Source organism: Oncorhynchus tshawytscha, linkage group LG29, assembly GCF_018296145.1.
Source record: "Oncorhynchus tshawytscha isolate Ot180627B linkage group LG29, Otsh_v2.0, whole genome shotgun sequence".
Lineage (NCBI taxonomy): Eukaryota > Metazoa > Chordata > Actinopteri > Salmoniformes > Salmonidae > Oncorhynchus > Oncorhynchus tshawytscha.
This window is the reverse complement of record NC_056457.1, coordinates 6,975,499-7,033,143: the sequence shown is the minus strand read 5'-3', so window position 1 is coordinate 7,033,143 and position 57,645 is coordinate 6,975,499. Positions and strand designations below refer to the sequence as shown.

Sequence of the window (57,645 nt, the reverse complement as noted above, 5' to 3'; positions counted from 1 at the left end):
TGGATGTACCTTACAGGGTGTGACAAGAAACCCATCACACAAAGGAAGTACATGTTGCACATGTGAAGCGTTTCAGGAAACTAGGTGTATGTCACAAGTCACAACTCTGGAACTTTCATGTGCCTTAATAACAAACTTGGATGCCATCTGTAAATACGAATAAATGGTTAAATTACGAGCCTTGTTGGTTAAGCCACAGAAAAAGGTAGCTACCATCCCACTAGCCATGATTGGCTGAGATAATGAGTGGGCTGGACATGTCGAGAGAGGAGTTCGGATTGGTCTGCCAAATAGGTGGTCAGTCTGCATTGGTAATCCTGTCAAACACAGCTTATTTTGATGTATCGTGTAGTGAAGCTGCATAAGTGTTGCTCTCCACTTTCTGGAGAATCAAATTGAGACGGAGGAAGAAAAAATAAAATGGTTACCCGGACTATTTGCATTGTGTGCCACCCCCCCACCTCAATAAGACTGACTAACAGGTGTGTCTGTATATAGCCTTGCTATTATTTTTTTCAAATGTCTTTTTACGGTTTTATTTCTTTACTTACCTACACACACACACACACACACACACACACACACACACACACACACTTTTCCCCCCCCCGCACCATTGGTTTGAGCCTGTAAGTAAGCATTTCACTCACCTGTTGTATTCGGCGCACGTGACAAACTGATTTGAAAACACCCGTCTATGGATTACATCTTCAAACTAAGGGCATCTGTGACAGGGAAACGCGTCCATCATGCATGATGTTGTATAATACACATTCTAATTGACAGAAAGTGGTTTCATTTCAAGCTAAAGTGTACTGTTAGCTAACATCACGTGTATGACATTATTCTTATCCCAGAGCCATTTGCTTTGCTAGTTAGAGCCTAGCAAGCTAACATTGAACCTGGTTGGTATGCTCCCAGCAGATTCATGCAGGGTAGTAGTGCCAAATCAGGTCATTATGTTCATTGTTGTTTAACTATCTAACTTTAGCTGGCCAGCTCGTTAGCTAACATTACGTGTGTGATCTTACACATTGTTTACCTTGCTAGCTACTGGTCTTAAGCTAAAGCGTACAACACCCATTGAATATGGCCTGTGTTAGTAAACGTCAACAAAAAAACCATAATGAAATTGCCAGCAGAGCTGGTAGGCTGTTTGTTATCCAGAGTTAAACAAATCGCGCCAAGTGTGCGCTCTAAACGTGCAGAGAGTGAAATGAGATGGTGGGGCTAAAGCTTAAGAGGGTGTGAACAATGCCATAATGGGTGTAGACAGAGCTCTTCTCTAGATACCAAAAGATTCAAAAGGCCATTTTCTCAATGAGTTTACAGGTTTATCAACTTTCAAAGCAGAGTTACATTCCCCACTGTTCCTCAAATGCAGTGAATGATATACATTCTTATAGCGCTGAATAAACTTTTATCTAAATGTTATATAAAACAAAACCACATTTTCAAATTTTGCAACATACTGTAACACGAAATCCAGGTGGGGAGTCACACCAGACTGAAAACAGGGGGACTAGATGGGTTGTATTCATAGGACTCAACAAGCTAGTCTTGGACAGGTATTTGTAGTCTGTCCATGTTATGCCATTTGGTACGGTGTCCCCTTATGAACACAACCCAGAACGTAGCCTACTACCCTTAATTCCCCTGACTGCTGACCATGAAATCGATGACATTACAGCAAGTGTCAAGACTAAAAGGATCAAATTACCCAATTGACGATATCAGAAGTGTGGCTTTCACACTGCTAACTTTGGACTGCCCATTTAGGAACTAAGGCCCTTGGTTCAGGAGGGTGCAACAATATTCAGATAGAATAGTACCATGTAGAACAAACATGATTGATCAGTCATGTATTGGGAAGTGTCCATGAGTAGTCTGAAAGATTCTAAATGCCTGTTCACAGAAATGTGTCTATTGCTCTGGTGAAGGATATGTAAAAGTCACTGTGGTTACCCAGCAGAATTAGTGATAATGTACTGTGCCATTTCTGACCACCCATCACTGGCACACAGCTCAAATGGATTTAAATAGCTTATGGCCGACAAAGGAAATCATGGCAGTCTGCAAAATGACTGCAGCTAGGCTCTGACTGAAGCGTAGGGGCCCCAATGTCCATGTATTTGACATCACCCACAGAAAATAAACAATCATTGACAAACTAATAGCTTGCATCAAGTCAGATGAGACTGTTTACAAAAACCTTTATTTATAGATTTGACAGACAGGGCAAATATTCAGTGAGATTTTAGTTTGAGTGCTTCCAAATTGAATGTTTTTGTACTTAGACAATGCACAGTCCCAGACCGTTGGGCTTTCAATTGGTCCTGGAGTAAACCCCATTTTAGTCATTTAGCAGATGCGCTTATCCAGAGTGACTTACAGGGCCTTGCTCAAGGGCACAATAACAGATTTTTCAGAGTCAGCTATTCGAACCTAGGCTACCTAGCGTTGGGCCAGAAAGTCTTTGCCTGATTCCTCACAACTTCAAAACTCATTGGAGGACAAGATCTGAGGTGATCTCCTCCAATGCAATTTGAGAAGATGCATGGAGAGGAAATACTTGAGATTCACGCTAGTAGATTGCTATTCTGATGGGGAATGGAATCACTCAAAACAGTCACCACGTCAATTCAAGCGACTTTTCAGGCATGCATTTCCTCTTTAAAAACATACGACACAAATGGGGCCATCCAGATTAAGGGATAGTTTAAGAACATTGATATTTTGCTACAGTGGCCAACCAGATTGTTTTTTTTAATGACTTTAAAAAACAACAAAATCACATCATCCCAACTAGAGATGCATGCAAGTCGGTATGTGTTGCCCATAGTAAAAATGTGCATATTGTATTTATGTCCTCCTCCAGCAGGGCAGTGCTTTTATTTGATGTGCATCAACATTGTTTTACATACATTTGCAATGGCTCAACGAAACCAGCCGGTAACAAGGCCTACACGCATCTCACGAAGGAATTTTCCCAGTTACTTAGTGAGACAAATGGCATTCAGGAGGCCCTGGACACGTTTCACCTGGTTCACTTTAAAGAGCTCAAACGGGGCTTTGGAACTTTGGTCACATCCTAGTAGTCATCGTCCCCAATGTACTGCAGTATGTACGAGGAACCACACAGAAGCAGCTGCCCCACCACTCTCGCCACAGACGTCAGACAACGCAGAAGAGCTCTAAAGAGAATGCGAAAAGGCAGAGCTGAAAACTTCCTACAAACAGCCAAAGCACATATTCTGTTGTCTCAGAACTTGTAAGCCCCAACTTGTTCAGATTAAAAAAACTGGAATCTTCAGATATCCTTGCAGCCAACCCACTGGACACAAACTGGTAGAATAAACATTGTTTCCATGTCATTTAAACACAATTGTCCCATCTGATGATGTTGAATCAACATGGAAAACTGGAAAAGGAATTTAAATATGTTTAACTTTAGTCCAATGACATGGATCAATTTCTTGTTGGTTTCACTTTGAATTCACATTAGTTGCCAACGCCATTAAATGTAAATCAGAACTAGATGTTTAACTGACGTCTGTGCCCAGTGGGAAGGAATGAACAAAAACAATGACCTGCCGACTGAATATTTCTCTGCCAAAATATTTTACATTTTGACTAGTGCCTATAAAAATGTATAGTACCAGTCAAAAGATTTGAAACCTCATTCAATGTTTTTATTTTTGCCATTTTCTACATTGTAGAACAATAGTGATGACATCAAAACTATGAAACACATATGGAATCATGTAGTAACTAAGTGTTAAATCAAAACAATTTTATATTTCAGATTCTTCAAAGTAGCCATTCTTTGCCTTGACAGCTTTGCACTGACATTTTCTCAACCAGCTTCATGTAGTCACCTGGAATGCATTTCAATAAACAGGTGTGCGTGTTAATTCCAGAAAGTTAATTTGTTTAATTTCTTTCCTTCTTAATGCATTTGATTCAATCAGTTGTGTTGTGACAAGGTAGGGGTGGTGTACAGAATATAGTCCTATTTGGTAAAAGACCAAGTCCATATTATGGCAAAAACAGCTCAAATAAGCAGAGAAATGACAGATGATCTGGCCTCCGCAATCACCCGACCTCAACCCAATTGAGATGGTTTGGACCGCAGAGTGAAGGAAAAGGAGCTAACAATTGCTCAGCATGTGGGATCTCCTTCAAGACTGTTGGAAAAGCATTCCAGGTGCAGCTGGTTGAGTGCCATTTGTTTAACACTTTTGGCAACTACATGATTCCATATGTGGTATTTCATCTTTTTTTTTTTAAGGAAAAAAAATCCTTGAATGAGTAGATGTCCAAACTTTTGACAGGTACTGTAAATCAGTCTACTTCACCTGACATTTTAACCCCCCCCCCAGCCCCCAATAATGTCCCCTTGAGAGATGGTGTGGTGGTAGTGTACTCACTTCAAGATACCCTTGGCCCTGGTGCATTGAACGTCGTACGACAGTGTGTAGATTTCATAAAGAGTCGCTTTGATGGTTAGACACCCGATGAAGTCCTTGGGGTTCAACTTGTACAGGTCAAAACTCAATTTACCGATTCCATTTCTATTGGGCTGGCTGGAACTTGGGAGGACCTGTACAAGAATGGACAAAGGTCAGTCTAAGACAGGACTATTAAAATCTGGCAAGCTAGCTGAGTTACACTTCTGGTTCATTCTTCCCTCTAATCAAGGCATGATTTAGACCGTGAATTCAGAAAGTATTCACACCGACTTTCCAAAATTGGTTATTTTACAAAGTGGGATTAAGAAGGTGTAATTGTGTCAATCACACAAAATACACTGAAAGATCCAAAAATAAAAATTAGATAAATTACTCAACCCCCAGAGTTAAGAGATCACTTTAGCCAGAGATTACAGCTGTGAGTCTTTCTGGGTAAGTCTCAGAGCTTTGCACACCTGGATTGTACAATATTTGCCAATTATTCTTTTAGAAATTCATCAAGCTCGGTCAAGTTGGTTGTTGATCATTTCTAGACAGCCATTTTCAATTATTGCCATAGATTTAAGTCAAAACTGTAACTCCGCCCATACCATAACCCCACCATGGGTTACAACGTGTTCACAACATTATCAGCAAACCACCCGTCCACACATGTTCTGCGGTTGCGAGGCTGGTTGAAGATACTGAAGTTCTAAAACATTGGAGTTAGCTTAGGGTAGAGAATTTTACATTTCCAGAATATTTTTTTTTCAGCTCATGAAACTTGTGACCAACACTTCACATGTTGCGTATATATTTTTTGTTCAGTGTATATTTAGCCTTGCGTTTTAGGTAATTGTCTTGCTGAGCGGTGAATTTGTCTCCCAGTGTCTGTTGGAAAGCAGACTGAACCAAGTTTCTCTAGGATTTTGACTGTACTTAGCTCTATTTCGGACCTAGTCTTGTCAATGACAAGCATACCCATAACATGATGCAGCCACCACCATGCTAGAAAAAAAAATGGAGTGGAACTCGGTGATTGTATTTGCCCCAAACAAAACACCTTTGTATTCAGGACAAAAAGTTAGTGTTTGCAGTATTATTTTAGTGCCTTTTTGCAAACAGCATGCATGTTTTGGAATATTTTATTCTGTACAGGCTTCCTTTTCACTCTCAATTAGGTTAGTATTGTGGATTAACTACGATGTTGATCCATCCTCAGTTTTCTCCTATTACAGCCATTAAACTTTGTAACTGTTTTAAAAAGTCACCATTGGCCTCATGGTGAAATCCAGCAACTGCATTTGGAAGAACGCCTGTATCTTTGTAGTGACGGTGTATTGAGGCACCATCCAAAGTGTAATTAACAACTGCACCATGCGCAAACGGATATTCAATGTCTCATTTTTTAAATTATTTCCACCCTCTCTTCATCTACCAATAGCTGCACTTTTGTGAACCATTGGAAAACCTTCCTGGTCTTTGTGGTTGCATCTGTGCTTGAGATTGACTGCTCAACTGAGGGACCTTACAGATAATTATGTGTGGAGTACATGTTAAACACCATTATTGCACACTGAGTCCATGCAACTTATTAAGCACATTCATTCACTCCTGAACTTATTTAGGCTTGCCATAACAAAAGGGTTGAATACTTATTAAATCAAGACATTTCAGCTTTTCATTTCTAAAAACAAGAGGGCCACACTTTCACATCAAACCAGGGAACTCTGGTTCCAGACAGCTACTTTGAGATCCCTGGTTTGATGTGAAAGTGTGGCCCTCTTGTGGTGTGTGATAATACAGCAAGTTTCCACAATTGGGAAATGTGACATCCAAAAATTGTTAAAGTCAGTCCAACAGAAGGACGATACGGCCAGCCCTCATGTGATATGAACTTGCAGCAGATAGTGATCTTCAAAAGCTTTCCCAAGGCAACAGTATGCCTAGCACAAAAGTTGACTTCTGTGTGCATGTACAGTCAGGTCGATAAATATTTGGACATTGTTATTTTAGCAGTCTACAACAGCATATTGTAGTTGACATGAAATAATGAACATGACTCAGGTTTAATTTGAGGGTATTTACATCCAGATCAGGTGAACAGTGTAGGAATTATTGCCTTTAACGGACCAAAATTAATTGGACAATTGGCTGCTCCGCTGTTCCATGGCCAGGTGTGTTATTCCCTCATTAGTTAATTTACAAATGAGCAGATAAAAGGTCAAGAGTTGATTTCAAGTGTGGCATTTGGAATCTGTTGCTGTCAACCCTCAATATGAAGTCCAAAGAACGGTCACTGTCAGTGAAGCAAGCCATCATTAGGCAAAAAAATAAATTAAAACAAACCAATCAGAAATAGCAAAAACATTAGGTGTGGCCAAATCAACTATTTGGTACATTCTTAAAAAGAAAGACCACACTGGTGAGCTCAGGAAAACCAAACGGCTCAGAAGACCACGGAAAACTGTGGTGGATGGTGAAGAAAAACCCCGTCACAACAAGTTGGCCAGATCGAGAACACCCTCAAGGACCTAGGTGTATCTGTGTCAAAGTCAACAACCAGAGAAGAATTCACCAGAATAAATACAGGGAGTTTACCACAAGATGTAAACCATTGGTTATCCTCAAAAAACAGGATGGCCAGATTAGAGATTAAGATGCTTTTTTTTGGCAAAGCCTGTACAGTTCTGGAAAATCCTATGGACAGATGAGACAAAGATAAATGAATGGAAGAGCAGGGTAGGAACTGCTCATGATCTGAAGCTTACCACCTTATCTGTGAAGCATAGTGGAGGCAGTGTTATGGCGTGGGCATGTATGGCTGCCAATGGTGCTGGGTCCCTGTATTTATTGATGTGACTGTTGACAAAAGCAGCAGGGTGAATTCTGAAGTGTTCATGGCTATATCTGCTCAGATTCAGTGAATGCTTCACCACTCATTGGACGGCTCGTCACAGTGCAGCTGGACAATGACCCGAAGCATACTGCGAAAGCAACCCAAAACTTTAAGGCAAAGAAGTGCAATGTTCTGCAATGGCCTAGTCAATTACCTGACGTGAATCCAATTGAGCATGAATTTCACTTGCTGAAGGCAAATCGCCCCAAGAACAAACAGGAACTGAAGACCGCTGCAATAAAGGCCTGGCATAGCATCACCGGGGAAGAAACCCAGCATCTGGTGATGTCTATGGGTTCCAGAGTTCAGGTAGTCATTGACGTCAAAGGATTTTGAACCAAGTATTAAAACTCAATTTAAATGTATGATTGTTAGTTTGTCCAATTAAATTGAGCCCCTAAATTTCAGGGGCTATGTATAAAAGTGGTTGTAATTCCTACATGGTTAATAGACTCATTTAGAAACCCCTTAAACTAAAGATGAGTCACTTAAAGCACATCTTGATTGTTTCTTTTCAAATCCATTGCTCTGGCGTATAGAGACAAAATTATGCAAATTGTGTCACTGTCCAAATACTTATGGACCTGACTGTATGCATGTACAGTTGAAGTCGGAAGTTTACATCCACTTAGGTTGGAGTCATTAAAACTAGTTTAACCACTCCGCACACTTCTTGTTAACAAACTATAGTTTTGGCAAATCTACTTTGTGCATAACAAGTAATTTTTCCAACAATTGTTTAGACATTAATTCAATTATAATTCACTGTATCACAATGCCAGTGGGTCAGAAGTTAACATGTACCAAATTGACTGTGCCTTTAAATAGCTTAAATTCCAGAAAATGTCATGCTTTAGAAGCTTCTGATAGGCTAATTGAAATCATGAGGTGTACCTGTGGATGTACACAGGTACAAACTCAGTGCCTCTTTGCTTGACATCATGGGAAAATCAAAAGAAATCAGCCAAGACCTAAAAAAAAAAGTTGTAGACCTCCACAAGTCTGGTTCACCTTTAGGAGCAATTTCCAAACGCCTGACGGTACCACATTCATCTGTACAAACAATAGTATGCAAGTATAAACACAATGGGACCACACAGCCGTCACACCGCTCAGGAAGGAGACGCGTTCTGTCTCCTAGAGATGAATGTACTTTGATGAGAAAAGTGCGGATCAATCCCAGAACAGCAAAGGACCTTATGAAGATTCTGGAGGAAACAGGTACAAAAGTATCTATATCCACAGTAAAACGAGTCCTATATCGACATAAGCTGCTCAGCAAGGAAGAAGCCTCTGCTCCAAAACCGACATACAAAAGTCAGACCATCATTTGCAACTGCACATGGGGATAAATATTGTACTTTTGGATAAATGTTCTCCAGTCTGATGAAACAAAAATAGAACAGTTTGGCCACAACGATCATTGTTATGTTTGGAGGAAAAAGGGAGGCTTGCAAGCCAAAGAACACCATCCCAAATGTGAAGCACAGGGATGACAGCAACATTAACTCAAAAAAGTTCTGGGACACTGTAAAGTCCATGGAGAATAAGAACACCTCCTCCCAGCTGCCCACTGCACTGAAGATAGGAAACACTGTCACCACTGATAAATCCACCATAATTGAGAATTTCAATAAGCATTTTTCTATGGCTGGCCATGCTTTCCACCTGGCTACTCCTACCCCGGTCAACAGCACTGCACCCCCAACAGCAACAGCCTTCACCATTTCTCCTTCTCCCAAATCCATTCAGCTGATGTTCTGAAAGAGCTGCAAAATCTGGACCCCTACAAATCAGCCAGGCAAAACAATCTGGACCCTTTCTTTCTAAAATTATCTGCCGAAATTGTTGCCACCCCTATTACTAGCCTGTTCAACCTCTCTTTCGTGTCGTCTGAGATTCCCAAAGACTGGAAAGCAGCTGCGGTCATCCCCTCTTCAAAGGGGGTGACTCTTGACCCAAACTGCTACAGACCTATATCTATCCTACCGTGCCTTTCTAAGGCCTTCGAAAGCCAAGTCAACAAACAGATTGCCGACCATTTCGAATCTCACCATACCTTCTCTGCTATGCAATCTGGTTTCAGAGCTGGTCATGGGTGCACCTCAGCCACGCTCAAGGTCCTAAACGATATCTTAACCGCCATCGATAAGAAACATTACTGTGCAGCCGTATTCATTGATCTGGCCAAGGCTTTCGACTCTGTCAATCACCACATCCTCATCGGCAGTCTCGACAGCCTTGGTTTCTCAAATGATTGCCTCGCCTGGTTCACCAACTACTTCTCTGATAAAGTTCAGTGTGTCAAATCGGAGGGTCTGCTGTCCGGATCTCTGGCAGTCTCTATGGGGGTGCCACAGGGTTCAATTCTTGGACCGACTCTCTTCTCTGTATACATCAATGAGTTCGCTCTTGCTGCTGGTGAGTCTCTGATCCACCTCTACGCAGACGACACCATTCTGTATACTTCCGGCCCTTCTTTGGACACTGTGTTAAGAACCCTCCAGGCAAGCTTCAATGCCATACAACTCTCCTTCCGTGGCCTCCAATTGCTCTTAAATACAAGTAAAACTAAATGCATGCTCTTCAACCGATCGCTACCTGCACCTACCCGCCTGTCCAACATCAGTACTCTGGACGGCTCTGACTTAGAATACATGGACAACTACAAATACTTAGGTGTCTGGTTAGACTGTAAACTCTCCTTCCAGACCCATATCAAACATCTCCAATCCAAAGTTAAATCTAGAATTGGCTTCCTATTTCACAACAAAGCATCCTCCACTCATGCTGCCAAACATACCCTTGTAAAACTGACCATCCTACCAATCTGACTTTGGCGATGTCATTTACAAAATAGCCTCCAATACCCTACTCAACAAATTGGATGCAGTCCATAACAGTGCAATCAGTTTTGTCACCAAAGCCCCATATACTACCCACCATTGCGACCTGTACGCGCTCGTTGGCTGGCCCTCCCTTCATACTCGTCGCCAAACCCACTGGCTCCATGTCATCTACAACACCCTGCTAGGTAAAGTCCCCCCTTATCTCAGCTCACTGGTCACCATAGCATCTCCCACCTGTAGCACACGCTCCAGCAGGTATATCTCTAGTCACCCCCAAAACCAATTCTTTCTTTGGCCGCCTCTCCTTCCAGTTCTCTGCTGCCAATGACTGGAACGAACTACAAAAATCTCTGAAACTGGAAACACTCATCTCCCTCACTAGCTTTAAGCACCAACTGTCAGAGCAGCTCACAGATTACTGCACATAGCCCACCTATAAATTTAGCCCAAACAACTACATCTTTCCCAACTGTATTTAATTTTAATTAAATTTATTTTGCTCCTTTGCACCCCATTATTTTTATTTCTACTTTGCACATTCTTCCATTGCAAAACTACCATTCCAGTGTTTTACTTGCTATATTGTATTTACTTTGCCACCATGGCCTTTACCTCCCTTCTCACCTCATTTGCTCACATTGTATATAGACTTGTTTATACTGTATTATTGACTGTATGCTTGTTTTACTCCATGTGTAACTCTGTCGTTGTATCTGTCGAACTGCTTTGCTTTATCTTGGCCAGGTCGCAATTGTAAATGAGAACTTGTTCTCAACTTGCCTACCTGGTTAAATAAAGGTAAAATAAATAAATACATAAAAATGTTGTGGGGGTGCGTTGCTGCAGGAGGGACTGGTGCACTTCAAAATAGATGGCTTCATAAGGAAGGAAAATGTGGATATATTGAAGCAACATCTCAAGACATCAGTCAGGAAGTTAAAGCTTGGTCGCAAATGAGTCTTCCAAATGGACAATGACCCCAAGCATACTTCCAAAGTTGTGGCAAAATGGCTTAAGGACAACAAAGCCCTGACCTCAATCCCATAGAAAACTTGTGGGCAGAACTGGAAAAGCCTGTGCAAGCAAGGAGGCCTACAAACCTGACTCAGTTGCAAAATCTCTGTCAGGAGGAATGGGCCAAAATTTACCCAATTTATTGTGGGAAGCTTTTAGAAAGCTACCTGAAACATTTGACCCAAGTTAAACAATTTAAAAGCAATGCTACCAAATACTAATTGAGTATATGTAAACTTCTGACCCAGTGGGAATGTGATGAAAGAAAAGCCTAAATAAATCACTATACTATACTATTATTCTGGCATTTCACATTCGTAAAATAAAGTGGAGATCCTAACTGACCTAAGACAGGGAATTTTTACTTGGATTTAAAAAAAAACTCAGTTAATGCATTTGGCTAAGGTGTATGTAAACTTCAACTGTATGTATGTATGTATACGTACCCGAGTCCACATCTCTCCCTTCTGCAGGACCATGACTGGAGTATTGGCTGGCAGTGACTGGAAGAAGGCCTCAGAGTCCACCACTGTCCCATCTTCCTCTAGCACCAGGATGAGGAACTGGCATGTCAACAGGAAGGCACTTGCTGTCTGGGTAGGACCGGTGTCATAGCACACACTGAGATTTTCAAATGGTTTTATTTTTCATTTCCCCCAAAAATATGCTAAAAGTAGGTAACAACGATTTTGTTCAATCAACAATTTTAACATTGTGTTTGTGGAGAACTTCACTCTTACAGATGACATGCCAGGTGACCATCCTTGGAAGATCAACCATACTAAAAAAAAGTAATGTCCCTTTTTCAGCACCCAGTCTTTCAAAAGGGAATGCATTAAAAAAAAATCTAAATAACCTCACAGATCTTCATTGTAAAGGGTTTAGACCCTGAACAAGCGTGGGAAACAATAAACCATAAACAATTAATGAACATGCACCTGTGGAAGTTATTAAAACACTAACAGCTTACAGACTGTAGGCAATTAAGGTCACAGTTATGAAAACTTACGACACTAAAAAAAAATCTTCCTACTGACACTGAAAAACACAACAGAAGGATGACCAAGGTCCCTGCTCATCTGCGTGAACGTGCCTTAGGCAAGGAGAAATGAGGACCGCAGATGTGGCCAGGGCATTAAATTGCAATATCCGTACTGTGAGACGCTTTATAGCGCTACAGGGATACAGAACAGAAAGCTGATCTTCCTTGCTGTGGCAGACCACGTGTAACACCACATGCACAGGATCGGTACATCCGAACATCACATCTGCGGGACAGGTACAGGATGGCAACAACAGCTGCCCGAGGTACACCAGGAACGCACAATCCCTCCATCAGTGGTCAGACTGTCCGCAATAGGCTAAGAGGGCTTGTAGGCCTGTTGTAAGGCATGTCCTGACCAGACATCACCGGCAACAACGTCGCCCATGGGCACAAACCCACCGTCGCTGGACCAGACAGGATTGGCAAAAAGTGCTCTTCACTGACGAGTCACAGTTTTGTCTCACCAGGGGTGATGGTAGGATTCGCATTTATCGTCAGAGGAATAAGCGGTACACCGAGGCCTGTACTCTGGAGCGGGAGCGGTTTGGAGGTGGAGGGTCCATCATGGTCTGGGGCGGTGTGTCACAGCATCATCGGACTGAGCTTGTCATCATTGCAGGGAATCATGTCTGTGGAACTTGTTCAGTTTATGTCTCAGTTGTTGAATCTTATGTTCATTCAAATATTTACACATGTTAAGTTTGCTTAAAATAAAAGCAGTTGACAGAACGTTTTTTGTTGTTGCTGAGTTTATATATCCATTTGTGAATCACATACTGTAGGTCATTTGCACAACATGAGACTGGGTTGCGTTCAGGAGGGCAAAACATTCTGCCGATAGAAATGTCTTGCAATATGATTCCCTGAACATTTCACTCCACTGCACTCCGGACCCAAAGTCTCTCGGGTGAAGTTACTCAACAATTGCAACAAGCAGCGTCACCTTAACAGGGTCAGTAAACCAGGAGTGTATTAAATGTGTTAAATAAAATATGACCATTTCAACATTTGGTTACAGAGTTGCCTGTCTAGTAGCAGTGTTTGCAATTTTGTGTATATTAACTTCACAAGGTAATGTAACCGATCCTTGATGACATCTCATTAGCAGGAAGTTCCACCTCACATTCCTCCTCTAATTAGACATTACTTAAAAAAAAAAAAATCTTAAAGCAATTATTTGGTGAGGTTGATGTAAGTGTTGGAGAGACTGATTTTCTGTCCCCATGAAATGGCTCTCTGAATACTTTAAAGACTGACATGTTGAATGAAACCATTGTGAACCCCGCAGCAGCACAAACAGTATGCAAACGTTGTAGATATGAATGTATTCAGCTCTGGATGTCATTTCTATTTTAGTTAGACACTTTAGCACACACTCCTATCCAGGGTGACTTCCTGTTGGTGCAGTCATCTTAAGATAGCTAAGTGATTAAGTGATTTCTTATTTTACTTGTCAGAGGTATGTTTGTATCTGAACGCTCCACAACGTTGTCCTGCTGAACGTAGCCCAGGAGTATGCATTTACCTGGTCTAGGAGGTCATCCAGGGAGGCGGCCATTAACCCTTTCCTCTGCCTTCGGCTCTGGGTACAGAGCCTGAAGGGACGGGGCTGGGGTGGGGGAAGGATCCGGCGTGAGATTGTTGTTTGGATAGTTGACACTGACCTGTCAGTATAGAAGCAAAAAATACAAAAAAAAAAGGAAAACTAGCTTAGTTCAAGGTCGTGTTCAGTAGAGCACAATTTGTGTTCAGGACAGGTAATGTCTTCAGTTAAGACTGACCGTTTTGTGCCTCGCTTCTTAGTGTGGAGTGATACTACCTGCTGGACTTCTTACAGAGACATACTGTACGTCTACCTTCTTGTTTTACCACATCTCCGCAACAAGGAGACAGCATCTCAAATGTTGCATTAGGATCATCAGGTTTTAGCAGAATAAGTATTAGAGGTCGACCGATTTATGATTTTTCAACGCCGATACCGATTATAGGAGGACCAAAAAAAGCCGCTACCGATTAATATATATATTAAACAATTACAACAATACTGAATGAACACTTATAATACATAAAATCAATTTAGTCTCAAATAAATAATGAAACATGTTCAATTTGGTTTAAATAATGCAAAAACACTGTTGGAGAAGCAAAAAAAAGTGTCATGTAAGAAAACTAACATTTGAGTTCCTTGCTCAGAAAATATGAAAGCTGGTGGTTCCTTTTAACATGAGTCTTCAATATTCCCAGTTAAGAAGTTTTCGGTTGTAGTTATAGGACTATTTCTCTCTACCATTTGTATTTCCTACACCTTTGACTATTGGATGTTCTTATAGGCACTATAGTATTGCCAAGCCTATCAACTCCTGAGATTAGGCTGAAGTCATAAACAATGCAATACTTGCAGCACAGTGAAGAGCTGGTGGCAAACGCAGGAAAGTGCTGTTTGAATGAATGCTTAGGAGCCTGCTGCTGCCTACCACCACTGTCAGACTGCTCTATCAAATCGTATACTTAATTATAATAAAAACACATGTGAGCCTTTGGTCATTAATATGGTCAAATCCGTAAACTATCATTTCAAAAACATTTATTATTTCAGTAAAATACGGAACTGTGCTGTATTTTAACTAACGGGTGGCAACCCTAAGTCTAAATATCAGAGGTGTGGACTCGAGTCACATTGCAATTCGACTTAGCCTCATTGCTGGTCAACAAATTGACAGACAGTTGTGCAGAACTGAAATTGAACTTTAAAAGAAAACTAGTTTATATGAATATGATTCAACTTCTAATTTATTTAAGCCTTGTTCACACTGCAGGCCTAGTTTATCAAATCGGTTTTGGAATAATGACTGTCCAAACAGCAAGTTACAAGTGACCAAATTGTGTGTGTGCGCATGTGTTCAGAGAACAATCATTTGCTGACATGTCCATGCTATTTCTCATAATAATGACAGGTGTGTGTGCAGTGGTGTAGGCTGATTAGTGATAGGAAGCAGGAGCACCACCAAAGAAGTTATGTAGCAAGCTAAGGTGACAATGGCTGCCATGGACATTTCCCAGTCGCTTTGAATGTTCAAAATTATAGTGTAAGAAAAACTTTAACTTATCCTTGAGGCTTTACATTTTTGTTTTAATAAGATAAAATGAACTTTCAATACAAGTCATTTTTGGCTAGCCACAGCAGTAATCTAGCTAGTTAGGTTTATCAGGTTTATCAGTTTCTAGCACATTCACTAATTTGTTTGTAAACAATTAAAGTTAGTTATCCTCTCATATGTTATTGTCAAAATGTCAACCAGTGGCGGTCAGTGACGTTTAATATGAGGGAGGACAATCTCTCATGAGCATGGCCTTATTTCTATTACAGCATATTGGATGACTCATTTGTATTACATTCATCCAGTTCAATGTAACAGCGATAGTTAGGGGAAAGTTTGAGTGTCTTGTAGCCTATACCCATCATGAGGTTTCGTACAACCAACCCTATGAATGAAAGTTTACAAAGTAGGTGCACAGGTCAAGAGACAAATTTGAGTGACACATGGACAGACAGTGACATTCAACACCGCCTTGCACACTCTTGCCTGCAGCTAGCTGATGTAGGGCGTAATCATTAGTTCAACAGTTGCAAATGAGTTTCTATTGGCCAAATTCAGGTATGTTTATCCGTTTTTTTCAATTTGAGAAAATTTTTAACAGAATCAGTGGAATTAAGATACCCCTGATGACACGTACAGTAACAGTGTACAGTCAGTCACTGCTGTTACACCGGCAGGCACAGTGACAAAGAGTTTGGTATTACCAATTTAACTTGGAAAGTCATAGTCAACTAGCTAACAAAGCAATCATTGTTTGAGCATGTTGTTTCAGTAAGCTAAACTTGCTAGCTGCATTTGCTAAGTAAGTGAAACAAATACAAATGTAAAAAAAATGTTTTGTTTCTCCTTCATTTCAGAAGAAATAAGTGTTAAACTGTTTATTTTATTTCTCTTTGAGTCAACTACTCACCACATTATGCACTACAGTGCTAGCTAGCTGTAGCTTATGCTTGCAGTACTAGATTCATTCTCTGATCCTTCAAATGGAGGGACAGCATGGAGGGACAGCAGCTAGCTGTCCTCCAGCTACACCATGGTGCTACCCTACTGAGGGCTGTTGAAGCTACTATAGACCTTTGCAAAATAGTGTTATAATCAGTTATTTGGTGACGTGATTATTATTTTCAGTATAGTTTTATCTAAAAAGCATAACTTTAAACATACAATTAAAATTTATGAAATTCCCTGAGGATGGTCCTCCCCTAAGGAGCTTCCACATAGTCGCTAGCAAGCAAGATATGCCAAATAAGTCTAAAAACCACTTGAGGGCAAATAAATCATATGGCCAGCAACCAGATTTGCATCGGATTTCAAAGCACCTACAAAACGTGGTTTGAAATGTGGCTTGTAATATCCAATTCCGTGTGCTTTTTGGATGTTCAGAAAGTAGGAAAAAAAGAACAGATTCAAACATGCAAAGAAACAGATTTTTTGTCACTTCAAACTGCCAGTGTGAACAAGGCTTTAGAGTTGTTAAGTCTGAACAGGTTGTTCTCCCAGTGTCAGCTGATCAAGAATTGAGTTTCATGCCTAATCACATAACTATTGACAATATCCGTTAATGTAAAAAAAACTTCAGTCCTATCATATTGTAACATCATTACACTGCCAATGAGGGGAGAGGGGAGGTAGACCTATGTGGAAATGTATGACAAAGGGCACACCCACAGGCATTAGTGAAATCACAGAAGTATTAACACTACTTGACATATTTTGCTTTCAGCCTATATTACCATCATTTTATTCAAGTTCAGATGTTTGAGTTTAAGAGTTTTAAAATGGCCATAAAAATAAAAATCTTACTAATTTGGAGCAGGGCCACACAGCTGTGGAAATGCCATGACATGACTAGGGTGGACATGATTCCTTGTTCTACATGTGGGATAGGCATGTTTGCTCTACATAACACATCTGAACTTTCAGCTTTGAAAATACCATTCTGCATGATCTAAAGAAGCACCTGTGAAGCGTAGGCTATATAATTAGGATTTGCCAATTAGTCATGACCCTGTTGCGTGTTCAACAGGGGTATATTCAGTACGCCGATTGTTTTGAGTAAACTGGTTTGCAACAATGTAGAGTTCGGTTTTGTTCTTAAACGGTAGTTGCAGTTCAGTCGTGTCTATTAAAAAAATTATTATGCTGTCTGGAAGAAGGCTGGTCTGTCTCGCACGGGGACATGACTCATTGGCAAATCCTAATTATGTAGGCTACGCTTCACAGGTGCGTCTTTAGATGATTCAGAATAGTATTTTCAAATGTTTGGTGGCTTAAATGCAGTAGGATATGGGGGAGAGCTGGGACGAAAGTAAAACATTTCAGATAACACAGAAGCTAAAATTACGCAGTGAAATCAGCACATTCCTATAGGAGGATGAACTCACTGCAACCCCCCAAAATAAAACAGCCCAGTCTGACCATGTTACAAAGTTAAGTGGTTTTGAGCAACTTAAGTACAAAGAAAATGTAAGTCACTGCATTGAAAATTGTGAAAAACAAATCCTACTACATTCCCATTGAAGTGAGAAGAGAAAATTATGGTTAATATAGCGGTGTTCCATTTTAGTCATTAATATTGCAAGGCAATATTGTTTGCTAAACATTGACGTTGATTCATTTACATTGATTAAAAATATTGATGTCAAACCTACAGCAAAATTATACCAATTGAAACATGAAATTATGGCTGATACTTTCAACAAGTGTATGAACTAACGAGCATTACAAACCGGACATAAGACCGATATTGATATAGAACAGCATGCACTTCGACAGCTTTTACTTCTGTAGCAATAGTGTGTTATTCTCGCCTGCCGGCAGTTAGAAGTAACTTCGCATAGGTCTGTTCAAGGTATATTTAAATTTACCCTAGAAAATGAAATTACAGTTGCTAATGGTAGAGGACACATAGACTAAGCAGTTTTTCATAAAATATGGAGTCGCTACTTCTATCGATCGGGGTAATCAGGAGACAAAAAAGTGTTACTTTCGTCCCGGTTCTCCCCTGCTAGTAGGTGGAGCTCTAAATAGGCTACCTATAATGCTGGAAAATTAAATTACACCTAGGTAGTTTATCCTTACCTCACCCAAAAGTCCGGGAGAAGGGTTTTAGCATAATCCACACTTGAATGGATAGACAGTGAAGCCATTGTTTAAAATCAAGTGCAATCCTTGTTTTTGCAAGACTATCGAAAATCAATTGGGCTAGATGAGAAAAGAAAGTTGTCGCGCTATTCCCGGCTCTTGCCCGCCTGTGTCCTACCGGTGATCACTGGCCCTGCCAACCGACGCGAATAACCGAGGGTTCACTTTACGCCTACTACGTCAGGTAATCAACAATAATAGTGATGCCTTTTTAGAAGGTTACCCCTCACGCGATTGGTCGCTTGTTAGTGACAAAAGCAACACCATGTGCCACAAGTTGTCCCATCATCGTAATAATAAATTATCCCCCCCCAAAAAAAATGCAGGTAGACCTTGTCCTAGAATCAATAAAAAAATATAAATAGCCTGAGATGCCTATAAATAATTAGAAAACCACTGGCACCCAGCTTGCGCTTAATGCATTACCCATTGTCTTACCAAGGCTAAGAGACAATGTATGGTTCATCTGAAAAATGTGGTCCGAGGCGCCATATGGAAAACGTAACATAATTTCAAAGTCTCCAGGGGCCACATTTAGCGCCAAACCTCATTGCTGTGCGACTCTCAAATGTTGTAACAATGCAGAGGGCTCCTCATTGACATGATTTGTTCACCTTAGGTGGGGGCGGGAGGTCCTGTATAAACAAAAACTCACTTCCTTGACAAAGGCTCTGTACTGCTCTGCAGAGGCAGTAACACCGTAAATGCTGCACAGCCAATACAGACAGCAGATTGACCATGTAGCGCCTGTAAGGGCTCAGACACACCAATATCGTTTGCAGGCCTATTTTAGTTAAATTCGCAAGTGGCTGAAACTACACTTTATATACACAAAAGTATGTGGACACCTCTTCAAATTAGTGGATTCGGCTATTTCAGCCACACCAGTTGCTGACAAGTGTATAACATCGAGCACACAGCCATGCAATCTCCATAGCCAAACACTGGCAGTAGAATGGCTTTACTGTAGAGCTCAGTGACTTTCAACATGGCACTGTCATTTTTATTTATTTAACCTTTATTTAACTAGGCAACTCAGTTAAGAACACATTCTTATTTACAATGACGGCCTACCAAAAGGCAAATGGCCTCCTTCGGGGAAGGGAGCTGGGATTAAAAATATAGGACAAAACACACATCACAACAAGAGAGACAACACAACACTACATAAAGATAGACCTAAGATGACAACATAGCAACACAGGACAACACAGCATGGTAGCAACACAACATGTCAACAACATGGAAGCAGCACAAAACATGATACAAACATTATTGGGCACAGACAACAACACAAAGGGCAAGAAGGTAAAGACAACAATACATCAAGAAAAGCAGCCACAACTGTCAGTAAGAGTATCCATGATTGAGTCTTTGAATGAAGAGATAAAACTGTCCAGTTTGAGTGTTTGTTGCAGCTCGTTCCAGTCGTTAGCTGAAGCGAACTGAAAAGAGGAGTGACCCAGGGATGTGTGTGTTTTGGGGACCTTTAACAGAACACAGATTGACACAGAGAGACGCCTCCCTTCATACTCCTGCGACCAACCCAACAACCTCCTCTCTGTCCACAATATGCTGGGTCTATGCAACTGTAGCCAGGGGAAACCTACAACTACGGGGTGTGCAGGAGAGTCTAAGATGAGGAAATTGATGCGTTCATGGTGGTTGTGAGTAACTGAGGGAAATAAGAATTGTGGTCTGGCGCACCAGTCCTGTTCCTAGGGGACGGTTGTCTAGGGCAAGGACTGGGATAGGGGGTTATAAAGGGACTAGAGGAATGCGTAATGATAAGGCCACTGACCAGTCTAGGAAGTTGCCTGCAGCACCTGAGTGCACTAGGGCAGGACTCAGTGGGTGGCCAGGATAGTCAGGGAAGGTGATAGGGAGGAGGACGGGCTGGGTGGACAGAGAGGAGCAAGGCACGTCCACGCCTACCTGGGAAGGTGCAGGAGGACTCCTCTGCCTTTCGCTTCCTCGCTTGGTTTTCCTCCTGGGACAGGTGTGGGGTGGTCCGACTCCCCACAGTAGGAGCAGAGACCCTGTTGACGGCGGCGTTTAAGTTCCTCAGGGGGAAGGTGCATTGTGCCCACCTCCATGGGCTCAGTATCGCGGAGGTTCCTGGGAGAGACCCGAATTCCTGGGATGACAGGCAGGCAGGAGATTTCCAGGCCTATGGCCATGGCGAATAGCTTGTCCAGCATGATGTTCTCATCGCGACAGGCCAGCTCGGTCTGGACATTAGCCTGTAGCCCGCTGCAGAAAACCGTCAACAGGGCCTGGTCGTTCCAGCCATTTGACACAGCCACCTTCCGGAAATACAGAGAGTACTCCGACGCTGTCCTGGACCCCTGGCATAGATGCAGGAGACGCTCACCTCCCTCTCGGCCCTCTGTAGGGTGGTCGAAGACGGCACGGAAGAGTTGGCTGAAGCGCTCATAGGACTGCACTTCTGGTCCATTCCTCTCCCAAATGGCGTGCGCCCACTCCAGAGCCCGGCCTGTCAGCACCGAGATCACCAAGGCCACCTTGCCCGTCTCGGAGGCTACCCTGGCATGACAGGCCAGGTGGAGGTCACACTGAAGGAGAAACCTCTACAATGAGCTAGGGTTCGTCAAACCGCTCCGGGAGGGGCAGGTGGATGTTGCTGATTGGACCGGGTGATGGGGTGGCTGGAACGACAATGGGGAACTGGGAAGGTGGTGGTGTAGCCTGCAGTTGGTGTAAGGCCCGTAGTACCTCATCCATGGCAGTCCCGAGGCACTCCAGGCACGAGTCGTGGTGGTGGACCTTTGATCCTTCAGCGGAGATGGTGGGATGTCCTGCTGTATCCTGTCTTCTTGGGTCGGTCATTCTGTCACTGGTTTAGAGAGGAGTAGGCAGGAGGCAGTCGCAGGTTTAGAACTACTGAACGTATTTAAGCACCATAGAACAAAGTGAGATGAAACCCAAATGCTGTTGGCTCAAAATAAACCCAGCAAAAAAACAATCGTCCCTTTTTCAGGACCCTATCTTTCAAATATAATTCCTAAAAATCCAAATAACTTCACAGATCTTCATTGTAAAGGGTTTAAACACTTATTCAATGAACCATAGCAATGGAACGGTCGTTAAGACACTAACAGCTTACAGACGGTAGGCAGTTAAGTTCACAGTTATGAAAACTTAGGACACTAAAGAGGCCTTTCCACTGACTCGAAAAACACCAAAAGAAAGATGCCCAGGGTCCCTGCTCATCTGCGTGAACATGCCTTAGGTATGCTGCAATGAGGCATGAGGACTGCAGATGTGGCCAGGGCAATGAATTGCAATGTCCGTATTGTGAGACGCCTAAGACAGCGCTACAGGGAGACAGGATGGACAGCTGATCATCCTCGCAGTTGCAGACCAAGTGTAACAACACATGCACAGAATCGGTACATCCGAACATCACACCTGCGGGACAGGTACAGGATGGCAACAACAACTGCCCAAGTTACACCAGGAACCCACAATCCCTCCATCAGTGCTCTGACTGTCCGCAATAGGCTGAGAGAGTCTGGACTGAGGACTTGTAGGTCTGTTGTAAGGCAGGTCCTCACCAGACATCACCAGCAACAACGTCGCCTATGAGCACAAACCCATCGTCACTGGACCAGACAGCATTGGCAAAAAGTGCTCTTCACTGACGAGTCACTGTTTTGTTTCACCAGGGGTGATGGTCGGATTCGTGTTTATCATTGAAGGAATGAGCGTTACACCGAGGCCTGTACTCTGGAGCGGGATTGATTTGGAGGTGGAGGGTTCGTCATGGTCTGGGGCGGTGTGTCACAGCATCATCGGACTGAGCTTGTTGTCAATGCAGGCAATCTCAATGCTGTGCGTTACAGGGAAGACATCCTCCTCCCTCATGTGGTACCCTTCCTGTAGGCTCATCCTGACATGACAATGCCACCAGCCATACTGCTCATTCTGTGCGTGATTTCCTGCTAGACAGGAATGTCAGTGTTCTGCCATGGCCAGCGAAGAGCCTGGATCGCAATCCCATTGAGCACGTCTGGGACCTGTTGGATCGGAGGGTGAGGGCTAGGACCATTCCCCCCAGAAGTGTCTGGGAACTTGCAGGTACCTTGGTGGAAGAGTGGGGTAACATTTGACAGCAAGAACTGGCAAATCTGGTGCAGTCCATGAGGAGGAGATGCACTGCAGTACTTAATGCAGCTGGTGGCCACACCAGATACTGACTGTTAATTTTGATTTTGACCACCCCCTTTGTTCAGGGACACATTTTTCCATTTCTGTTAGTCACATGTTTGTGGACCTTGTCCAGTTCATGTCTCAGTTGTTGAATCTTGTATGTTCATGCCAATATTTAAACATGTTAAGTTTTCTGAAAATTTACGCAGTTGACAGTGAGAGGACGTTTCTATTATTGCTGAGTTTATATCTTCATAAACAAAAGGGCACAGGGCAAACCCAAAGTGACAAATATAAAGTACTCAGTCAATAGTAGGTGATATTCCTTTCAGGAAAACAAGTAACATTTACAATTACCGACAAAGACAAATGGCAGAGGGAGTATATACACAGTGATAGAGTGGGGATTGGAACCAGGTGTATGTAATGATGACGAGACACGTCCAGGGTTGATGAGTCAAGGACGTTTGCCAGCAGTAGGTTCGGCAGCAGCCAGAAGGCCAGCGATGCCGAACGCCTGAGCTGGACCGGAGGGGGAGCCAATGCGAAGTCTGGTGGGACATAGGCAAAAGGCTATATTAGCCTTATAGAAATTGCTGCCCAAATAAATGCTTCACAGAGTTCAAGTAACAGACCCATTTCAACATCAACTGTTCAGGGTAGACTGCGTGAATCAAGCCTTCATGGTCGAACTGCTGCAAAGAAACCACTGCTAAAGGACACCAATAATAAGAAGATACTTGGTTGGGCCAAGAAATATGAGCAATGGACATTAGACTGGTGTAAATTTGTCCTTTGGTCTGATAAGTCTGCATGTGTGGTTCCCAACATGAAGCATGGAGTAGGATGTGTGATGATGTGGGGTTGCATTGCTGTTAACACTGTCAGGGATTTATTTAGAATTCAAGGAACTCTTAACCAGCATGTTTACCACAGCATTCTGCAGCGATACGACATCCCATATGGTTTGCGCTTAGTGGGACTATCATTTGTTTTTCAACAAGACAATGAACCACACACCTCCAGGCTGTGTAAGGGCTATTTGACCAAGAAGGAGAGTGATGGAGTGCTGCATCAGGTGACCTGGCCTCCACAATCACCCAACCTCAACCCAATTGAGATGGTTTGGGTGAGTTGGACCGCAGAGTGAAGGACAAGCAGCCAACAAGATCTCAGCATATGTGGGGACTCCTTCAAGACTGTTGGAAAAGCATTCTAGGTGAAGCTGGTTGAGAGAATGCCAAGAGTGTGCAAAGCTGTCATCAAGGCGAAGGTGGCTACTTTGAAGAATTTGTTTAATGGTTTTTTGGGTACTACGTGATTCCATGTGTTATTTCATTGTTTTGATGTCATCACTATTATTCTAAAATGTATAAAATAGTACAAATAAAGAAAAACCCTTGAATGAGTAGTTGTGTCCAAACCTTTGACTGGTACTGTATATAACTCCGTGGGGAACGATTTGCGCAAGGCTCCCCAGTCCCCACGGTCATCACCTGAGCAACACGACAACAGCCTGGAACGCACCCTTCATGGAAAGGGTGGTGCAAATGCCTTAGCCAATGGTGAAGGACAACGAAGGTCAAGGGGAGGGTTCAATATTGTAAACAGCTAATTCATTTCGCTGGATTGTCTTGAACATCCAAGTTATTGTATTTTGGACTGAAATTACCAAACTGTCATGGCTGTGGCTTTACGCAAAATTTCTCCGTGGCGATTTGTCAGGTAAGATTAGCTATAAAGAATCCCCTTACTTGCAATGTAGCCTATGTTGCACGGATTTGAGGTCAAACCATAGACCTAGTAACAGTAAATTAGCCCGGCTAATTTAAGTAGATTTTTAGTTTAGCTGTCCTGTATGACGGGAGCTAGTTAGTTTAGCTACCGTTATAACAGTAGCCTAATCGTCATTGCGAATAGTTATTATTGTATTTTCACCATGCAGTTTTGGCTGGTTGGCACGAGAGTCTGTTAAAACTCTGCCTGTATTTAAAGGGTGTCATGTTCTAAACGAGCTAGGGCTGTCTGTCTTGCTTGGAATTAAGTTTAGCTTGCTAGGTTAGCTCAAGTTAGCTATCGCTCAGCTGTTCTGGGGTGCTTCCGTATCCCTGACGAAAAAAAGATTGCAGTCAGAGTGCAGAATAACTGCAGTTATTCTGCAATTCTGCCGTTTTTACGTCCAAAATACCACAGTCGACTTCAGTTACAGCAGCAAATGACAATATAAAAACAGGATGTTCATGACCTAACATTCCAACGTATCAGCTACCACGAACAACACTTACACGATGACCTGTTGCTAGGATGTGGGGCAAAGGGCATAGCTGGTTGTTGAAAGGCTAGTTACTCAGTTAGCCGTTCAACAGCTAGCTATGCCCTTGGCCCCACATCCAGACGGAGCTAGGTTCCGTGTCTATCCAAAGACCCACTCTAAGGTCTAACTAGCTACCATGAATAAAAACCAGAGGAAAGGTCACAACTCATTCTTGATGACCCATCCAATGCTGTCACTACATTGTATCACAAACTGTACTGTAACTCCCAGTACATTAACTTTCGTCCTGTTCCTGATCCTGCTCATATATAATACCACTAATTATTTATAAAGGCCACTGTAGGTGTTTGGATCTAGTTTAATGCCCTCAGCCAAGTTCAGTTCATTTGTGCTTGGCTATTTAATTGAACAATTTTGGCTTATAATATTATTTAGTCTTTGTGGCAGTCAGTAATTGTTATTGAAACCGTACCACTTATGTCACTAATTTGACCTGAAATCATCTCTTCAGGGCAGTCCAAGTCACACACATTCCCACTCTGAAGCTGCACATGACTGGTTCTATGATGGGGGCGACGGTGGAGCAATTCAATCATGCCAAGAGTCAGATGGGCACACTGAAGGAAGACCCTGGCAATGAGGCCAAGCTGAAAATCTATGCTCTCTTCAAACAGGTTAGAGGTCATTGTGCTTTAGTCTTAGCTACTTGGCTGTCATGTTTCTGAACATCGAGCAATGTTCCCTCTAATCTTTTTCAGTAATGAGCACATTTCAGGTCTGCTGAGCACAAACTTTAGTTGTGAAAATTCGGTGCAACTTCTAGTGCGCTTTTACTGTGAACACTGAGGCTGTACCCGCTATAAGTTACAGTTTTAAATGGTCAAGTTGGCTACTGTGGCTATTTGATAACGTAGGCCTACCATCAAAAACAGTGGATAAAATGCATCCCATAATATTTTAACATGGAAAAAGCTATTCTATCATTCAGCAGCAGCAAATGTGTGGTGTTTAATGTAGGCCTACATTCCATGAGAAAATAACATGCAGAGAGTGACATTAATCTGTTTATCCACATGTCCTTCAGACAAGGTGACTGAAAATGTTGTCGTTTGATGCAAGAAACCACTTTACAAAATAAAATGCATTATTATTCCAATACCCTTATTACAGAGAATCAGACACATAATGCTATCAAAACAAATCAAATTTATTTATATAGCCCTTCGTACATCAGCTGATATCTCAAAGTCCTGTACAGAAACCCAGCCTAAAACCCCAAACAGCAAGCAATGCAGGTGTAGAAGCACGGTGGCTAGGAAAAACTCCCTAGAAAGGCCAAAACCTAGGAAGAAACCTAGAGAGGAACCAGGCTATGTGGGGTGGCCAGTCCTCTTCTGGCTGTGCCGGGTGGAGATTATAACAGAACATGGCCAAGATGTTCAAATGTTCATAAATGACCAGCATGGTTGTATAATAATAAGGCAGAACAGTTGAAACTGGAGCAGCAGCACGGCCTGGTGGACTGGGGACAGCAAGGAGTCATCATGTCAGGTAGTCCTGGGGCATGGTCCTAGGGCTCAGGTCCTCCGAGAGAGAGAGAGAGAGAGAGAAAGAGAGAATTAGAGAACGCACACTTAGATTCACACAGGACACCGAATAGGACAGGAGAGGTACTCCAGATATAACAAACTGACCCTAGCCCCCGACACATTAACTACTGCAGCATAAATACTGGAGGCTGAGACAGGAGGGGTCAGGAGACACTGTGGCCCCATCCGAGGACACCCCCAGACAGGGCCAAACAGGAAGGATATAACCCCACCCACTTTGCCAAAGCACAGCCCCCACACCACTAGAGGGATAACTTCAACCACCAACTTACCATCCTGAGACAAGGCTGAGTATAGTCCACAAAGAACTCCGCCATGGCACAACCCAAGGGGGGGCGCCATCCCAGACAGGATGACCACATCAGTGAATCAACCCACTCAGGTGACGCACCCCTTCCAGGGACTGCAAGAGAGAGCCCCAGTAAGCCAGTGACTCAGCCCCTGTAATGGGGTTAGAGGCAGAGAATCCCAGTGGGAAGAGGGGAACCGGCCAGGCAGAGACAGCAAGGGCGGTTCGTTGCTCCAGAGCCTTTCCGCATAGTTCATTTTGTTTTTGTATGTTACATTGAAAGTGGTTCATATTGCATTGATTCGAGCACCGTTCCCACAGTAGAGCGAAACGTTGACAATGTAAACTAAAGGGGAAAACTCTTGAAGTTCAATTTTGTGCTTCTCTGCCCTGGCTGATATTTCTTCTGCATAGCTTAGAGGGAACATTGATCTAGAGTATGATAGAAAGATGGGGTGCTCCTTTTTTCTTTTGCTGTGTCACAGTTGTATTGAGTAGCATATTACTGAAAGAAGCTTTGGGCTTAAAGCGGTGGGCCAGTAACTGAAGGGTTGCCGATTTCGAATCCCAGGTCTAACAAAAAAAAATCTTGAGGGTTGCTAGCATCATCTCGGATGACTCAACTTACTTCAACGGACTCTGTGCGGCTCTTAGGCTGTCTGTGTGTGTGTGGGGTCGGGTGCTTGCATGTTTGATGCTGTTTCAGCAAAAATACAAGTTTTCATTGTACTGTACACAGAAAATTCTCCAGTGTTAAATCAACACTGAAAGAGGGGGACCATATAGATACTGGAACCAGTGTTAAATTAACACACTGCTTAGTGTAAAACCTTATTTGAATATTTCCTAGAGTGCCATGCCTTTTGAGTGACTTGTAGAGTTTTACATTCTATAGCTAGAGCACTCCTGATATCTCCAGGAGTGATACGTATCATTTTTTGTCTTTATCTGTTGTGGTTTAGTACTTTCTTTTTGCTAGCTAGGGCCATCTACTTTAAGTGCTACCTGTCTTCCCAGTTGCTTACTTAGTGTGTGAACTGCTGACTGTTCATAATATGCAGATTGTTGTTTACACATCAACCAGGATAAATGGGCAGGGAATTTGTGACTTGTTTTGGTAATCAATGGCTGTATTGGAGGGGGAGTGGTTTCACCTCTCCGAGGCAATCAGCAATTGGTACAGGGATATGTGCTCTCCACCTTGGCTAGGCAATTAGCAATTAGTTCTTCTGTCTCCCATGGTATCTCAGCCGCGGTTGTGTCAGTGGTGGTTTTGTCGCAAAACTAAGGCTGTTGCCGAAATGAGGACTGTTCTGCTGAGTTATTTGAGGAAGGAAAGAGAGGGGGTTCATCACACCACTTTCTCACTTGAGTATCTTACCTAGTTATTTACAGTTGATCTAATTTAGCTCTTTTGTAGCTTTTTCTATACTTGTTTACACCTCCCCATCCCTTCGCTGCAACCCTTCTAATTTAGTCTACCCTGCACGCACAACACATGTGGAATTCTGGGTCTCTGGCATCGTTTGGAATTGCTGATCTGCGGTCAAGAGTTCTGAGTTCATGGCTCACCCTAGAGAACACTGCTACTCCAGCTGCTCGCTCTTCATCTGACTCGGTTTTCTCTCATAGTCCGAGAGCATCTGGTTGTTGCGGTGGTGGCACAGGTCTAATCATTTCTCTTAAGTGGAGATTTTCTCCTTTCTCCCTCTCTCACCTGTCCATCTCATTTGAATTCCACTGTCACTTTTTGCATCCTATGACTCACACTGTCCCCTTTCCTCCTGGCTGGCTTGGCCCTCCCCTCCTGATCTGTGGCTGAGTGGCTCATTGTGAGCTTACAGAACAGGGCTGCGGGCAGCTGACTGAAAATGGAGGAAAGGTCCTCAAAGTTTAGTTATCATCCTTTCACTCCCTCCTCTCTACCTTCTCTTCCTCTGTATCTGCTGCTAAAGCCTCTTTCTATCACTCTAAATTTCAAGCTTCTGCCTCTAACCCTAAACTCTTTTCCACCTTCTCCAACCCCTCCCTCGCTGCGGACGACTTTGTCAATCACTTTGGTGACAAAAAGGTTGACGACACTCATTCACTCAGCCTATTGAGTCCACTGGTCTCACATACACAGAATTACCCTAAACCTTGACCTCTTTCTTCCCTCTATCTCCAGATGACATCCTGCAACTAGTGAGGTCTGACCACCTGACAACCTGCCTGCTCGACCCTATCCTCTCCTCCCTTCTCCAGACGATCTCTTGAGACCTCTCATTCCTCACTTCCTTCATCCCTGACCACTGGCTGTGTTCCCTTTGACTTCAAAGTGGCCCTAGTTGCTCCCCTCCTCAAGAACCCAACACTGGACTCATCTGACGTCAAAAACTACTTTTTTCTTTCAAAAACACTTGAGCATACTGTCTCTGATAAACTTTCTTGTTATCTCTCTCAGAATGAACATCTTGATCTTAACCAGGCAGGCTTCAAGACCGGTCACTTAAACGCGACTGCTCTTCTCTATCACGGAGGCTCTCAGTACTGCCAAAGCTGACTCGCTCTCCTCTATTCTCATCCTCCTAGATCTTTCCGGTGCCTTTGACACTGTGAACCATCAGATCCTCCTCTCCACCCTCTGAGCTGAGTGTCTCATGCTATGCACACTCTTGGATTTCATCCTACCTGGCAGGCCGCTCCTAACAGGTGATGTGGAGAGGATCTGTGTCTTCACCACATACTCTCACTACTGGTGTCCCCCAGGGCTCAGTTTTAGGCCCTCTCTTCTTTCTATACACCAAGATTCTCAGCTCTTTCATATCCTCACATGGTCTCTCCTATCATTGCTATGCGGATGACACTCAACTACTTATCTCCTTCCAGCCTTCTGACACCCAGGTGGCGACACGCATCAGCAGGGGTTCAAACTGTATAATCCAGTTCCTACATTTTGAATATAAAAATTGATTTTATCAAACAAATCTATGCTACATTTTATCTGAGACCCTCAGGATGACAAATCAGAGCAAGATTACTGAATGGAAGTACATTATTTACCTTCAGAGGTGAATGTATCAAACCAGTTAAGTGAAGTTTTGTTGTACACTCTCCTCAAACAATTCCATTGTATTTGTTTCACTTTAATAGCTAATGTAAATTGGACAGTGCAGTTAGATTAACAAGAATTAAAGTTTTCTGCCCATATAAGACATGCCTATCTCCTGGGAAATGTTCTTGTTACTTACGTCATGCTAACCACATTAGCGCACGTTAGGTCAACAGTCCCGTGTGGGGGGCACGGGCACGGCACTGATCCCGTAGAGGTTAAAGTCATGATGGACTGCTGTTTCTCTTTGCATATTTGAGCTGTTCTTGCCATAATATGGAATTGGTCTTTTACCGCCCCTACCTTGTCACAAGTGATTGGTTCAAACTCATTAAGAAGGAAATAAATTCCACAAATTAACTTAACAAGGCACACCTGTTCATTCAAATGCATTCCAGGTGACTTCCAGGTGATTCCACCTCAAGGAGCTTGTTGAGAGAATGCCAAGAGTGTACAAAGCTGTCATTTAAGGCAAAGGGTGGCTATTTTGAAGAATATAAAATATATTTTGAACTTTTTTGTTGTTGTTGGTTAATACATGATTCCATGTGTTATTTAATAGTTTTGATGTCTTCAGTATTATTCTACAATGTAGAAAATAGTAAAAATAAAGAAAAACCCTGAAATGAGTAGGTGTCTAAACTATTGACTGATACTGTACATATTACTTCAATTAGCTTGACTAACCTGGACCCACGCACATTGACTCGGTACCGGTACCCCCTGTATACTGTACATAGCCTCGTTATTGTTAAAATTTAGTCAATATTTTCTTAACCCATATTTTTTCTTAACTGCATTGTTGGTTAAGGGCTTGTAAATAAGCTACTACCTGTTGTATTCGGTGCATGTGACAAATAACATTTGATTTGACTAGAAGTCCACAGGACCGAAAAATTTGTGAATGCAATAACCATCCTTCTGTCACTCACTAACAAATAGTCATTGGTGGTAACTAGAATTAATTTGAAAGGCAAGGCACTCTGGGAAATAATTGAATAAGGTCTGACACTAAGCAGTGTGTTAATTTAACACTGATTATAGTGTGTATATGGCCCCACACTTTCAATTTTGATTTAACACTGGATAATTTGCTGTGCATGTTTTAATGATTAGAAAGCTATCCAAGGTATCACCCCCTGCTGTTTCAATCTGTTTTCTTCCATCTGATATCTAGTGAAAATGACCTAGATTGTTCAATGGTCAGAGTTCATGAAGGAGACAGGACAAGTACAGTAAGGCCTTAAAGTGTACTAGAGACACCGGCTGTATCTCATTTCAGTATCTCCTCTTCTCTCTTTTGGTGTCTTACTAGGCTACTCAGGGACCCTGTAACACCCCAAAGCCAGGGATGCTCGACTTTGTCGGCAAGGCCAAATGGGATGCCTGGAAGTCTCTGGGTTCTGTATCTCAGGTAATCTACATTCCAACATTGCATATACACGGAGTATACAAAACATTATTTTTATTACATAGACTGACCAGGTGAATCCAGGTGAAATCTATGATCCCTTATTGATGTCACTTATTAAATCCACTTCAATCAGTGTGGATGAAAGGGAGGAGACCGGTTAAAGAAGGATTTTTAGAGACAATTGAGATGAATGTGTGCCTTTTCAGACTAGGCAAGAGAAAAGATTTGTCTTTGAACCGGGTATGGTAGTAGGTGCCAGGCGCATCGGTTTATGTCAAGAACTGCAACTCTGCTGGGTTTTTCACCCTCAACAGTTTCCTGTGTGTATCAAGAATGGTCCACCACCCAAAAGACATCCAGCCAACTTGACACAACTGTGGAAAGCATTGGAGTCGACATGGGTCAGCATCCCTGTGGAACTCCATGTACATAACACCACTCATACATCTTTTATTAAGATACCCATTTGATTATTTTGACTATTCTTCCCCAGTTTATTAAAAACAACAGACAAACACATGACTTGCGAGCAATTTCAAACACAGACAAAAATGATAGTAGTTAAAAAACAAAACATATTAGAATCAGCCAGTCTTACTGAATGTCACCCAAAGCCAATAAAAGAACACTAAAAACTCCGGTGTCATCACGATGTGGAGATGTGCCATTGTCTTCACACAATGAAATTGACAGACAGGAATTAATACACTGTACATCTCCCTTTTCCTTCCTCTCAGGAGGATGCCAGACAGCAGTATGTGGACCTGATCGATTCTCTGCTGGCTGCCGAGGGGCCTGCGGTAGCCGCACAGCCCACTGGGAGCGCTGCTACCTTTGATACGCTGCTGGTCTCCACGGAGGACAACATCACCACTATCCGCCTCAACAGGCCACAGAAGAAAAACGCCATCACTGTGGAGGTATTTCAAATGAATACATTTATTAAGCATTCGTGTCATAGTCTATTTCCCACCGCCCAACATCAGCGGCAGTCTAAACGGTAGACATATTTTGTAGATGGGTTTCACAGTTGTAAGTACTACACAACATTGTGAAACCATAGAGTATCCTAAGGCTAAGTGTTACCGACGTTGTGGTATGATTTTTGTGTTTCATCAATGAAATGCCTTGTCATAGTGAACGATTTGCTTACTGTCTATGAGAAGAGCAATTACAAACATCCAGTAATCATCCAGCTCTTCAATTCTGTTATTTAAAATTGTTTCCCTCTTGATATCCAGATGTACAACGAGGTCATCAAGGCTTTGGAGCAAGCTGGCAAAGATGACTCTGTCATTACTGTAATCACAGGTAAGAGCCAAACCAACCAATTTCTCCAATGGAAGTCATGAATGCGTTATGGAGAGACTATCAGTAATATGAATATGCACTCTTTTGCTGGCCCAGAAATGAAACGCTAGGAATAAAGAAAAGCCAGCACACAGTATATTATGGTGCATGGGGAAAAAAGCATGTGGGAGCAAGATTTACTGTGTTCCGGCTTTTCTTTCTTTCGACCTCCAAGGCTTTGCCGTGATACAGTAACTTGCACTGCTCCAGTCTTCTCAATTGCTCTAAGTGGCTCTCCCTAATTGACCCCCTCAAGGTAGTGGAGACTTCTACTGCAGTGGCAATGACCTGACAAACTTCACCAAAATCCCCGAGGGTGGAATCGAGCAGATGGCAAAGGATGCAGGCGAGTTGCTAAGGTAACGTCTTTACCCAAGAGGAGCAGGTAAAAGTTTTTACCTTGAAGGAACCTTTTTCCTAATGCTGTTGATATCATCTGTTGACAAATGTGTGTGTGTGTAGGGAGTTTGTCAAAGCGTTCATCGATTTCCCTAAGCCCCTGGTTGCAGTGGTCAATGGTCCGGCTGTGGGCGTGTCTGTCACTCTACTGGGCCTGTTCGAGATTGTCTATGCCACAGAGAGGGTAAGGTGCTTTGTCATGTCCACTCATTGCTGGCTAAGAACACATTTATATTGTATCTCTATGAGAGGTTGACCGATTAGGATTTTTCAACGCGGATACCGAGTATTGGAGTACCAAAAAAGCCGATGACGATTTTTTTTTTATATGTATTTGTAATAAACAATACTGAATGAACAATGAACACTTATTTTACCTTAATACATAAATAAATGTAGTCTCAAATAAATAATGAAACATGTTCAATTTGGTTTATGTAATGCAAAAACAGTGTTGGAGAAGTAAAAGTGCAATATGTGCCATGTAAAAAAACTAACATTTAAGTTCCTTGCTCAGAACATGAGAACAAATTAAAGCTGGTGGTTCCTTTTAACATGAGTCTTCAATATTCCCAGATAATAGGTTTTTAGGTTGTAGTTACTATAGGACTATTTCTCTCTCTACCATTTGTATTTCATATACCTTTGACTATTGGATGTTCTTATAGGCACTATAGTATTGGCAGCCTAATCTCGGGAGTTGATAGGCTTGAAGTCATAAACAGCGCTGTGCTTCAAGCATTGCTAAGAGCTGCTGTTTGAAAGAATTCTTGCGAGCCTGCTGCTGCCTACCATCGCTCAGTCAGACTGCTCTATCAAATATCAAATCGTATATTTAATTATAATATAATAAACACACAGAAATACGAGCCTTTGCTCATTAATGTGGTCAAATCCGGAAACTATCATTTCGAAAACAAAACGTTTATTCTTTCAGTGAAATACGGAACCGTTCCGTATTTGATCGAACGGGTAGCAACCCTACGTTTAAATATTACTGTTACATTGCACAAGCTTCAATGTTATGTCAATTATGTACAATTCTGGCGACTTAATTACAGTCTTTGTTAGAAATAAATGGCATTTCAACAGTTCGCAACGAGCCAGGCGGCCCAAACAGCTGAATATACCCTGACTCTGCTTGCACTGAACGCAAGAGAAGGGACACAATTTCCCTAGTTATTATTGCCTGCTAACATGAATTTCTTAACTACATATGCAGGTTTAAAAAAATATATACTTGTATATACTTGTATAATATATACTTGTGTATTGATTTTAAGAAAGGCATTGATGTTCATTGTTAGGTACATTATTGCAACAATTGTGCTTTTTTCGCAAATGCGCTTTTGTTAAATCATCACCCGTTTGGCGAAGTTGAAGTAGGCTGTGATTCGACGATAAATTAACATATGCAACACGGAACAAGCTAGTTAACCTAGTAATATCATCAACCATGTGTAGTTAACTACTGATTATGTGAAGATTGATTTTTTAAAATTTTTATAAGATAAGTTTAATGCTAGCTAGCGACTTCCTTGCAGCCACAAGGTCCTTTTGATGCTGCACTGGCGTAACAGGTGGTCAGCCTGCCACGCAGTCCCCTCGTGGATTGCAATGTAATAGGCCATAATCGGCGTCCAAAAAGGCAGATTACCAATTGTTATGAGAACTTGAAATCGTCCCTAACTATTCGGCCATGCCGATCGGTCGATCTCTATACACGTCTGTTAGTTGATAATACGATATTAGCATTGGTTTATATCAGGGTTGGGGTCAATTTCAATTCCAGTCAATTCAGAAAGTAAACCCAATTCCAAATGTTCCTCATTGAAAAGCATTGAAGATAATTGGAATTTCAGTGTACTTCCTGATTTACCTGGAATTGAATCCAAACCTGGTTTCCAACTACACTCCTGGAGAGATACTGGGTCCCCAAGCTTTTGTTCCTGCCCACCAGCACTAATATACCTGCCAAGCTTGGTCACGATTGTTGTGACCACTAGTGCACTACCCATACCACTACGTCCACATTGCCATTCTCCACTCCAATGCTTCACTATACTCTGCAGTAAGAGGGTGGTGGTATTCCTGCCTAACGTATGCTTCTTCCCATACAGGCTACATTCCACACCCCCTTCAGCCAGCTGGGACAGAGCCCAGAAGGCTGCTCCTCCTACACCTTCCCTAAAATAATGGGCAATGCAAAGGTATGGATGCACAACCTTGTTCTTTTGCTGCAAATGTTGCACTTCATATTCTCAGACAGTTCTTCTCAGTTTCCCTTTTTCTAACATCAATGCATGATTGATGCAAAAAAAGGCAAAGTTTCGGATATGGATCAGCTATTTTTTTTAATATTTCTGTATTTTAGTTGAATGTTTTTCATTTGCAATTGGAATTGAATGAAATTACACTAATAGAGCATTGCCATGTTCTGTGACTAGGCCAGTGAGATGCTGCTGTTCAACAAGAAGCTGAGTGCCGTCCAAGCTTGTGCCCAGGGCCTGGTGACCGAGGTCTTCCCTGACAGCAGCTTCCAGACCGAGGTGGCCACCAGACTCAAGGCCTATGCAAAGCTGCCCAGAAATGTGAGTCAAAGCCCCAGTAAATATTGAAAGTCAGAGGTTTGAAATGTTTGTGCATTTTGTGGAATATATTCCTGGAACGTATCAAAATTGATGAAAGCTGGTTGTATTTTACAGAACTTCCTTTTGAATGTTCCAGGAATTTTGAATGATGTTAATATTGGCCGTAGTTGCGCTTCCGCAGACCGGAGGGTGCCAAATCGTGCAAATTGAAGTTCATTGACACATTTTTCAACAAGTCCCAAGCTGATCTGATGGACAGCGCAGTTGAATATTCAAAACTGTCACCAGTATATGATATGGCATTATATCTAGACCACAATATTACATAATCGCTAACATAAGCAGAGAAAATGTTACAGGAATGCGTCATTAAGTCTGCATGGCAATGATGGCAAGGCTACAATATTTGCACAATTGGCAATGAGTTACAGACAACTGGGCCATTGTATAATGCTTGAAAATTGTTTTGCTTCAGATCAGTAGAAGAGCTGAGCCTAAAATTGTTTGTCATGCATGCCAAAATAGATTTAATCTCATAGTAAGCCTTTGATTCTGCTTTGTGCTGTTTAGGGGGTATCATTCCCTTATTATTGTTACTACTGGGCGAGGCATAACCAATACACAATGTAAATGTATACAAATCATTCATAAATTCGCAGGTTTGATGCCTTCATTGCATGCGAAAATGAACAAATTAAAAAAGATTGTATTTTTCCCTACCTATACCTGTGGATGTATTTCAAGGCCTACCTTCAAATTCAAGTGCCTCTTTGCTCGAAATCCAAAGAAATCAGCCAAGACTTCAGAAAAAAATTGTAGACCTCCACAAGTCTGGTTCATCCTTGGGAGCAATTTCCAAACACCTGAAGGTACCACGTTCATCTGTACAAACAATAGTACGCAAGTATAAACACTGGGACCACACAGCCGTTATACTGCTCAGGAAGGAGATGCGTTCTGTCTCCTAGAGATGAACGTACTTTGGTGTGAAAAGTGCAAATCAATTCCAGATCAACAGTAAAGGACCTTGTGACGATACTGAAGGAAACCGGTACAAAAGTATCTATATCCACAGTAAAACTGTAAAAGAGTCCTATATCGACATAACCTGAAAGGCCGCTCAGCAAGGAAGATGCCACTGCTCCAAAACAGCCATAAAAAAAAACAGACTACAGTTTGCAACTGCACATGGGGACAAAGATTTGTACTTTTTTGAGAAATGTCCTCTGGTCTGATGAAACAAAAATGGAACTGTTTGGCCATAATGACCATTATTATGTTTGGAGTAAAAAGGTGGAGCTTGCAAGCCGAAGAACACCATCCCAACCGTGAAGCACGGAGGTGGCAGCATCATGTTGCGGGGGTGATTTGCTGCAGGAGGGACTGGTGCACTTCACAAAATAGATGGCATCATGAGGAGGAATATTATGTGGATATATTGAAGCAACATCTCAAGACATCAGTCAGGAAGTTAAAGCTTGATCACAAATGGGTCTTCCAAATGGACAATGACCCCAAGCATACTTCCAAAGTTGGTGCAAAATGGCTTAAGGACAACGAAGTCAAGGTATTGGAGTGGCCATCACAAAGCCCTGACCTCAATCCTATAGAATATTTGTGGGTCGAACTGAAAAAGCGTGTGCAAGCAAGAAGGCCTACAAACCTGACTCAGTTACACCAGCCCTGTCAGGAGAAATGGGCCAAAATTCCCCCAACTTATTGTGGGAAGCTTGTGGAAGGCTAACCAAAATGTTTGACCCAGGGGAAACCTCTATTTAATCAGTTTTAGATTAAAACTAATGTAACAAAATGTGGAAAAGTCCAGGGGTCTGAACACTTTTGAATGCACAGTATATTTCCGGAGTGTTCTTATATCTCCTAGATATAGGACAGACACTTCAAGAGCTTGTTTCTTATGGTTTTTGGCATTTATGAATGTGTTATTCAATGCATTTCTCTGGGCTATAGTAGTAAAGGCTAAATTCAATATTATATCAAATAATTTGTTCATATATATATATATTTTTTTGTACCTAAAGGAGTCCTTAATTTAATAGCTAATTCGTCCATAGAATGACCATCTTAAAACAATTCTCCATTACACCAGCTCTGTCAGGCGGAATGGGTTACCTACGGATCCGCATGAAACCAAAGACACTTTTCCGCATTTTGTATGAACACTAAAGTTTTTTTCTAATCCTATCTATTTGACCTCTACTTTCTTCCCATGGCTGTTCCCTGGCTGCCCAGTCCCTAGCCCTGTCCAAGCAACTGATCCGTGGGACAGAGAAGGAACGTCTCCACACTGTCAACGACCAGGAGGTGGAGCGCCTGGTGGAGCGCTGGCTCTCAGATGAGTGCATGCAGGCCATCATGAGCTTCTTCCAGGCTAAGGCTAAGCTGTGAGGAGATCCTCCCCCAGAGACCAACAGACAGAGCGTCTAACCAGAGTCATGCCCATTAGGTATCAATCGGGAAAAAATGGACCGAAACACGCTCATTTACATTTTCCGTTGTAAAACATTTGAAAATGTATTCTGTCATGTGCCCTAATGAGCATGACCCACATCACACCAACCCATACCTCCCCCCTTTTCCTCCCCTAGTACAGCTCCAGCCTAGATTCACTAACCTGTAAGAAGAGATGTCAATGGGATAAAGCCTGTAACCATGCTGAGCCTTGAGCTGATGCCTTTTTTCCCCTTCAGTTTTATCAGATGGTTTTGTAAATTCATTATAATATTAGTATTATTATTGTACCGTATGAACACCCAACATCCCGTTCTGTAGATTTTTAACTGTTGATCTTGATCGTTTTGCAATTAACATATCTGGGCATTCCATGTTTTGAACCACCAGTGAAGTTAACTGCCAAAATAAAGGAAACACCATCATAAAGTGCCTTTTAATAGGGCGTAGGGTCACTAACTCAGGAACCACGCCTGTGTGGAAGCATCTGCTTTCAATATACTTTGTATCCCTCATTTATGCAAGTGTTTCCATTATTTTGGCAGTTACCTGTAACTTACATGGACTAAGCTTCCAAGAGGTGCATATGGTAAGTTGAAGATGGGTAGTGCCTTACAGTCCAAAAAAACTGAGCTGAGCAGAGCGGATTGTGTTTTGCACTGTCCAATGGTATTTTATATGCACTCAAAAGTATTCTTGGAGATGGCATCATTGTTTCACACATCTATATCTGTTTGATTACAGTAATAAATACATTTGAGCAGAAAAAAAATAATAAATCGTCAATGTGTCTTTGTCATTTGACAAAAGGATGATAATGATGGTGAAGGGTTGTAGGATAGTTCTGCCATTTAATTTAATATCCTGTAGAGGGCGTACTGCACCAAAAAACAACTGCAACAGCTCTGCAGCCTTCATGCCAGCAATATTTAGATAGTAAATCAAAAGGGACAAAGGACGATTAGTTGCTAATTGTATACATAACATTTTGGTTTGAATGTAAGTGTACTTAAATGATAATATTAATACATGTCTTATCTCATGAAACCTGTATTCTTTTGCTCATTGGTATGGGGAGGTGTACCCCTGTGTCCAGTGAGCTGAATTCAGGACAGTATTTCTGTCCATTTGGAGTGGCCTCTTTTGGCCCAAGGGCACCCCAGAGGCACATTCCAGTACTACTTCTATTCACACCATCTGCACTAGATGACATAGGTCCTCCTATCCATTGGATAAGGTTTGACAGGCCAACACAGTAGATCTCAAGGCATGAATGATGAGTTAATTTTCCAACCCAACTGGGACGAGGGAAATATATTATCATGTCATCCACTGATGGGGGGGCCCCCACACTGGGCTGTCACTAACCCACTTAGGGGCCCTGCTTTGCATGTTACACCTGGTTTGCTTACCCTTTCCCTGACCGATAGCAGCTAGGCCTACATAACTTGTTTTTGCCAAGCAAAACACTTGTAGCGATAAAGTGGTCCCCAAAGGTTACCTTTCCGATCTGTGGGTTGAACATTCAAATGGCTGTGAATGGATATGGAACGTGATAGGTTGGATGAACCACTAGTATAACATAGACCTACAGTTTGAATTATGACATACTAGACTCTTGGGTATTTGGAATAGTGTAAATTCAAACAAGGATGGCTATAAGGTTATACCACACTACCACCTTTCGCCAGTTGCTTTGAATAGCTAAGCCTGTTCAAGTAAATCGGTGGTGTTAGTCAAAGAATGATGTTGACTCATTTGATTATATTCAAATGCCATCAGCACTGAAAAACCTAGCAAGGAGATTAGAAATCCTACAGTGAACCGACATTGAGGAAGCAATGAAGTTGAGTAGATATATAGAATAGCCTAGATATAGCCAGGGAAAGAACATTTGCAGTGATATGTTTTCACTGTCACTGGCCGTGATGCAGCACACAGCTCTTGGAGGTCATTAGCAGTACGTGAGCATTGTCACTGAAAGGCAGTTGTTGAAACACCGGTCTCCTTTGTTCAGGGAAATAACCACTCTTTATCTCCCAACTTTCCTCTCCGGGCACTGAGCGCCCCTTCACGGTTAGGCTACGCTTTACCTACCGCCCTCTCAGACGCGCCATCCAACCAAATGTTGGCATTTCCAGAAGTGGCTGGGCAATAATGCTGATCATGTTCCCCTGACGCCACAGTGCGAGGCCCACACCCACTAAATTTTGAATGGTGCTCTTGGCGCTGCGACCCAGGCCAGTGTCCCCAAGGACAGGAGGATGGGAAGGATTATACCCGTATTGAGATTTTTGGGGGGAGAGTTAAAAGCTTGAGGGAGAGTTAAAAGGGAGAGTTAAAAGCTAGACTGCAGCTCCCTTGTCGCTGAATCATCTGTGTTTCAGTGGGTAGGGCCCGGCATAATGGACTGTTGTGGTTTTGTGGTAGAATGTGCAAGGCGACCATCGGGCCCCTAAGGATCTGCAACTGCTGTGAGACGAAGTCGCATCGAAAAGACATCCGACTGTGTCTTGTTAATTTTGAGTCACAATAATTATTTAAAATCAGAAAAAGCACATCTCTTATTCAGGGACAGTTATTCTACTGTGTGGAGTGGAGGCCTCTACAACCCGTTTCTATTTTCTTTTACATGGTAGTTGGCATAACAAAAGTAGCTCTATAATGGAATGAGGCAGATGATTCATCTTTGGCCTGCCTATATGGGGCCACAGTATAGAAGCTGAACCCAAGCCCAGACAGACTTCTCCATCCTCTCCCACTCCACTCTGTGTTTGACAGACGGCAGTTAAGCACAGCCTTTCACGCTGCTGATGAATGAGCCCTCCCCAACAGGGTCTGGCAATCAGGCCTCTGTGTAGTGTTACCACTGCTACTGGAGGCACAGCCATGGGGAGGAAGTCAAACGGATACAAATAGAGAGAGGCTAGTGCATCCAAGGACCCTGCGAGAGTGAGGGGGAGGGAGGGGTGGAAATAGTTGTCAGACATTTGGGAGAGCTGCTCTGCTCTGCTCTGCTCTTACAGGTGCACAAGAATTTGCTAACAGGTCCTTTGCAAATGGAATGACACTCAGAAGGAACCTATTCACTTTTGTCGCTGACAAGGTAATTAGCCAATTGGTGTCTTGATTGGCTGACAATTTCACACACTTGCTATTCAGCCTAATTCAGGGAGAGTATTACTCATTCTTATTACAAGGCAAAGATAAACACAAACAACACATGCTAACATTTTTTTATTTTTGAATATACTGCTTTGGGCCTTGGTCTGCTTCACATTAGTATTCAGAGTGCCTTGGAGACACTACATAATATGGTAACATAAAGTTATCTTCTCCATGAAAAGTCTGGTCTGTTTTTTTCCCTAAAGAACAATGATTCCACAGGCACTATAATGGAAGAGAGCCAGATCTGTCAAGGTGGACTTCAGTTCCTACTCATCACGTCCTTCCTGTGTTACATGCCGACCGCAGAGTAGGGATACATCGAACCAACATGTTTTATTCCCTTCCTCCTTAAATATTGGCCCCATATCCCATGTACATTTAGTGTGGTATTATCCATAATGTGCACTTGGTGAGTCACATATTTCACTATTATTGCGCATGCAGTTCCTCCGTGTCCAGTAAAAAAGGATTCAGAGTGTATCCTATTGCTAATCCAAGGAGAACCTCCAAAGGTCATAAATAATGTGTCCTAGTGACTCTGTGATTTAAACGTACACTAGGGTTGTAGCTGGGATCCACCTGGTCTTTAGGTTACCTGGTAGACTCATCTCGCTCCATTTACCTCGTTCATTGTCAGTGTGTTAAGTAGGTGTCTTTGAGCGCTCGGATACAAGCATTCAACGTACCCTACATGCACGTAAGCATCCCACATGTGACACTTTGTTTATAGGGCGCGAGGAGATAAGGCCCGTGGACATTCCCCATGTGGAAGGGGGAGCGAGGGGGCTGTGGGATTTTAGGAGTGAGAGAAAGGGAAGAGAGAGGAAGGCTGGAGTCTACCACTCAGCTGGAGTGGTAGACTGAAGGGTCCCGGGACGCCCCTGCCACGAGATGAGTGATGTTCCCCAGGGGAGATCGCCTGTCTGACCCCAAGCAAGGCCAGCCTAAGCGGGGAGTCCTGAGTTAACATTTAGGTGGTGGTGGTCGGGGGGAGAAATGATGGGCCTCCAGGGGCTTCAATTAGGACAAGAGGGAAGAAGAGGGGAAGAACGGAGGATAATACGAGAGGGCCCCAGCCCTAGAATCCCTGTTGTTGAGTACCGTCTCACATGAGGACCATAGCCGTTTAACAGGAAGCCCTTGGCGTGAAATGTTCATTATCTCACGAGTGCACTTTGGGGGCTCGGGAAATCACACAGGCATGGGCTGCTGACTCTCAATGTTTCGCATTTCGTGTCGTATAGTAAAAAGAAAAGATTCACACCCCCAACTTCTCAAAGGTAGGAACCAATGATGAAAAAGGGCGTGGATGTTTTGCTCCACCTTGTGTATGCTGCCTGCTACCTAGACTTCCCTTTCATTTCTAATTGTAAAAGGCATTTGATTGAGTTGACTATGATAACATAGATTTCACTGAAGCACTATTCGCCTAAGGAGAGTTCAGTGAACTGAAATGGGATCAGGATTACATTTTATGCATGAAAAACAGTTTAGTGGTTTGTCTTATGGATGTTGCAGCTCCACACTCAAACAGCAATCCCAAGTTAAGTACCTTATTGAGAGATGCTGAGAAGATGAGAGGGTTGGACCTGGTGCGGTTGGGAGGTTTCACCAGGTCACTGGATAATCTGTGGGTTTTCAGTATACAATATCTGCATAATGAACCCGGATGTTCAATGGCTCTGAGCCATGACCTCACTGGGCTGTTACAGGCAAAGGTTTAAAGTGCCCCAGTGGGCAAAACTGGTTGTAATTACATCATTGTGATGTCTTTCATGACATCATAGTCAGGTTTGCAAAGTTAGTGTTTTAGATGTTTTTGTATGGGTCACATTTTAGTTTTTTAGCTTTGGATAAAATGCTTTCATTTGAATATAAACTGTTGTCTCTGTTTGGGTCAGTTAGATTTGCACTGTACTTCTAAGACTTGAGTTTTACTATCATGTCTTGTCAGGTTTTGACTATGTTATTATCAGTAAGAAGTGAGTTTTTGTAGTGAATTAACGTACTGTAGCAGGTTTAGTAAAAGGGTTAGTTTTAAATGTAAATTCTCCCTGAAGCGACTCCATCATGCAACTTCATTACCATACCTGTATACCATCTAGCCACAGGCAGACCAATTCTGATCTTTTGCCCAAAAAGTTGCATGTTCGGCTCGCGTCACGAATACAGGCCAAGAAGTATATGTAATGTTTTTCTTTTTACGTTCTTGTCTTTGGCACATTACTTTGAGGAATTGAAAGGAATAGCAAGGAAGGAATCTGGAAAAGGTATTATTTTCCAGTTATTTTATTGTAAGTATATGAACATAGCAATACTAAAGTAACATCAAATAAATAACCCCCAAAAATATGATGTATCTTGACACTAGACTATGTTTACAGGGTAAAAACATCTGGAAAACTTTGAATTTTGGAGTGTACCTTTATGACATCTTTTTCCCACTGGGATCCCCTTTGCCATGGGGTCACGAGTTGACTCTCGACAAAGCCCTGCTTCAAAATATTTTTTAGAGATGGGAGTCATGTTACAGTAAAGTCTCCCTAATCCATATGATTGATTGCAAGTCATAATGTACATATGAAATACAGATAAGTGAGTAGCTACAGTACATGCATTTGTTAATCATTTCACTAATACTGTACATCCTGAACTGATTAGTACACCTGCGCAACTATGCTGGTCTTGTGACAAATCCAGCAACTTGCTGGTATACATATTAAATATCCACAAGGGTTATCCAAGGACTTCGAATTCAGACTCATTGAAAGCCCCTTATTCCACCACACTGCTATACATAAGCCTAGACCACTTAGATTGCATTTTTGAGAATGGGCAGGATAATGACACTCAATAAGAGGTGATATCTTTTAAAAAAAACTTTTGATCTCCATTACATTTTCCTCCCTGGCATAAACTTGAATGAACTTCGTTGGTGCATCCTTTTTAAAGTAAGCACTGCAGTCTGCCCCCTTTGATATGACCATAAATATTTCCTGAGATTCCCAACTTTTCATTTTGCAAACTCTTCTCAGAAACCAAGTGAATTCCTTGGTTTTTAATAAATCTACTTAAGACATGAGTCAAGTTCAGCAAGTAAAGCCTGAATACACACTCCAAAATATCTAACCTACAACATACAAATAGAGACATCATTTGCTTAATACACCCTTTAGTCTTCCCATAAATACTTTCCCAGTGGACTGAAATTTGGAACGAGAAGTGATAATGACAGCATTTTCTAGTTGAAATAAAAAAAAATCTGGATAAAGTGACATCAGATTACAACTTGTTACAAGAGACAAAATTCACAAATTCTACAGCACGACGGTGGAGTCATGTCTTAAGTGTAAAACTAATAATGACGCAAAGCAGTAAAATTAGATTTTTTTTAAACGATTAAAAAAACACCTTATGGAACAGCGGGGACTGTGAAGCAACACAAACATTTGCACACACACACACACACACACACACACACACACACACACACACGATAACATACGCACTATACACACACATGGATTTAGTACTGTAGATATGTGGTAGTGGTGGAGTAGGGACCTGAGGGCACACAGTGTGTTGTGAAATCTGTGAATGTATTGTAATGTTTTTGAAATTGTAATAACTGCCTTAATTTTGCTGGACCCCAGGAAGATTAATGGGGATCCATAATAAATACAAGTTTACCCATGAGTTTACCCATGATGTTGTGCAAACGTTTTAGTCTAGTTACAATTGTTTTGGTAGAAATATAGATCAAGACCTTTGCTCTGGCTATCAAATAATTATTCTGGTTGAGGCACATTCTTTTAGTGCAATAATTTGCAAAACATTGCACAGCTCATCCTTTCTTCCCACTGTAGTGGTAGTGTCTGTATGTTCCTATTACACGGGACTCTCTTAGAGTCGCTTTACTCTAAAGAAAACAAAAGAATCCTCTGACTTAAATCTATGTACTCTAGAATGAATTAGGGCCCATTGTGGTCTATATTGTGACAGTTGATGGAGAGGTATTTCCAGGAAATGATGATCCTCTGTTTCCAAAAGAGACTGACTGGTGCTTTTGTAGTGCAATAAGTGCAAGACACTGAATTTGACGACGAGGCTGTCCACGTTATGTGAACCATTGGGCCATTGCAGTGTAACATCAGCCACTTCTCTATGTGTGTGTGTGTGCATTTAATTTAGTATTTACCAGATGTTGAAAGCCAAAGCATTTGTATTCGTTACCAGCCTAGGCGCCAGTATCTGCCTCATAAAATTAGCCCACCCAAAAAAGTAAGCTTCATGATTCATCTCCTGGTGTGTGCCTCTAATATGTTTACTGTGGCAACCAGTTGTATTACAACACGCACGCACACCTCGACCACATTACAAGCTGGGACAATAAGATCAGCCCAGCTGGGGCAGTAGTAGCTGAATGCTCAATGGCAGTGCTGACTAATCAATGGTTTTTCAGGTGTCTTCACTTTTGCCTTTCTGACAAATCCTTATATGGGCATTATTAAAATGGAGGACGCTTTCTCTCCCAGTGATGTCATTCTTTCATGTCAAGGGCTGTCTGCTTCTATTTTGTGTTTACTGACTAAGTGAGCTTTCAGCTTTTATAGCTCAAAGAGTCAAAGTGAAAACCTTAAGCTGCACTGCTGTTCATCACTTCTGCTTGTTTGATCTGGAGCCCTCGTCAAAGTGTGGGCTTTGAAATGTGCAATGTTGTGGTTTGAGGCTGACACACAACAGTGAGAACATACACGAGGCAGAGCGTCTGTGGCCTCAGGGCCAGAAAAGTGAGTCTGTTTTCTATGGCTGCATTCAACCACTCAAGCTGTGGGCCCACTAGAGTCCAATGGGGTTTCCTATAGAAAACAACTCTTAGATATCATTATTCATCAGAACAATTTTGACAGTAAGGGGATGTGAAGCAGAATAAAGATACTAATAGCAGTATCATGCTGTGATACAAATGTTTACCTGCTAAACCCCCATTGACTTTTGTGCTAAACAAGGTCATAATACATGTTAATCAACCCCCCTTTTTTTTTTACCCTTTTTTCGTTATATCCAGTTGGTAGTGAGTCTTGTGCCAACTCCCGTACGGGCTTGGCAGAGGCGAGGGTCAAGAGCCATTCGTCCTCCTAAACACGACCCCGCCAAGCCACACTGCTTGCTTAACCCGGAAGCCAGCCGCACCAATTGTATAGAGAAAACACTGTACAGCTGATGACCATAGTCAGCATGCATTCACCCACCCCACCAGAAGGAGTCACTAGAGCACGATGGGACAAGGGCATCCCAGCCGGCCAAACCCTCCCCGAACCCATTCGATGCTGGGTTAATTGTGTGCCGCCTCATGGGTATAACTGGTCAAGGCTGTCTGCAACAGCTTGGGATCAAACCAGTGCCTTAGACCGCTGCGCCACTTGGGCAGCCCTAGTTCATTATATTTTGAGGTAGATTTGAGGCAGAACTTTTAAAGAGGCTGTTTGGAACATTTGCTGTTGAGCCAAAAGGGGTCCCCTAAAACTCTCATACTGTATCTTTAACAGCATTGGTTTAACTTCAAGGGCAGCCTCTATTCTTTGTCCTGTGCCTGGTATTAGTAGTTATTGAAGCATGTCTGGGCCGGCCACAGACCGCCAGCTCCATAACCATTATAGAGGAGGTGGAGTCTGGACCTCCTCCAAAGCCAAGAGAGTTGTCCAACTTTCCCTAGGCTGCTGTGGAAACATTGAGACGGAAATGTTGGATTATTGCACAGTCTTCGCACCTCATTCACCTCTACCGACACCATTTATATTGCAAAAGCGGGAGCCACCTCTGCTCTCCTGGGCTCTCTTTCCCTTCACTTGTTCATTTCCAAAAAGCAGGAGTGCAGGTTTATAAGTTATTTGTCCAGAGATCTCTGTGCCCCGTGCACCGTTCACGCCAGACAGGCCGAAAGTACCAGTGTTCCTGCTCTTGGGAGGCTGAGAAAGAGGGGGGAGAGATGCGGTTTTAAAAAGTGGCGAAAAAAATGCAACGCGTGAAGATCCATAACAGTCTTTTAAGTGCTTTGGATTCCGATTCGAGGGCTATGCAGCTCACGTTAACACTTCCAGTCTCCTGTTGCAGGTACTATTCAGAGGAGTTTGGATGAGGAGGCATAAATTGACATCTTGGCAGTGACAATTTACATGTGTATGGCTTGGGAAAAAGTAATCCCTTTAGTCGTCTCAATCTGACCAGGGCCACACAGAAATCGAGAAGACATATTTCCTGGAACATAGTCTGAGTTTTGGCTAACTTGTCAGGGACACACATTGTGACTAAACTCCAAGTGCAATACTCTAAACCATGACTGATACGCCACTGTGGCTTCTCTTAAGACTTCTGACTTATTCCACTTCTACCACTCTATTAGGGATTCTCTCTTACAATGAAGCTACAGTTTTGAAGAAGCATTGCGGCTCTAGATGCTTTCAAGAGCTGGGAAAACGTTCCGTTCATTTGAAATTCAGGTCTGCAGAGAGCCACAGCCCTACCCGTGACAAGTCGTCAAATAAACAGGAATCCCAATGTGCAGCTAAGATGGAACTGCTGGTAAGAAAGTGAAAAATAACCTGGACATTTTCGGGAAATTACGACTGGTCATGAATAATTTCATTCAGTTAGTTTCCAGTGATCTTAAAAAAAAAAAATCTAATGGCTGTACCAAAAGACAGAGCATAGTTTTGGAAGTAGTTTGCATTAAAGGAAATAAAGTTTTTAAGTGGCTGTCTAGACATGAGACATGCCTTTTTGGGTCAATTTGGAATGCATTGGGAGTGAAGCGGATGCACTTGGTTAAACACTCGCCACAGCGATGAAGTTGAAAAAGGGAGTCGACCAAATTATAATTATGGGATTTGATTCTGCGTTCTCTACACATTTCATAATTCATCGACGACAACAAATAGACTTCTTTCATTTGCGACATATGTTGTTTTCTTTGTTTAACACCCCTCTCCCACTTCATGAAAGACACTCAAATTAGAATATTGATATACCATTCTTTCCATGGGGCTATTAAACAGAGTTTATCTACGAACATTAAAGACGCTATAAAAAAAACTTTAAATTCGGGGGGGTTGCTGAGCCAAAAGAGATCACCTAAACAGAAGAAATGACCTTATTAGACAAATAGGGGCACACCTCCCGACACCCAAAAGAATATTACTGTTTGCCTAAAACTAAGATTTTGGAGGCTTCATGAGCTAAGAAATGTATTAATGTTGCATCATATGTTTATATGAACTGCAGGCAACACATTTGGAGGTAAACAATTAGCAACTAAACTTCAGTAGAGCCTCTTTAATATATTGCTGTTGTAAACTGAAGAATGACACTTCAAACACAGTCTATTTTGGAATGAAAGGCAAAAGTTTCAAGACGTTTTTTTTACAAGCATCCCCCCCAAACATAATTTTAATCTCTGGCTGGTCAAATAAGTAGAGGTGATCAAACACATTCAGCATGCTATAACGTAGCATAAATCAAGTGTGTTATTTAGCTAATGACTCACGCATAGGCGTGAGAAAAGCCAGAGGAGGTTGTGAAATATAGTAAATATAGAAAATAAAGATTGCTATTATTTTCTGTGCATATCATGAAAGAAGATCCATTTTTTTTAAAGTTCTAATTGAACACCCTACTCCTGCTCTCTACTTACTAGCTGTAGAAGCTACACCCAGGCGTAGGTCAAAGAAGGGCATACACCCAGGTGGTGTAACAGGTATAATTTTTAGGTCCGGCGTAAAGCACATTTTACATCGGATGTAGAGTCACAAACCGCTTACGACCAACTGTTGCAACCGGACCCAGTTTTGGACAGGACAAAAACATTTGCATAAGGGTGCCCACACCTGTTTTACACCTTGGACAAAATGTAGAATATTATTAAGAATGAATTGTATATAGCCTCTTTGGTGTAAAGTAGACCCTATGTAAAAGAGTGAACTGCCTCAACTTGTGCCTTGTGTTAAATTAAAGACGTTGAGCATCTAAAAAGAGCTTTCCCCACTTCTTGTGGACCAGAGTACATGTATGAAATGAAACCTTTCATCCCTCTCCTCTCCAACCACAGTTTATCAGATGTGGATGTATTCATGGGCTGAATCCTACCTTCCTGTTGAGTGGCTATATAATGCCTGACCTGGAAGTACTTGAAGAAATTAGTTTGTGGTAACTGAAAATGAGATGCCAGTTGTTGGAAGGATAATAGTTCACCATCTCTATACAGTTGACCAAATGTTTTGATTCCTTTGTTGAACCATACAAATGTGATACCATCTCTCAGAGCTTTGGATAATATGGAATGTTATGAAAAGGTGTTTGAAAAGGTGTTTGTTTGCATATGGATCTGCAGTGCCTTCAGAAAGTATTCACACCCATTCACCTTTTCCACATTTCGTTGTGTTATAGCCTAAATTCAAAATTAATTCCATTTAGATGTTTTGTCATTGGCCTACACTCAAAACCCCATAAAGTCAAAGCGGAAATTTTAACAAATTAATAAAACATCTGAAATGTCTTGTGTCAATAAGTATTCAACACCTTTGTTATGGCAAGCCTAAATAAGATCAAGAGTAAACATTTGCTTAACAAGTCACATAATATGTTGAATGGACTTCCTCTGTGTGCAATAATAGTGTTTAAAATTATATTTGAATGACTACCTCATCTCTGTACCACACACATACAATTATCTGTAAGGTCTCTCAGTCTAACAGTGAATTTCAAACACAGCTTCAACAACAAAAACCAGGCAGCTTTTCCAATGCATCGTAAAGAAAGGCACGTATTGGTAGATGGGAAAAAATACAAAAGCATGAATATCCCTTTGAGCAGTGTGAGATATTAATTACACCTTGGATGGTGTATCAATACACCCAGTCACTACAAAGATACAGGCGTCCTTCCTAACTCAGTTGCTGGTGAGGAAGAAAACCCCTCAGGGATTTCACCATGAGGCCAATGGTATCACGGTTCAGGATATGACCAAGATGCAGACACAGGAGGCGGATGGTTCGGTTCTCAGAATATTTATTATCACAAAGGGTCAGGCTAAAGGGCAGGTCGAGGGCAAGCAGAGGTTCATAATCCAAGGCAGTCAACAAGGGACAGAACGGCAGGCAGGCTCAGGGTCAGGGCAGGCAGAAAGGTCAGAACCGGGAAGACTAGAAAACAAAACTAGAGAGAAGGTAACACACAGAAAACACGCTGGGACGACCTGACGAGACAAGACGAACTGGCAACAGACAAACAGAAAACGCAGGTATAAATACACAGGGGATAATGGGGAAAAATAGGAGACACCTGGTGGGGGGTGAAGACAAGCACAAGACAGGTGAAACAGATCATGGTGTGACCGTATCCCCCCTCCCCTCTCTAAGGAGGGCGCATACCTGGTAGACCGGGGTGTCGGCGGCGGAACTCAGCAATGAGGACTGGGTCCAGGATGTTCCTAGTGGGGACCCAGCACCTCTGCTCCGGGCCATAACCCTCCCAGTCAACCAGGTACTGGAAACCTAGACACATGGAAAGTGGGATGTAGACGGAGGGTACGGGGCAACAGAAGACAAACAGTAGAGGGGCTAAGGACTTTGGAGATGGGGAATGGACCAATAAAATGGGGGGAAAGTTTTTGTGATGCCACCTGGAGGGGCAGGTCACTGGTGGACAGCCATACCTTCTGCCGGGGCCGATAGTGGGGAGCCAGGGTCCAGTGGCGATCCGCCTGTTGCCGATACCTGGAGGTGGTCTTAAGAAGAGTGGACTGGGCTCTCTTCCAGGTAGACCGACAACAGCGGACGTACATCCGGGCCGAGGGTATGCTGACCTCTTCCTCTTGCTCAGGGAAGAGCGAGGGCTGGTAACCCAAGGAAAACTTGAGGAGCAAGAGTCCAGTGGCTGAGCAGGAAGGAGAGTTGCAGGTATATTCCAAGCACACAAGTTGCTCGCTCCAGGTGGTGGGGCTTGCGGAGATGATGCAATGAAGAGTAGTCTCCAGGTCCTGATTGGCCTTATTATGCACAAAGAAAAACCCTCCAGCAGGGAGGCAGAAGGATGCATGCTCCTGGCAGTTAGAGAGTCCTCAATGTATACCTCCATGGTCTTGGTCTCCGGACCAGAGAGGGAATAAAGCCCGGAATAAAGCCTGGTGTGGTGCCCGGGAGGAGGTCAATAGCACATTTGTAGGGTCAATGCGGAGGAAGGGATGTGGCGCGAGCCTTGTTGAAGACCTCCAGGAATCCTGGTACTCCGTGGGAACGGCAGAGAGATCTGTGACTTTTCCCAAGCCCGCAGAAGGATGTCTCAGGGCAGGCTGCGCCGCCTTAAGGCAATGTGCATGGCAGAATGGGCTCCAACCCAGGATAGAACCAGTAGCCCAGTCGATCAGGGGGTTGTGTCTCTGGAGCCATGACAATCCCAAAACCACAGGTGTATGAGGAGATTCAATTTGTAGAAACTGTATGGACTGTGATTACCCAACACTTGCAGGTTAATGTGAACTGTACGGTGAGTGACCCTGCCAATGGAGAATCGGTCCAAAGCTCTAGCGTCCATTGGAATGGAGAGGAGTTGAGTAGAGATACCCAGCTCAGATACCAGGGTGTCGTCCATGAAGCTCTCGTCAGCCCCAGAGTCAATGAGCACCTGGAGAGATTTTGAACGGTCACTCCACAGCAGGATAGTGTGGAGAGGAGTATGAGTAATGGAAGTTTGGAGACTCCCTGTATGGCCCACCAGCATACCCATACCTACTGATGAGCCTGTTCTTTTACTGGACAGGTGGATATGTAATGCCCTGTAGTACCACAATACAGGCAACTGTTAGATCCTTATAGTCAAGGCTATGAGGGAGTTGAGGTCCCTTGGTAACTCCCAGGCTGCGAGTTTGTCTTTGATTTCCTCCGATAATCCATGAACAGGGACTCCGGATTCCAGACTTTCCTACAGCCAGCGTGCGAACGTCTACCACGTAGTTTGCAACAATGTGGGAGTCTTGACGCAGACGAAGTAGCTTCCGAGCCGCCTCTCTCCCGGACTCTGGGGAATCTGTGTCCTTAGTCTGGATGATTTTGGTGTCCACGAAATCATCCAGACTAAGGCAAATGTGGGTTGTTGATCCCACACCGCTGTAGCCCAGGTGAGCGCCCTTCCAGACATCAGTGTTATAAGATACGCTATCTTCGACCGATCCAAAGGAAATGAAGAGGGCTGTAGCTCAAAGATGAGGGAGCACTGGGAGAGAAACACTCGGCAGGTTCCAGGATCTCCAGCATAGTGCTCCGGAGGAGGTAAGCGGAGTTCTCGGGAAGCCGGAGTAGGCTGGGGAGAAGCATCGCTAGTAGCGAGGTTACTGAGCGTCCTGGAGGTTTCCATTGTGGCTTGCTCCAGTAATGAGTTGAACATATGGTCATGGCATTCCTCCAAGTTATGGAGTCCCTCAATACGGTTCTGAAGTAGCTCCTCGTGTTTTCCAATGGTGGCTCCTTGCAAGGAGACAGTATTGTGGAGCTGGTCTGAGTCTGCTGGGTCAGTCATGGCCAGTTCGTACTATCACGACTCAGGATATGACCCAGATGTAGACATGGATAATGGAGGAAAATATGAGACACCTCGTGGGGTGTGGAGACAAGCACAAGACAGGTGAAACATGAAAATTGTGACTTTAAACAGTTAGAGTATAATGGCTGTTATAGTAGAAAAATGAGGATGGGATGAACAACATTGTAGTCCACAATACTAACGTAATTGAGTAAAAAAAAGGAAGCTGACAGAATAGCAATATTCCAAAACATTTGCTACAATACACTAATGTAATACTGAATTTTTAAAATCAAAACAAATGACTTTTTGTCCTGAATACAAAGTGTTATGTTTGGGGTAAATCCAATAAAACACATTACTAAGTACCACTATCCATCATTTTAAGCATAGTGGTGGCTGCATAATGTTATGGGTATGCTTTTAATCGTTAAAGACTGGGGAGTTTTTCAGGGTAAAAAATAAAGGAGCTAAGCACAGGCAAAATCCTAGCCATGTCACTCGCCCCTTAGTGACTTTCTGGTCTTCGTGGGGTTTATCGACAAGCACATACATTTTGTTGAGACGTTCAGAAAGTGTATCCAGAAATGCTGTAATACCCTTGTAATTCCCATCTCCATTTGGAACCATTCTGGTGCTTCTTCAGAGCTAGCATGCGCCGAAGCTGAAGAAGGGCTGTCAGATGGGTTCTCTTTCCCATGCCTCGTCAGAGTCTTTTCGGAATTGGGAATCTTTTGTTTTTGCAATAAAAGTCACCTAACTAACTATCAATTAACATTTAACGAACAGATAAACCATGTCAAAATGACTTAAAAAAATGTAAAATGTCCAAAGTTTTGGGATGCTACGAAGACACGTCTTATTTGAGCTTCATCCATTGCCAGATGTTCAAAACTGTACTTTAGTAATTCCCCAAGATTAGGAGTAATGCTGCAGTCAACCTGTTTCAGTTTTGGCATGTGCATCATCACGTATTGAGCCATGGACTGATGTAGATCAACCTTTACTTTGAACCAACAGGAAGACTTTACGTCACTGACAGCCTCCACTGTTGACAGAGAGACATGGAGTGGTACTTTGTGAGAGACAGCAATGCTTAGCTCTGTTGTCTGGCCCAGAGAGGATATTATTTGTTTGGACAGTGAAGCAAAACCTTTTATTTTGTCTCTATACTCCAGAATTCTGGATTTGAGATCAAATGTTTTATATGAGGTGAGAGTGCAGAATGTCACCTTTTATTTGAGGGTATTTTCATACATATCTGTTTCACCTTTTAGAAATAAAAGCACTTTATTTATCTAGTACCCCACATTTGAAGGTGTAATAAGTATTTGCACAAATTCACTTACTGTAAAACTTCAGGATAATAAAAAAAAACTTCAGGATTAATAGCCCAGGCTTCAGTGGCTTGCGAAAGTATTCATCCCCTTGGCATTTTTCCTATTTTGTTGCCTTACAACCTGGAATTAACATGGCTTTTTGGGGGGTTTGTATCATTTCATTTACACAACATGCCTACCACTTTGAAGATGCAAAATATATTTTTTATCTTGAAACAAACAAGAATTAAAAAAACAACAACATAAAACTTGAGCGTGTATAACTATTCACCCCACCAAAGTCAATACTTTGTAGAGGCACCTTTTGCAGCAATTACAGCTGCAAGTCCCTTGGGGTATGTCTCTATAAGCTTGGCTCATCTAGCCACTGGGATTTTTGCCCATTTTTCAAGGCGATACTGCTCCAGCTCCTTCCAGTTGGATGTGTTCTGCTGGTGTACAGCAATCTTTAAGTCATACCACAGATTATCAGTTGGATTGAGGTCTGGGCTTTGACTAGGCCATTCCAAGACATTTAAATGTTTCCCATTAAACCACTCGAGTGCTGCTTTATCAGTATGCTTAGGGTCATTGTCCTGAAGGAAGGTAAACCTCTATCCCAGTCTCAAATCTCTGGAAGACTGAAACAGGTTTCCCTCAAGAATTTCCCTGTATTTAGCGCCATCCATCATTCCTTCAACTCTGACCAGTTTCCCAGTCCCTGCCGATGAAAAACATCCCGACAGCATGATTCTGCCACCACCATGCTTCACTATTTGCGCCAGACATAGTGTCTTCCTTGATGGCCAAAAATCTCAATTTTAGTCTAATCTGATGAGAGTACCTTCTTCCATATGTTTGGGGAGTCTCCCACATGCTTTTGGTGAAAAATATATATTTTTCTTTAAGCAATGGCTTTTCTTCTGGCCACTCTTCCGTAAAGCCCAGTTCTGTGGAGTGTACGTCTGAAAGTGGTCCTATGGACAGATACTCCAATCTCCGCTGTGGAGCTTTGCAGCTCCTTCAGGGTTATCTTTGGTCTCTTTGTTGCCTCTCTGATTAATTCTCTCCTTGCCTGGTCTGTGAGTTTTGGTGAGCGGCCCTCTCTTGGCAGGTTTGTTGTGGTGCCATATTCTTTCCATTTTGTAATAATGGATTTAATGGTTCTCCGTTGGATTTTCAAAGATTCCGATTTTTTCTAACCCAACCCTGATCTGTACTTCTCCACAACTTTGTCCCTGACCTATTTGGAGAGCTCCTTGGTCTTTATGCTTGGTGGTGCCCCTTGCTTAGTGGTGTTGCAGACTCTGGGGCATTTCAAAACAGGTGTATATATACTGAGATCATGTGACAGATCATGTGACACTTAGATTGCACACAGGTGGACTTTATTTAACTAATTATGTGACTTTTGAAGGTAATTGATTGCACCAGATCTTTTTTAGGGTCATCATAGCGATGGGGGTGAATACATATTGCATGCACAACTTTTCAGTTTTTTATTTTTTAGAATTTTTTGAAACATGTTTTTTTTTTCATTTCACTTCACCAATTTGGACTATTTTGTGTATGTCCATTACATTAAATACAAATACAAATCCATTTAAATTACAGGTTGTAATTAAAAAAAATAGGAAAAACGCCAAGGTGGAAGAATACTTTTGCAAGGCACTGTATTAATTGCTTAAATCACTGAACACAACAGGCTTCTAGAGACAGGGTTCTATTTGAGCCAGGCATCTATTTCCTTCACCAGACAACTTTTGCTCATTTGCATAGTTAATTGTTTAATTGCAGCATTCACTTCCTATATTTTCATTATTTTCTTAATTTCCTGCAGTAATGTGTTATCATTTACACACTGTGTCATGTTTATTTTGTCTTAGTTTATCTCTATATAAAAAAAAAAACACTTTTCCTTGACAGAATAATTATTCTCATCTTTGACTGTGGGCTGCAGGTAGCCTAGCGGTTAAGAGCTTTGGGCCAGTAACAGAAAGGTTGATTGGAATCCCTGAGTTCACTAAATTAAAAATCTGTGAATGTTCCCTTGAGCAAGGCACTTAAACCTAATTTCTCCTCTAAGTCGCTCTGGATAAATGTGTAAAATGTAACTGTGTATTATCATCAATTCTTACTTTCTCCACTAGAAGTTGTTGACTGTTTTTTGTGCTTTCCAGTTAGCTAGCAGTTTTCAGCCGTTAGCAGCCAATGGCTAGCAGGTTCTTACTGGCGATAAAAACAGATGATTGACATAATTTTTTTTGAGTCAATTACTGAATTATTTAATGTAACAAATCAAACATTAACTTCATAAACAATTTATGGTAACCTCATAAACAATTAATTTAGACCCAGCATTTATTTGAAACAAGTGTTTATTTGCAGAAATGTGTGCTGTTGTCTGGCTATTAAAAGGGACAGACGGCTGTTTGAGACTGTGTTTAATGGGAGTTTTATGAGATATGTGTTTTAAAGTATTCAAACATTTAGTATTTGGTTTCTTATAACAGGTACAATAAACATACATACTCAGTTCATGTCATATTTACCTCTGGGCTGCCACTTAAAAAAAAGTTTAAAAAGTACATAATTGTTGCAGGAATTAAATTCCTACATGTTTTAATACCCAATTAAATTAAATACTCTGTCCACTTCTAGGAATTTGTAAGACTCTTATTTGCATAAAATGGACAGAGACCAGTCTCAAAATCAATCAGCAGCGTTTATTCTCGAGAGTACTAAACATGATACAGTTTACCACAGGTTATAAACTGAAAATGATGTCATTAGTTTTCAAACTGTCCCGTCTCTTCTTCACCCTGGTACAAAGGCAGTATCTCAAGCCTTCCCACATTATCCCACACCAATTTAATATAATTTATGAGCCAAGGTCTTCCTGTGTAGATAAGCATTCTAGCCAGTCTGACGATAAGTTCATTCATTTCTACCAAGGAACAGACAGTCATTGTTCTAATTCTTGATTATATTTACACACATTATATTCAGTACTAGGATTAAAAGAAAATTCATACATCTATACAGTAACATAATAGTATTCTGATTAGTCAGTCCTGATTGAAATGTATACATAATTAGTCATTATTGATAAAAAAAATCCCTTAACAATAATTAACAATAATTACATTTGCAAGATGGCGCCGACAGAGATGTTCGCCTCGCTTCAGGTGCTTGGGAAACTATGCAGTTATTTGTTTTTTTATGTATTATTTTATGTACTATTTCTTACATTGTTAGGCCAGAAAATCTCAAGTGTTATTACATACAGCCGGGAAGAACTATTGGATATAAAAGCGCTGACAACTTGCCAACATAAGCCCAGGAATACGTCTTTCCCGAACTCATGACAAGGCGACTGGAAATATGACCGAATACAAACAGTGCAGCTATTACCTCCGCAAGGCA

The 57,645-nt window shown here is 42.2% G+C and overlaps 2 protein-coding genes across 2 annotated transcripts; one reads left to right on the top strand and one right to left on the bottom strand.

Annotated features, from left to right (window-relative positions):
• Positions 1–2,196: 2,196 nt before the first annotated feature.
• Positions 2,197–18,703, bottom strand: cidea (cell death inducing DFFA like effector a). The gene is made up of 5 exons (XM_024393141.2): positions 18,438–18,703; positions 13,784–13,922; positions 11,660–11,806; positions 4,431–4,603; positions 2,197–3,194 (listed from the first exon to the last, which is right to left on the bottom strand). The coding sequence occupies exons 1-5, from the start codon at positions 18,503–18,505 to the stop codon at positions 3,092–3,094; spliced, it is 630 nt and encodes a 209-aa protein (XP_024248909.1). The 5' UTR covers positions 18,506–18,703; the 3' UTR covers positions 2,197–3,091.
• Positions 18,704–24,240: 5,537 nt separating this feature from the next.
• LOC112228024 (enoyl-CoA delta isomerase 2) lies at positions 24,241–38,936 on the top strand. Its single transcript, XM_024393142.2, has 10 exons — positions 24,241–24,398; positions 25,460–25,622; positions 31,254–31,352; positions 32,090–32,272; positions 32,594–32,663; positions 32,959–33,061; positions 33,165–33,285; positions 35,222–35,311; positions 35,549–35,692; positions 37,943–38,936. Exons 1-10 carry the CDS (start codon positions 24,355–24,357, stop codon positions 38,096–38,098), a joined length of 1,173 nt encoding a protein of 390 aa, XP_024248910.1. The 5' UTR covers positions 24,241–24,354; the 3' UTR covers positions 38,099–38,936.
• Positions 38,937–57,645: the final 18,709 nt, after the last annotated feature.

What these genes read in the sequence shown, in the direction of transcription:
- cidea (XM_024393141.2), bottom strand. Translation starts at nt 18,505, where the DNA reads ATGGCTTCACTGTCTATCCATTCAAGTGTGGATTATGCTAAAACCCTT. An exon ending in TGGATGACCTCCTAGACCAG is followed by an intron (nt 11,807 to 13,783) that starts GTAAATGCATAC and finishes GGTCCTACCCAG; the next exon opens with ACAGCAAGTGCCTTCCTGTT. An exon ending in AGGGAGAGATGTGGACTCGG is followed by an intron (nt 4,604 to 11,659) that starts GTACGTATACAT and finishes ATTCTTGTACAG; the next exon opens with GTCCTCCCAAGTTCCAGCCA.
- LOC112228024 (XM_024393142.2), top strand. Translation starts at nt 24,355, where the DNA reads ATGGCTGTGGCTTTACGCAAAATTTCTCCGTGGCGATTTGTCAG. An exon ending in TCTCCGTGGCGATTTGTCAG is followed by an intron (nt 24,399 to 25,459) that starts GTAAGATTAGCT and finishes TCATCTCTTCAG; the next exon opens with GGCAGTCCAAGTCACACACA. An exon ending in TCTATGCTCTCTTCAAACAG is followed by an intron (nt 25,623 to 31,253) that starts GTTAGAGGTCAT and finishes GTGTCTTACTAG; the next exon opens with GCTACTCAGGGACCCTGTAA.